The 72,089-nt window shown below is 37.5% G+C and overlaps 1 non-coding gene across 1 annotated transcript; it reads right to left on the reverse strand.

Annotated features, from left to right (window-relative positions):
• Positions 1-40,322: 40,322 nt before the first annotated feature.
• On the reverse strand, positions 40,323-40,429 carry LOC141645612 (small nucleolar RNA R71). The gene has a single exon (XR_012545090.1). It is a non-coding gene; the product is annotated as a small nucleolar RNA R71 (small nucleolar RNA).
• Between the last annotated feature and the right edge of the window lie 31,660 nt (positions 40,430-72,089).

Below are 72,089 nucleotides of genomic sequence, written 5' to 3' on the forward strand. Positions count from 1 at the left end.
TACTATCATCACAATCTTCTTTGTTGCTCGCTTGTAATAAGTTGATTCTAAAACACTTAGACAAACGATTGCACGCAACAAATATATAAAATATAAAACACCTTGACATCATCAAAACACAAACATATAAACTATATGGTTCAACAAATTCCCCCTTTTTGATGATGGAAAGCCTCTTAAAATTGTGACTAAGAATGTAAGTTCCCCCTCAATATAATACCGTCATCTTAATAATAAAGATCAACGCAAGATCGAAACGATTTATCAAAAACCGAAACTTTAAGGACTTTAAGAGACAATCGGTCTTGACAAGGAGCAAGCTTAGGTAGATGCTTACTATAGACGTTCTTTCCCCCTCTTGACATCATCGAAAAGCTAAGAAGAAATCAAAAATGACTAGAATAATATAAGACAAGACAAGAGATAAAACGTCATAGAAATTAATATTATCATACATAACTAAAAGCATCGGGAAGATTAATTAGCAAACAAACTTAAGAAAACATGTTTAAAGCCGATGGGCCGAATGGAACACATGTTTAAAGAACACTTGGGCCATAATCCACAAGTGCATGCCAAAAATTGGACCGAATGATAAGTTTGTGAAACACACCATAAGAAAAAGAAAGCTAAAAATAGACAGGGCTAAATATGGTAAGGCCGAAATTTCATGGGTGTACCATCATAAAAACATGAATAATATGGAAAAATTATACAGGTTGGATATTAGCGATGACGATACCTGCTGTATTTGCAAGATAAGCACAGAAACTGTGGACCATCTCTTTTTCCAATGCTCTTACAGTAGAGAGGTTCTCTCACGGGTGGGCGATTGGCTTGGAATCGTCTTACCTTACCAGGATCTGCTCACATGGTGCCTGGGGTTCAAGGGTTCCAAGCTTTAGAGGGGGGTAGTGTATGCTGTCATCAATGCTTGCCTCTATCACCTATGGAAACAAAGGAATCAGAGTAGAACGGAGTTATTCTTGCTGCATCCCTCAAAATTAGCCCAATTAATTACGGAGGAGATGAAGAAACGGGTCTCTAGTGTTGTTTCTCTGCCAGTAAAAGAAAAAGATCGCAACTTTGTGCGACGAATCACTGGATTTTGAAAGTAATAAACACAGAAAATTGGGAGGAATAAGAAGGATACCTGAAGATGAGGTTGATGATGGATCTCCATGGTTGGATCTCAGGGAAACCTGCGTTCTGTTGCCTATTTGATTTTTTTTTAGTTTTGATGATGGTAGGTGGAAGTAGGCCTAAATTGATCTTTGTTGTCGGTAGGTTGTATAATGGGTGGTGTCCTTTGTTGGGTCGTATGGGTTATCCAACATGACGACCCATAAATCCGTGTATGGTCTCGCTTTTTATTTTTATATTATATCTTACCTTTTACCAAAAAAAAAAAAAAAAATATGGTAAGGCAGAGGTAGATCAAATGTTGCGGGTTCGGTAAGGGTTCACGTAGTCGGGCCGAGTTCGATGCTCCAAGGCATCGAGACGATCGAAGGAACTCCACACAAGCTGAGAAAGAGTTTGAATACTACGGTCAAGTTTGAGCACCTTCAAAGACAAAGCTTTCGTGGCCTCCAATGTAAGCGATTGATCACTTGCCATAGCCTTTCCGTGCATGACCAACGCTCTACCTTGACTTGTGAGAAAAGTAAGACGGTCACCATGTGGGAACACTTCCCCACGAATTGCTTTCAATTCCCGTTCAAAACCCTCTAACCTCTTATCCACCGCATCCATCCAAGAATAAACCCGAGAAGCATCCAAACCCGACTCCAAAGACCGAGATGGTCCAACCCGTAACAATACCGTAGCCAAGTTGGTTGAATGCTCCTCAAACTTTTCAATTAAACCACTCATAAACCCTTCCAATTTCGCCTCCATAGTCCCCAAACCCGAATCACCCGGGGTTTTCTCAACATCCTTAACAAGAGGTAACTCGGGTCCATCAACAACAAGACCCATAAGCTTGATCAACCGATCACACATGCAATCTCGTGCACTTACACCGTAGCTATCCCGTCCCACCATTTGTTTTATCTCTAACAACCGAGACACCCACATCCCATATGGTAAGTCGATTGTTGTACTTAATTTTTCCTTGGTAACCGCGAGACTCGTTTGAATGATACGATGCAAAACAAGACTTGCCAAGTTCACTTTTTCTCCCTCTAAACATGAATAGATTACAATAGCCTCATAACTCGAAACTTTATCAAGACCTCCTCTCCTCGGCACAATCGTGTTCCAAAGAAAGTTCAAGAGGAACTTAATTTTCGGCGAGAGAGGACGAACCAAAATATTACCTCCATCCGTCCCAACCTCCTCAAACTACCTTTTAATTAACATCTCCTTTTCACTCACCACATTAGACCATTCAAGACACGGATTAATTTCAATTCCGTCATCGGGAACCGAAAAGCAGAGCAAAAATCCGAAACAGAGACCGTCACATCAACCCCATTAACCACCACATGCAAGACTCCCTTCTTAATTGACACACTACCAAAGAATTGAACAACTTCAACCGGATAAATAGGACCCAAAAACTGACTAATGTGACTCCACCCATGAAAATCAAGAAAATCAACAAAGAACTTAAGAGAGGGAACATTAATCAACCAAGATTTCGGATAATACCTTCCTCCATGAAGAGAATACCTCAAAACAGGATTAACAAGGATGCTTTCGTCATGAGTTAGCCGAACACGATTTAACCCTCCCTTTGTTGCGGCTTTCGAAACTTCCTGGAGAAAGGTACGAGAAACACCATTTCGAACAATAACCTCGGGTTCCTCAACATCTTCACCTTCATCAACAATTACCTTATTTTTTCTTTTAAAAAGGCGGCGCCTTTTACCCTCGGACATCGATTCGTCCCGACCACGAAACAAAAGCGTAGTTGGGTTTGGTTGAGGTGAAGGAAAATTAGCGGAATTAAGATCATGAGATGGTAGTGGTGATGGTGGTTTGTGAAAGTGGCGGCTTTGTTGATGGCGGGTTGATGATCGGGTTTTTGCATGGTTAGGATTCATTATGATGGTGATAGTTGAGTAAAGAAGGTGATGGTGATGGTTGTGTAAAGGAGGTGATGGTGATGATGGTAATTGTTTCTGAAAAGAGAAAACATTATGCAAGTGGGTTGTGAGTATGGTTTACACGCAAGGAGAGGGTAAATATAGGAGTATGTCTAGGTCTAGCTAATCAATTATGGTAAGTGGCAAATAGTAATAGGAGTTATGATAGATATAGGAGATTAGGTGAGAGAATAAAAATGGTAAAGGATAAAATTTAGGAAGTTGAATTGTATATGGAAAGGTTAGCCGTGTAACATGGAAGGTAATTTAAGAAAATTTGTATGTGATTTGGAAAGATAAAAGATATGGTGTGTCTTATTTATTTGATAAGGAATTAAGTTTGTATAGATAATTAAATTCTAAATAACAAATAGAAATTTATGATAAATATATATTCCTATAAACGAAATTATTCATGCAGCGCAATATACGATCACAGTCATACAATCTTAACTTAACTAGTCAGTCATAAGAAAATTGAACGTGCATAGAAACTTAGGTACCACTGATTAAACCAATTTCCAACCGTAAAGTCTCAAATCGTTCTCTAGCTAATGATTTTGTCAAAATGTGTGCCCATTGTTTTTCAGTACTACAAAATTCAAGTTTTATATTCCCCTTCTCAACATGGTCTCGAATAAAATGGTGTCTTATTTCAATGTGTTTGGTACGTGAATGTTGTGCGGGATTTTTAGAAATAATTATTGCACTAGTATTATCACATAAAATAGGAATACATCCTACATCAATACCATAATCACGTAATTGTTGCTTAAGCCATAAAAGTTGAGTACATACCAGTCCTGCAGCAATATACTCGGCTTCAGCAGTTGAGAGGGCAACCAAATTATGCTTCTTCGAACCCCACGTAATGATACACGGTCCGACAAAAGTGGCGAAACCCGACGTACTTTTTCTGTCTAGAGAACATCCTACGTAGTCGGCATCAAAATAACCGACTAGATCAAAATTACAATCCATCGGATACCATAAATATAGCTTGGCCGTTCCAATTAAATATCGTAAAATTCGTTTTACGACTGTCATATGTGATTCTTTGGGAGATGATTGATATCTCGCACTAACGCATACGCTAAACATAATATCGGGTCTACTTGCGGTCAAATATAACAGTGACCCAATCTTTCCACGGTAAGTAGTTTCATCAACTGATTTACCGTATTCATCTAATGTCAATTTCCTGTTCTCGACCATTGGAGTAGGCATAGCATGGGAATTTTCTATTCCGAATTTTCGAATTAATTCCTTAATATATTTCTTTTGATGGATTTTAATGCCTTCATCGGTTTGTTGTATTTGCAAACCTAGGAAGAATTTCAATTCTCCCATCATACTCATCTAGAACTCGGAGGTCATTAACTCAGAAAAATATTTGCATAGGCTTTGGTTGGTGGATCCAAAGATGATGTCATCGACGTAGATTTATACAACCAAAAGGTCAGAACCCTCGGATTTTAGAAATAGGGTTTTATCAACGGATCCCTACTGAATCCACTGTCAAGTAAAAACTTAGATAATCTGTCGTACCATGCCCTAGGTGCTTGTTTCAAACCGTATAGGGCTTTATCCAACTTGAAGACGTGATCTTCAAATTTGTTATTCTTAAAACCGGGGGGTTGTTCAACGAAAACTTCTTCTTGTAAATACCCATTCAGAAATGCTGTCTTGACGTCCATCTGGAAGAGCTTCATTCCTTTATGTGCAGCGAATGCTATTAGAAGTCTAATAGCTTCAAGACGAGCGACAGGTGCGAAAGTCTCGTCATAATCTATTCCTTCTTGTTGATTATAACCTTGGACCACCAATCTCCCTTTGTTTCTGACAATGACTCCGGCATCATCTAGTTTGTTCCTAAAGACCCACCTTGTTCCAATGACAGAACTATCCTTTAGTCTAGGAACTAAATGCCAAACCTTGTTTCTTTCGAACTGTTGCAGCTCTTCTTGCATAACGATAATCCAATCAGATTTAGCAAGAACTTCATTGATATTTGTTGGTTCGATCTTGGATAGAAAAGAGTAGAAGGAGCAGAAGTTATTCAAGGATCGTCTTGTTTGAACACCCTTCTTAATATTCCCTAGAATATTGCCCATGGGGTGTGAGCTCTTGTATTTCCACTTTGTAAAAGTACTTGGTTCATCATCGTTATTTGAGCTTGTCCCAACTTCATTTGGATCAGAATTGGAGGAAGTTCCCCCTGAAACCAATCCGGGTGTTGTATTAGAGCCGATTATAATCTCGGACTCCACACCTTGATTTTGATTCAGTGTTATAGTAACATCATCTATAACATTGGTTTGGGAGTCCTTATCTTGAGTCAATGTTAAAGTATCATCAACTATAACTTTGGTTTTCTCCTTTTTATCTTTTGAGGAACGATCAAGTTCATCACCTGTTCCTTCAATCTCATAATCCTCCAATTCCAATTCCGGGGGGTCATCTCTTAAAAGACGAAATTCAGGTTCATCCAAGTCTTCTTCCTCATCTTGTAAAGGCTTATCAAACACGTTATCTTCATCAAAAATAATGTGGACACTTTCTTCAATATAAAGAGTTCTCTTATTGAAGACTTTATAAGCCTTGCTATGATCTGAATATCCTACGAAAATCGCCTCATCACTCCTAGGGTCGAACTTACTTGAACGGTTCTTACCGTTATTATGAACAAAGCACTTACTCCCAAAGCAACGAATATGGGAGATGTTAGGTTTTCGGCCTCAAAGGAGTTCGTAGGGGGTTTTCTTAAGAATAGGTCGGATTATAGCACAATTATGGATGTAGCAAGAAGTACTAATGGCTTCAGCCCAAAAGTTACGAGGTAAACCACTACACAAAAGCATTGTACGAGCCATATCTTCCAAAATTCTATTCATACGTTCAACGACACCGTTTTGTTGAGGAGTTCTTGGTGCAGAAAAGTTATGCCCTACACCATTAACTCTACAATATTCTATGAAAGCTTGATTATCAAACTCGGTGCCATGATCCGTAAGAATAGATACAAGATTAGTCTTATATTTGTTTCGAACACGTTTCATAAGACAATCAAATACATCAAAAGTTTCGTCTTTGAATGAAGAAAGATAGGCCATACATACCTTGAGTAATCGTCTACAAAAACAAAGACGTACCGGGATCTTCCTCTACTCCTTACCTTCATGGGTCCACATAAATCCATGTGTACTAATTCCAAGGCTTGATTTGTGCTTACTACTCTTTTCGGTTTGAACGATGATCTTACTTGGTTGCACCTTGCACACGTGTCACACATCTTTTCTTGGTCGAACTTGATCTTAGGTAACCCTTCAACCAAGTCCCACTTCTTGAGTTTGTTCAAGGTTAGTGAGCTAATGTGACCAAACCGTTTATGCCATAAACAAGGATCATCAAGAGTAAGTTTTATACATGAAAAAACGTTAGTGGGCACAGCATTTAAATATACCATATAAACATTTCTTTTCTTGTGGCCTTCTAGAATAACATAGCAAGTTCCTTCAATAATAATGCGACAACTATCAGTATGAAAGACTACTTTGTTACCTTTGTCGCATAGTTGAGATATGCTAAGTAAGTTATATTTTAGACCATCCATGAGATAAACATCACTGATTGCGTGAGACTTAGAAATTCTGATTTTGCCAACGCCAATGACTTTTCCCTTTTTGTTCTCCCCGAACGTCACTATTCCTCCATTGAAGGGCTTCAGTGAAAGAAACAGATTCTTATCTCCGGTCATGTATCTTGAACATCCACTATCAAGATACCATTGATTGTTTTCTTTCACTACTTCCTGCAGAAAGGATTAAATACAGTTTTTAGGTACCCAAGCTAAGTTGAGTCCCTTATGATTAGTTAATCTATATACTTAATCCTTTCGAATCCAAACTCGTCTAATGACCGTTTTTCTAACCCTTGGTTTATTTGGCTTTGGAGGAGTTTTAGGGTTAGTGTTTTCTCTTTGTCTAGGAATTTCTATAGGTCTATCATAATTGTTTCCCTGGTGAATAGGTTTACTAGGTTGAGATCGACAAGGGTTTTATGAGTTGCTAGGTTTCTTGCTGTAGTCGAAGGCCATGTCATAGAACCAACGAAATTTGTTGTTCCTTTCTTCGTTAGGTTCCTTAATGGGGGTTTCATCATTCTCGTCAACTGTGTCAACAGTTTTAGCATGGTCGGCATTTTTTCGTATATCATGAGGTTTTTTGACACAATTGACTTGAATGTGACCCGTATGACCACAGTAATTGCAAATCAGGTATTCAGGAAGATCAGCATACTTCCTTTTTCTGAAATCAAAATCCGAAGGTGTTGATTTGCATTTAGAGTGATCTTTACGGCTGTAGCACTCATGTCCTAACCCCATCTTCATATTATTATCAGATTGTTCGGTTAGGAAGTTTAGGACTTTTGTGCTACCTTCCCACTTATCATGGACCTTTCTAGCATGTAGAAGTAGGTCTTTTAGGGTTTTAATTTTAGGTTCTGCACACCAAGATCAATGCTTACCTTGAGTCTAGCTATCAGGGCTTCATATTCAGCTTCGTTGTTTGTAGCTTCGAATTCACAACTTACAGCCTGGGCTATTATATCTTCCCTGTGGTGATTTAAGTACTAATATTAAACCAGTTCTCCTCATGTTCATGACTCCATCAGTATACAGGACTCATTCCTGGTTTGATTTCTGGGTGTCTAGTCTGTTTACATCTTTGAACAAGTCAGGTTCTAGGGTAGGACTGAAATCAGCCACAAAGTCTGGGAGGGCATTGAGGCGTGAGCCTCTCTACTATACAAGCAGCCCCTTTCTCCGGCCAAAATCCGGTTTCGGCTCATCTAACCCATATTTGAATCATCTAATGCATGTTTTAGCACGTGATAGTCATAAAACAGATGAAAAACATGAAAGAAGAGGATTTTTACACCGTCATACTTATATGCTAGGCTTGAGACGAGAAATCGACGAAAATGTATCAACTTGTTTGGTTGGAAAACTCGGTTTAAATACCGTTTTAGCAATGTAAAAGTGTGTTTTGTTTAGTTTAGTGATGGTGTAGTTGGTCGAGATGGTCGGTCAAGTGATTTAATGCACAATGACGGTACCAAACAATGTGTATGACTTGTATTTTCGATCGGTAGGTCGAAAATTAATGTCGGTTTGTGATTTAAGAAGTCGAGTCTAGAATTTTAAGGGAGAGATGAGGGGGCAGACACTCGCGTCAGGGTTATGGTGTGTGGAGGTGGGTATTTATAGAGAAATGGGTGGTTGTGTGCATTTTGAGCGACGTGGCCGCATGGGGTACTCGAAGAGGCGCGAGCTGTCTTGTCACTATCACGCAATTGAAATCATGATTTGTTCTATCCTGTGTTTTGGATGACATGATTTGTACTTGACCATGAAGCATTACGGGAATACTTAAGATGGAAGTTTTGAGGAGTTTTTTTTTGTGTTTGACTCGTTGTTGGAGTCGGGATTTGAATTTTTGAGTCGATTTTTGGTCCGGTGTCGGTTTTGACTCTAGTTAGTGTCATTGCGATACCGTCGTCGTGCATTAAACACTCCAGGTACTTTTGAAAGTTTTGAAATGTTTTGTTTTCGAAATTGTTTTAAGTTTTCCGACGTATAGTTATACAAAACTGTCGATCAAGCGCTGCGATTCCTAAGCTAGTTGTAGTCCGATAATCATCGGTTGTTTATTGGTGACTTGGCAGATACTGGGTATCCACATAATTAAAGTTTAATTATTTATGTTTTTATTACGTTTTTTGTTACCTCATCCTCTGGAATTCAGAGACAATATCACCACAAAAATATCTAACTTTTATTATTATGACTTAGGTTTTTAGGAGTACATTAAAATATCAAGCTGAAGATATTTATCGCGTAAAACAAGCGTTGACAAACGAAAAAAAGCAAATGTGTAGTGTGGAGTTGAATGGAGGGAGTATGTTTTTTGTTACCCCATCCTCTGAAATTCAAAGACAATATCACCATATTTGTCTCTTTCACCTTCAGCCCAATCCACATAGTCGTTTTCCCATTGCAACGGTATATTGTCCCCTACTCGGCAATGCGACCTTGGCGGTACATAATCGGAAGTAGTAGGAGACGGCCAGATTCATTCGCAACCATAAATATTGGCCTACCCGCTGATCATCATTATCAAATCAGAGTCTCGAAGAGTCATTGTTAGAGAATGCCCGCTCAAGTTTGCGAGCCTGACGAAAACATTCCCGCTCCTCACCCTCGCCAAACTCGATGAGGGCGCACCTCCCGAAGCCATCATGCACATCATTGTCCGGGTAGACAGTTTGAACCAAATTCAATCCGGCTAACCGAATCAAACATATTAACCAGTCAAGGTTATACGAGAGTATAGCCTTTCCATGCCCGTCCTCTGTATACGGGAGATTATGAATGATGCACGTAAAGTGTTTAACGTACATAATTCTACTTGAGAGTCCTGCAAGAGGTTCATATGATGCTTCATCATCATCATCATCAACGGATGAATAATATGAACCACTATAAGTTGATGAACTTGACGACATAATCGATGTGGAAAATTAATGGAGGACTTAACAAGTTAAGAACTGGAAAGTGGAAACGGTACAAGTTAAGATTGTGAAAATTATAATTCTACTTATAATGAGTTTGGGTTACATTGGAAACGTTATAATAAGATACAAAGAATTGGAACCGGTATAATAAGATAAGAATTGGAAACTTAACAAGTTAAGAATTGAAAGTGAAAACGGTACAAGTTAAATAAGAATCGGTTAACTCTACCGTGTTAAACATACAAACTTACAATGACTATCCAAAAAATCGTTGTCCCATGAGTAATAACACAACAGTTATCAAAAAACCGTTGTCCAATTAGTAAAAACAAAACAGTTATCAAAAAACCGTTGTCCAATGACTAAAAACACAACGGTTGCATGCCCTGTAATTTTTGTGATTTGACTAATTCATGCCTTGTATTTTTACTTTTTCTAATTCAAAGTTGCAGTATTCATTGTTTGCCAATATGTATAACACAAAATGATAACGGTTCTTTGTTAAGCCGTTATCATATTACATATATCAACAACAGTTGAACAGAACCCGTTTTAAAATAAATTGGTTAATTATTTGTGATTTTCTAGTGTTTTTTATTTGACTAATGCATGCCCTGTAATTTTTACTTTTTCTGATTCAAAGTTGCAGTATTGATTGTTTTACCGTATGTATAACACAAAATGATAACGGTTCTTTGTTAATCCGTTATCATATTACATATATCAACAACGGTTATTCTAAAGCCGTTGTCATATTAAACCAATAAACAACAGTTTTTCTTATAACCATTGTAAATACAGATCCACTGTGAAAACTGAAAAGTTTGTGGTTTTACCAATGCATGCCCTATTATTATTGGTTGTTTGACCATTATTCACCTCATGCATGCATCCACAATTAATAGAAGTTTGAATGTAACGTATGGTTGAAATTAATCTAATTAATTATAGCTTTATTATACTGTAAATAGCATCACATTTACAGTAACAATAAGAATCACCTTATTATTACTAACCTTTCTACTTCACTTTTTATATAATATACATATACATCTATATCATAATTAAAAGAATGTCGTCGTCTTCATCAACTGTAGTCGCACCTCCTCAGCAATCGGTAACCCACTATATCAACCTGATTACCTGCATAATTCACAATCTCCTAGTCATACACGATGCTGCTAGGAAGCCAGCTTCTAAGACCCTTACCTCATTGAGGAACATCCACATTGAGAATGGGTTTTCAAATGTTAGGTCATTCCACCCAGCTTGGATTTCTGGTCGTGGGTTTCTTGGATATGCTCTGATCGGGTTTCGAGGGGATGGTCTTGACGATTTTCGCCAAGCAAAACAACTCGCTGCAAGATATGCATCACGTTACCATGAAAGGAGCAAAAGTGACTTTTATGCCGACGATCCTAAGGATCGTTACATACACGTTGGGCCTTACTTATGGGTTGCCATTGCTGAGGACTCTTATCTGATGAGAAGATTCATTTCATACAGGTTTACTATTGTACCGACATCATGGGAAGACGAAGAAGTGCTTCATTTTGATCACCGTCTTAATGCTGATGTAGTAAGCTTGATTTATAATGAAGTTTATCCTCGGTACCCACCTCCTAGTCAAACTCCTGTTAGGGTGTTTAATTAATTTACTTAGTTAGCTATTTATTTTTATGGTTTTTTATTGTGTTTCCTTTTTTTTCCCTTATTGTACTGTTTTTTTCCATTGTATGATATACTCGTTTTAATATATAGTTCTACTCTTTATTACATGCAAATGCTTATTAACATAGATTTTAAATAACTTGCGAACAGGCAAATGAATGAAACAATAATAATGATTTAGGTTACATTAATTACAATAACATATAATATAATGACAACGGTACTTCATAAGAACCGTGTTAGAATATAAACACCTCTAAAAATAAATGGAAATTGGAAGATATTAATAATATAATTACAACGGTTCTTATAAGAACCGTGTTAGATTATGCAATTGCTGAATAACATAGATTTTAAATAACCTTCTTTCTTTCTTTCTTTCTTTCTCTCTCTCTTTTATTACTCAAATTATGTCAAGTGGTAACTCTTCTTCTTCCTCTATTTCAATAGGGACATGTAATTGCTCTGTTCCGGCAGCATTGCGGACTTCTTGGACTTTGCAAAATCTGGGAAGAAAATTTCTTACTTGCAAATTATATAATCCCGAGACTAAAATGTGTGGATGCAATTACTTCAAGTGGGTTGATGAACCAATGACTGAGTGGCAGAGGAAGGTTATAAACAGGTTAGTGAATGAGAAAAAGAGCATGGATATCGAGATTACTCAAGTGAGAAGTATACTACATCAACTTGAAGAATCGAAGCGGGAAAATGACAGTGAAATATTGAAGGCAAAAGAAGAATGCAAGAAGTTAACCATGGATATCAAAGAACTCAAAAATAATGAGGCATGGCTTAAGTTAATTGTTAAATTTCTTCTTCTAATTAATATTTACATATTTTATTATGTATGGTGGTAGTTTGTACTCTTTAGGGCTTGCTTGGAATCCATGGAATTATTAAGAGGATAAGTTTTATTGGGCGATAATTACTGGGGAAATTAATTAGCGGGATAATGAGTTCCTTGATGATATGTTTGGCATAAGAGTAATAATTACTGAGTAGATCTTTTACTCCCTTAATCATTACCCAGGGGGGAGGGTGGGTAATGTATTACCCCTTCACATGGGTAATAATTCCAGGAGATGAATAATTACCTGCATACCAAACATGGGAAATACACCTCACATATTACTCCCCTATTCATTCCCCTCCTATTACCCTCAATCCAAGCAAGCCCTTATGTGTAAACTTGTAATCTTTTAAATTAATGGAAATAAGCAAGATTTTCTGAGAAACATATTGCAATTAGCTGGCATATATACCAAATGATGCTTTATTTCTTGGCGTTAAAATCAAAAAAAATTGAAATATAAAATAAAACGGTTATACCTAAACCGTTGTGCAGGACGTATACAGTTATAACGGTTCAGGCCGTTGTTATGTATATAAAAATGATGCTTTATTTCTTGGCTGGAAAATCAAACAAAATGAAAATACTTAAGACAATGGTTATTTCTAAACCATTGTAGATAATACTAATCAATTATAGTTTCAATCAAAACCGTTGTCTATTTGGAAGCAAAATACAACGGTTTTTCTTATACCGTGTTTATTAGTTTCCATTAAACAAGGTCTTGCAAGTGTTGTATTGTTCACACATATATACTCTGAGCTCCCCTCCCCCACATAATATCCTCAAACACTGAGCTTCCCCTCAACCACCAGCCTATCCCATCGTCGCCGCAGTCATTGTCATCATCGCCATTGTCGCCACCAGATCAATCCGGATTCTCCTCTTTAAAGAATTAATAAACCCTCATCTCTAGAAATTTGTTTGTTATTATAAGTATGCATTGTTATTATTTGTTTATTAATTTCTGCTTTAGATATGGTCGAAAAGCGGAAAATAAACAATGGAAATGCGTCAGGCGGCGACTCAGGTGATGAGAATAATTTGCAACACACTGCGGGTCGAATGCGCCACAGGGTTTCCCTAGAAGCAATAAATTCAAAGATACCTAATCCTTTACAATGGATTAAAGATACGGGGCTGCCATATGGTGAGAATGCCGGGTATTTTGCGAGTTGGATTGGTTGTTGTGTAAGACAGTATGTCCGTCTCGGTATGCCGCGTATCAGTGAATTGAGTAAAATAAGGAACACCATGTTAATAAACAGAATAAAGGCATGTATATACAATAATAAATTTTTTAGCTGAAATTAAGTTACTACTTTATATGTGTATTAGCGGAAACACTTGTACCAAATATGTTCATCATATATGAAGTTAACTTACGTTGTCCTTGAAAAGTATGATAAGTACCTAAAAAAAGGACAGGGAAAGCCCTCAGTTCTTAGAAGTTAAAGATTGCTGAGAAGCACTTGTTCAACAAGGAAACCGGGGAGATGAACAAGAAACCACCAACAAAGAAGTATCTGTATGTTAGGCAAGACCATTGGGATAGCTATATCGCTTATAGGCAGTCTGACAAGTTTAAGGTAACATAATAATAATAAGTAAAGAAGTATACTTAGCTTAGTGTTTGGTCATGCTTACGTTTCTTGATACAATTTATTTGATGAAGGCTATGAGTGAGAGGAACAAGGTGAACATTTCAAAGAAAAAGATCGTCTTTTACGGCTTCCGAGGTGGTTATAGATTCATTAAGACGAAACTTGTAAGTACATAATTCTTATAGTATCAGACTATTAGGTGTTTTAGTAGGATGTTATATATATGTTCATAGTAATCATACATATTTTGAGAGGATATCAATGTGATGAATGAATTGTAGGCAAGGCTTGGAAAATTCAGTCGTCACGACGCTTGGGTGAAAGGTCACACTTTTAAGAACGGAAAGACGGAAACTGAATATCATAAGGACATCAAAGAGAAAATTGTAAGTTTGACTTAATATGTCACTCCTACGGCAAACTGGTGGTCGGAGTTATATAATTGTGAGTTTAAATAAAATTTAGTTGCTTAATGGTTTTTTGTGTATGTAGAGGATCTGTGAGAAGGAGGTACATGAAGGAAAATGGAAGCCTGAAGGATGTGATGACATTCTTGCTAGGGCAATCGGTAAAGCAGAGCATCCAGGTCGTGTGAGAGGGGTATCGACGCATGTTGGTATCACTAAGTATTTTGCGAAAACTACTCGAAGGAAGATGAGTGGTGATGATTCCAAGAAGGTAATTGTATAAATACTGTATATGAACCAACGTAATTTTTAACTATATATGCTAACATTAATTTCTACTACACGGCTACGGAAATAGTCAGGTTGATGCTGAGAATGTTGGAAACTGAGGAAAAGCCATCAGAAAAAGAGCTGGATATGGTTCAAGAAGTCATAAAGGAAGCAGAGGAGGAGGAGGAGGAGGAGGAGGAGGAGGAGGAGGAGGAGGAGGAGGAGGAGGAGGAGGAGGGGGAGTAGGAGAGGGAGTAGGAGGAGGAAAAAGAGGTGATAATATTTATATCTTATATACAATGTGTTATATGATTTGTAAAATCAGTACGTGTTATATGGACAAGTGTTAATGTACAGAAGGAAGCCGAGGAGGAGATGGCAAGGGAGAAAGAAATGGCAAAGGAGATTGCGGTGGGAGCCGAGGATCGATATCAGGCAGTTGAAGAGAAAGAGGAAGCCAGGAAGGCCATGAAACAGGATGAGATTGAGGTAGTTGATGATCAGACTTTCTTCTCAACACCAAAAAAGGTAATAGCTGCTAGTTTATAATTATTCATCTCAGTATACGTTTTTTACTTATGAAATTTACAAAAGGTAGTGAATGTATGTGTACTAATTGATTAAAGCTGTCGTGAAGGGCAATTGCAAGGTGGCTTGTCGTCTGTTCTATTTACAAGGGAAACAGAAAGCTGTTGTTGCCAGGGGATACGTGTTCGCTTACGACCGGCTTCAACAAGTTAAGGTTCATGGTATATCCCTTCGTGACAAATGCAGGAAAGTGGTAGTGTCCCAATTATATAAAGACGAGTATGGGGAAGTAAAAGTATCATTTCCTAATGAGGAGGTCACTTATTTGAAAGAAGCCCTAAGTTCTTATGTGAAATGGCCTAAAAACATCATCAATGTTGTCATCCCCGAGGTACCTATACGCATACGTTAATTAATACTTGTTCTTTAAATATATTAGGGTACGAATATTAATATATCATAAGTACTTTAATCTTTACCTTTGTAGTAGTTAAGCAAAGCCATGGCGGCATCTAAAGCAATTACTACTACATCAACGGATAAAGTCACCGAAAGGACTACGTGTTCCCCCAAAAACAAAACCACAGGACATACAATATAAGCCAGCTACGAATGTTGTTACAGTCAAGCCTGTTTATGTTTCTTATTATGAATCGTGTGAATATGAGAAAAAAATGAAAACTACTTCGCTGAAATCTTTGCACAACCTGGCTGTAAAGAGGTCACCTAGAGAGGATGTAGTCATGATTAACATTGAAGATGAAATTATGGGCGCAGCTGATGTAGCCGTACTGGACCCATAGCAACTAATGGAATTTGTCGACCTTGACAATTTAGATGCTGTTCACATTTTGATTTGGATGAAGTAAGTTTTATTAATAAAGCTATTTAGTCATTTCCATTTACGAATAATGATGTTTGTTTAAATTATCAATTACAATAACATTCTTCGTTCCATGTGGCGTAATAGGTATCTGAATAATCAGTTCGCTGAGTGGAAGGTCCCATTTCACGCCTACAGATTCTTGAGTCCTAAGGCGTTCTCTGTGCATAGAATTTCATACGAAGAACAAATCAATAGTATCGCTCGTCGGTTGATGTCAACCAAAAAACTATGGCTTGCCCCTACAATGAGAATATGTATGAATAGTACGTGATTATTCTAATGAATCATGGTTATATAAATTTATTATTAACATGCTTACATGCGTGTAAATGAACTAACAGTTCTATGTCCCAAATTGAATAAGAAGCATTGGGTGCTACTGGCAATCCAAGTGGAAACAAAAACAGTGTACTGGATTCACTCTGGCGAAGGCAAACCCTCTGACATTTGTGTAAGATGATAACTGAGTAAGTTTACAACCTTTAATAATGTCATTTGTTATTGTATAACTTGAGCCATATATATACAAATAATAATGGCATCTATGTATATTTATGAACTAGTGTTTTTAAAGAAAAAAAAAAGATTATGTCCACTTGAGAAATATGAAAGCAACACTGTTCCCAATTTTATCACGTCATTAGTACGTGTATTCTTAATAATTACTCGTATCATTTAATTTATGTTTATGCGAGAGGTTGATTATCTAATTCAGCTGATTTGTGTGTGATTTATATAATAGTCTCCTAAAGCACCAGACGACAAATAATGCACCTTTTACGTTTGTCAGTCCATGTGGGAGGTTATCAATGGAAACCTTTCTACCATTCCGATACGGGTTAATTTGATTTAAAAACTATTTCAGACGTAAATTGAGTTCAATTCTGCATACTTCCATGTATTATATCTATTGAAGAGTCATAGTTATATACATATTTATGCCTCCCCTTAATTGCTTTTGATACAATTTCATGCTAAATTATGTTAATTACATGCATTTTATGTTTGAATGTCGATACTTCTGCTTTTTGATGTTTAATGCAGGAATGATGCATTTGAGGAGCAAAGGAATAAAATGGGTATCGCGGAGTGGGCATGAAGGGATACACGAAGCATGGCACGAGAATCCATAAGAATGAAGGAAGAGAAGTTAAGAAAAAAACACGAAGAAAAGAGCTTCTTATTACAAGTGCCTAATTTGAAGAGCCATATCTCGAGTTATACAACTGATATTCAAGTGATTCAAACTGGAGGCAAAAGCTTATCTTCTTAGCTTTACAACGCCACAAAATCGCTTGTTTCTGACAAGTAACGAAGAAGTGGCGGCCGTTTGAAGTTCAGTGCGCGAAGTAGGAACTTGGTTACTCGATCGAGTATACCTTGTGCTTGATCGAGGAACCAACCTAATCATTTAAAATATCCAATTTTGAGAGTTGGGGTTCCTGAACTTTGGTGCCTCGATCAACTAGAGTTGGGCTCGATCGAGGAACTTGGTGACTCGATCGAGTACATTGGGGCTCGATCGAGGAACCACTTGGTTCTAGAATATTCCGCAATTTTCCTTAAGTCGGTTATGTTTTGCTATAAATACCAAAACTCGTACCCTAGTTTATTCACGTCTTAATTTCCATAGTTTCGTATAGCTACCTTAGAAAACTCTCTCAAATACTTAGTTTAGTTTAATTATTTTTCTTATTTCCGGATCTAGCTATTTACGGTATTGTTCTTAATTTTTCCTCGTTAATTATTAATTCAGTTCATGTTATTATTTCTTTATTCTTATTTATTGTCTTTGATTATGTCTTCATGAATTATTGTTGTTATTGTTATTATCATGAGTAGCTATGTTTTTCATCTAGGGTGAAAGAGGATCTAGGTTGTTAGAAAAGGGGTTATTATGAATTGATTGTTAAATTGATTTCTATTGTTGTTCAATTATTCTTCTACTTCTAATTACTTGATTACTGATTAGAATTGATTAATTGGTATCACATAAACTAGGATTATCACCGACAGGGTTAAGACTAGTATAGGCCATGATAATTGAATTAGACCGACTTAATGATAGCGATTGCATGTTAAGATAGATCTAAAAAGACATATTAGAATCAACCGATCGTATGACTTTCAACAATATAAATTGCTCAATCAATGAATTAAATCCTCCCCTTTGATGACTACCTAGTGAACCCGATCCCTAGACTCTTTAATATTATTGTTTACCATCTTTATTTAAATTGCCATTAGTTGTTAGAAAACAAAATCAACAAACCCCCAAAATTGGTTACCTTAAGACACTCTAAACATCAACAAACTAGATAATCACCGCCTCCCTGTGGATTCGACCCAAACTTACCACTAGCTATTTTATTAGTAGTAGTATAATATTTATTTTGATTAAGGCCAACGACTGAAAACAACCTTATCAATTTTGGCATCGTTGCCGGGGAGGCAACAATTTTTCTGCTTGTTTTTGTTTAGTTTGTCTTTTGTCTCAGGGAACATCAGTTCCTTCAGACCGTTCTAATGTTTTCCATCGAGTTTCTACTGGGTGAAAATGAGAACATCCATCATTACATGTGTTTTGTATGGATTTTGCGTAAGGGGAAATCAGGTCAAGATAGGTCTAGGCAGGGTTAACTAGCTCTGATTAATTTGTGGATCAGGATGACAGGGTATAGTGCAAGAAAATTAAAGTACGATAAAAGAATAAAAATAGGACAAGAACTTTTTTACGTGGAAAACCCTTAAATGGGAAAAAACCACGGGCACCAAGCCATGAGAGGATTTCATGTAATACCCGCCCTTTTAGAGACCCTTTGACCAGAGTTGTTTGACCTTGGGAGCGGTAATAGTTCTTAGAAGTGCATGCCAAAGCTATCTTGGGTTACGAGTTATGTGTGGTACTCGATAGAGTAGAGGATACTCGATCGAGGAGCGTGGTTACTCGATTGAGTAGGGGTCACTCGATCGAGTATGTGGGGTACTCGATCGAGTATCGGGTTTTCAGCGAGGGTTTTAATCGCGTTTTGTTAAATCCGCAAATCATTTCCGCCTCATTCCTTCTATCCTTTAGTCGCCTCTTTCCCTTCCCTTCACCATAAAACCTCCATGGAAGCCTTTTGAAGGTTCTTGTGCCTTAGCAGAGCGTCACTTGAGTTGGGTAGCGGTCTTTTGTTGGGTTTCTCCTTATAGGTATGTCGTCATCATCATCCGTATCCTTGTCTTTGCAGTTAGGGTTTGCTTGGTAGTAATAGATGATGTTGTTGTGGTTATAGGCTTTGCTTGATTGCTGGATATGTCATATGTTGGCATGGATTGGTTGCAGTTGCTTAAAGGTAGGTTCGCCTACTCAGTTTCTGTAGATGGTCTAGTGTATTGGTTGTTGTGTCGTTGTGGTTGTATTGTGATTGTTGAGTAATATCGTATTCGTATTGTGATGGTTGTTGATTGTGATTGTTTATCTCTGGTTCTCGAGATGCGTTCTCGGCTGAGTGGAGTTACTTGCGGGAGTGGCTTCACGCCCTAGTTTCGCCCTTCGTGGAACCCGCCACGGAAGGGGATGTGCACATTAATGGGACAGGGTTATCGCTCGGTATGATGAGCGGGGCTTAGGTGGGAACGGCTGCAGTCCCCCACTGGCAGGGCTGGTCCAGTGGACAGTCGATGATGGAGATTGATTGGTGAAGTGTGATTGTGTGTGAGACTGATTGTGTTGTGTTGTGTCGATAGATGTTGTTGATATTGTCGTATCTTATCTCAGTACTGACCTTGTGTGGTTTTCTTGTTTGTTTATGTGTCTGCCGTGATCCCTTATGGTGAGCAGTCAGTCTTAGCAGGTGTTGATGTCGTTGATAGCTGGAGTCCGGGCATGGATGAGTCTTCACGATATTTGATAGTTATAGCGAGTAGCCTTTGAGTTGTACCTTTTATAATGTTTGTTGGTTTTAAATCACTTGTAATATAACATAATAGTTCTTTTATCGACATTTGATTATTACTATTCTCGGGCAACCAAGATGGTAATGCCCTTATATGCTAAGGAAGGCCTAGTTAAGGCTCCTCTGAATATGGGGGTGTTACAAAGTGGTATCAGAGCGACGATTTTGGAACCTGTAACAAATGAAGTTAATGAACTTAGTGAGTCTAATAAAATGAACCTGGTGTATGTGTAATGGGAGCCCCAGCTGATGCTAGATTTTGGGTGAGTAGGTGCCCTCATTTCAAAATCTTGCCCCCATAGTACTTAAGCCAGTCACAGGGTATGGGAATATGGAGTCCGTGCGTATATATATGTGACGTGTATGTTAATTGTGTCGGAGTTATTTGTGGTCGAGTCTTTGTTAACGTAGAGATGGGTATAGTAGTTGCGTTTGGATGGAGTATAGTGCAGTTTTGGCGTGATTAGTGAGATGTACGATGGTTATGAGAACCGTGATAGGAGCTTATTTAATAGAAATGCGTGAAAATGTGAAAATGTATGCCATAATATGAAGGTGATCATGTTAGCATTTGCTTCAGGTTGTTAATAACGGTAATCATATACGAGTTTATAAGCCCTACCGTATTTACAGTGAGGATGGTTAAGGAAGTGTTAAGTTATAATATGAGACATAGCATATAGTAATGCGTATATGCCTTGTTTATTAGTAGAAACTTTCCGCTGCGTGACGATCGATTTGTGTAGCAAAACTTTGTTTATGTTGAGTTTGAACATGATAAGCTTTAAATTGCTATGTAGAGTATACATTATATTTTTATGACATATGAAAGAATGAATTATCGTTAATTATATGTTTCATGTTGATGTGAACACGAGTTTGGTAGTAATGTGGTAAGATAAGTTTAAGTAAGGTATGATGACGTGATTATGCTTATGAATGACTCGGTAGCAGGTAAACCGAGTTGGGTAATTTGTTGTAGCATAGTATGACATAAGCCTTAATTGTTGAGACGATATGGTATGCTTGAGCAATAATGGTAATACGTGAACGAGTATAATAACTAGTGGCGAATTCCGAACTTAGTTTGGAATCGACACGCGATATTTTTTTTGCAGGAACCATCTATTTACTTCGTATTTCTGACCGAGTACTTAACTATACTTGACCGAGTGCGAGTGCTTACTAGACCGAGTAGACCTCACCCGATCTAGTTAGAAAGCTATGACGTCGGGATGTGGAAATTTTCTGCAGATACTCGACGAAATAGCGCCTACTCGATCGAGTAGAGGTCACTCGATCGAGTACCCTAGACACTCGATCGAGTAGGTTACTGTACAGTGATTTTGCGGGTTTTTTAAAACCGTTATTCCTTCTTATTTCCTCATTCTTCTACTTTATTCCAACCCATAAGCTCTTATATCCCTCAAACAAACTCTCATAATCTTGTAGTGTGGTGATTGATTTGGGTTGTTTCTTCTTATTTGTTTGCATTCTTTTACTTTCCTACTTAATCAAGGTATGATTTCTCCTCTATTTACATGATTTATTACTTTGGATTTGTTAGAATGATGACATAATCTGAAATTTTTGATTCATAGGGGCGAATTATTGCTTTTAATTGTTGAAATATGATTCACATGCTTCCCTTTCCTTGAATGTTGGTGATTAATTGTTGTAAAAGTAGACTAGAAATCGCAATTTGGGGGCCGAAATTTCTAGGGTTACGAAATCAAAAATTTATTTTGGTTGTTTTACATTGATTAGATGATGTAATTGAGTACTATACATTATATATATATCATGTTGAAGGATGAATTTTGATGATTTTCACCTTAAAAAGTTGCCTAAAAACTCCGTCTTAAAAGTGCCCCAAATGGAAATTCGTTTTCTATATTTGAAATTTGGTGTTGAATATGAATGTTTAGGTAAGGGATAAACTTCAATATGATAGTAGTGATGTTAATTGATGGTGAATATGTCAAAATCGTTACAGCTGTAGAGACCGTCTGACAAGTTTACTTGAGTTGTTTGTTTCCAATATTGAAAGTTGATGATGATATGTTTAAATTTTCTTTCCTATGAGTATATATGAATGTCTCACATGATGTTAAGTAATTATATGAAATAGCGTATTGAGTCAGTACATAATATCCTAACTCGTTTGGTAAATGGTGTTATCATGCTAAATCATTCAAATGTGGAGACCGTCTGAATTACCATAAATTGTGATTATATATCAAATTGGGAACTTGTTGGTGAATGTGTGTACCTAGCTGAGTATTCAATGTTTAATTGTATGAATTACGTGCTTCACATGTCTATACGAGTTTGTTTAAGTTATATGCTGAAACAGATGCCGAGACCGAACGTAGGGACCCGTCAGAGTAAACGGGGAAGGGTTACACAGCCTGAGACTGGGGAAGGGTGTGGACCCATGGTACCCACGGTATCGGAGTACCCTTCGGTTGTGTTTGTAGATTATAAACAGAGAGAGCGTTTTGTAGCTTTCAAAAAACGCAAAATGAGGCCAACGAGGTGTGTGGATACCACACTTCTGACTGATTTGGGAATAGAGACGGATGTGCGTCACATATTTGAGACCTTGGGCTTTACGGGGTTGTACCGGCTGAGGAAACATTCCTACCCTTTTCTTACCTTGGAGTTTATGAGCTCCTTTAGTTATGACCCAGCTGCCCAAACCGTTGAGTTTCGGTTGATGAACACAAGTTTCTTGCTTACTATGGATATTTTCGCTTCTCACATTGGGTTGGCCAAGCCTCCCAAGGATTCCATCACTGATATTCTTGCTGAGTGCGGTGTCTGCCGCCTAATGCCTTGTCTTACCGGAAAGCCAGCTCCCACCTCAAGCAACATGCTGATTAATGATGTTCAGCATGTTACATTGAGGATCTTTCTTCGTTCTCTTCCGAACCTCCTTTATGATAGACCGGATATCAGTAAACTGAATAATCATGAGGTGTTGCTTCTGATGTCTTACCTCAACCAGAAGCAGACCGAGTGGGTGGTCTTTAATGCTCCTTCCATCGTCTGCGCTAGCCATACTTTGATGGCTACGGCCACTTCCCGGTACTTGCGTTGCGGCGATATCGCCACTCGGTTAGCTGAAAAGCTAACCGACTTTGAGGCTTCTTCCGAGTATGTTCCTCTGGTTACACCGGTGCCCATCATGGACCGTGACTACTATCTTGACCTGAAATGGTTGAGAGCTTTAGCTGATGGCAGCCTTGCTTGGAGGGTGTGGGGCATGAGCTGGATGAAGATTCCAGCTCCTGAGCACCTCCCACCGACGGAGCCGTTAGACCCAGTGGTTGTGGCTGCGGACTCCGACGAGGAGGAGGAGGAGGATGTTGATAGACCTCGACAGTTGAGGACGTACCTCATTGATGACACGATCCTCCAAGTGATGCCCGAGCCGAAGAAGGGGGAGAACGAGGCGGTAGTGGAGGAGAGGCCCAGGTTGGGGAGAGGACCCCGTCGAGAGAGAGAGAGGACCGCTGAGACTAGACCACGGCCGGTAGCACCACCGCAGCAGCACCCTTTTCCGTGCTACCCTTACCACGACACCCCGGAGACGCGATCGAGCTACTTAGCAGAGAGAGTGTCATCTACCTTGACACTCCGGAACATGCACGAGATGGCGTACACTCAGGGGATTGGGACAGAGGGACCGCATCCGGTATGGTGGAGTGGAGTTAGGGACTATAGTGGGGTTTTCCACTCCTACGGGGTGGATCAGTCAGCTTGGGGGACACCTCAGTCCTTTGCTTACGGTGGCTTGACCCCATAGTACGTGAGTCCTGGAGCCGGAGCAGGGGTTGATGGGGGATTGGTGTTAGAAATCTATATCTCATTACTTAACATATTCATATATGTTCTAATTAATTTAGTCATAAAATTAATAACAAATCTTATGCATGCAAACAATAATAAAATTAGAGAAGAAATCGTTTTCTCACCATATAAATTTCGGTCATCATATGGGCACCAACAAGATCTCCTTCTTGTTAGTTCTTGAGCTTTCCAATAATGGATGAACATTCAAAATCCCAAAGTAGAGATTCTCCTCTTGATTGCACCCAAGACTATCCCTTATCCCCACTAAATAATATTAACTAGATATTAGTTTAGTAGTTTACCTTAAAATTGATTACTAACACTCATATATTACATTAATATTTTTTGTAATCTTTTTGGAACAATTTGAATCAAAAACTCATCTTTTTGATGAAGAAGAGGATGAATATATGAGAGAGAGAGTATGCATGAGAAATGAATGGTGGTGTAAGAATGATAATAAAAGGAACCAACACTACTCAATTAAGAGTAGTGAGGCCGGCCAACCCCATGCCAAAAGAGCATCTTTGCTTTTCTTTTTCTCTTATCAAAAATATAGGTGTGTAAGAAAGTGGTGTAGGTTGTAAGGCTAGTCAAGAGTAGCCATGATTACATCTTATTTTATCTCTTAAAATAAAACAACCACAATCCATCACACATCCACCATTTTGGTCCACTTATATAAAATGGACTACCATTTTATTTTGTCAATTTGTCATTTGTCACACAATATGTCTCATGTAGTATGCTACATGTTATTAATTACTTTTAATGCATATTTATCACATAAATATCATTTTATGAATTAATTAAATTACATCCAATAATTTGACTAGTGATACTTGATCACATAAATAAAATGGGTCATGTAATTATAATTCACAATATCTTGTAATTATAATTAACCATTCATTCCTATTTCTATTGTTTCTCAAACAATAAATAATTTTAGTAACAAAGCATTTTATTACTAAAATAAATCTTATTTAATCCCATTACAATAAGATATTTATTCTCTCTCACAAATCGAATTGTTCAATTTTAAGGAATTGATCAACTTGCATCGTCATACAATTAATCAACTTTATAGATAAGGGCATCATACTTTAGGTGTGACCTTAAGGGATCAACTGACCAGCACCGTCCCACGACAGTAACGTCACACTCTACCAAGCCAATCGTTACCGATTAATGTTGATCAGTTGACTATATAATTAAATCATCCCTTACGTATTCTTTATATGAGATTTAATAATGATATTTAAATCATGTGATCGCACTATTGTTGAGGACACATTTCCCAACAATCTCCCACTTGACCTCGACAAGTGTGCGTCACCAACTCTCTTGTCCTATTACTATCTCCCACTCAATGCAAGGTGTCTTTCGGGTCGTACTTGCAAGTGATCATATCGAGATTGGTTTCCTCGATCTGGAGAATAACTGATTGACCGGATTTATCTGTCATAGATACCTTCCGAGCGTGGCCACGCATTTCCAGTTCATTACTCCTCGAGTGGCCCTGAGATATTGTTTTAACCCTGACAAAGGGGTGGACAATTCCTATCGCACTTATTCCCTTCGACTAGCCACAGTCATCATAACCCAAAATATGCCCATTTGACCCCATTTACGAAGGTCGTAGTAACACAAATCAAAGTTAATCTGAAACTGTGTCATCTTAGGCGAACAGTCTTTAGTCAAAAGAATCGACTCATTAGAATACTATAGTAGCTCTCGCCACGACCAGGCTATATAAATTTGCCAGAACTCTATAAGCGGTCACTGCCCGACAAAGTGTTCCTAAAAGTCTTCCTATGTGATCGACTAGTCATCTCACATGACTCTATGGCACTTGAACTTGCCATCAATCGCATCATACTCTAGTCACTTCGAGACGTCACCTCATACAAGTGACTATGGGCGAATACAATGCTAATCCGTGTTCACTTTAACGGGGTTCAATGTTGTCTCTACAACCCGTTTGGATGTAACAAAGTATAAAAAGGAGTTTTTAAAGTAAAAACTCGAACGACAAATGCAATCATCACACATAAATAGTCAATGCCTGATTACTATTTCATGTTCTATAATCTAATTTGATCTTGTATGTAGTTGTTCATTTTAATTCAATTGAAATGTCATGACTCATCGTGTTTAGCCTATGAGAAGGCTTTGGTTAGTAGGTTTTATCATCTTCTTGTACCTTACTCAACCTTACTACATACTCGTTTTCTTTTGTAATGTATACATTTGCATTACGAAACTTTCAGAGTACGTGTCGAGATCCAATCAAGACATAGGCCCTCTAGCCTTAGAATAGCTCCCACTGTTTTTACAGTGTGGGGGACCCATCTCTCTTGCACGTCCCATGATTGCAAGTGTACTCAATTTCCGTTGTAAACATTTCTCATTGTTCTTTATTGCCTAGAACGATTCTAGAAAATCTATTTCTTAAATAACATAGCCACAATGGTATCTTAACCATCCTAATGTGTTTTGATTATGGTTTTGTCGGAAACCATGCGCAATCTCAATTGTCAATTGTCACTTGTGTAACAGCCTTACACAAAATTGCATCAAAACACTTTGCATTATATCCTTAATGCTTTTGCAAGCACTTAAGGGTAATTTTTATGGCTACTTAAATTCGATTTTGAAACAATTCATCATACTCAAAGTATATGAAGTGTTATACATAATTACACATTTAATTGATCCTAAGAATGGAAGCAAATGGAATCAATCAAATATATTCAATTTAATTGAACTAGTCATGAATCTTATCAACATAAGACTTCTTATTGACGCTAATATCATGTGGATTTATCTACATAAATCTAGATATTAAAGATGTATTATATTACTGCAAAAGTCTTAAATCATTCGCAATGATCAATATGTCATCCACATATAAGACTAATTAAAATTTCCGTAACTCCCACTAAACTCCATGTATAAACACAACTTCTCGACTTATTGAGAAAAGTTTTATCGCATGATCAAAAATGTTGATTCCAACTCATTGATGTCCTACTTAAGACCCTCTCATAAGTTTCACATTATCTTAGCATTGCAAGAATCTACAAAACTCAAGACATGTATTGAATACATTCCTTCTATTGAAGAAGTGGGTTTTAGATTCACTTGTTGTATGTGTATCCTCATAATGAAACACAATACCTAAGAAGATCCAAATAGACTTAAGCATTTCAATTAGTGCAAAACCCTTTGCAACCAATCAAGCCTTGAAATATCTCTTTATTAGTGTCAAACCCTTTGTCACTAATCAAGCCTTTTTATTTCGGATTTTCGTGGCTCTAAGCCTTGTATTGAGTATATTCATTACTTTCCATAAGTAACTTGAATCAAACAATTTCTTTGTAAGTTGTAAGCTCTTTACTTTCTTAAAAGTAATACGAATTCATCATCTTTAACAAGTGATGACTTTAACCTCCTAGCTTTTGAAGAAACAATGTATTACACAAAATGTCTCATGTAGCCAAGAAAGACCAGTTTCTTGCGACATAACATTCTTTGTGGCATTCTTTGTGGCTCTTGAATAATTTCTCCCACTCTGTCTTCTAGAAATAAACTTGTATTTTAGAAAGACAACTTCACGAGCCGCAAACCCGTCGTACTCGTGATAATTGAAAGGAAAAATGAGCATTTGTTTCTTGTGAAAACTTACAAACATGGTACTTTACCATTTCATATCTCATATGTATCGTTTAGGTTTAGTGGAAAAAACAATTTAGACAAAATGATAAAATCCCCAAAAGGATCAAGTAACTCAAAGTAACTTGAATGAAGTCCAAGCCATATCGAATAGTGTTTGATTTCTTATTTAACCACATATTATCCCATAATGTGTGTTAAGAGAGATTAACTTGTGATACTATATCACATTTCATTTGGCTTATATCAAAGTCTTCACTTTGATAATCCCATCATGATTAAATCATGATTCTATGAATTCTTTGAACTTCTTCAAAGATTCCCTATTTACGTTATTAAGTGAACACATTAGCGTCAACTTAAATCGTTGGTAAAAGAAAATGATCAACCTATTTTGGATCAATGATTTACAACCTCGATCTCCTTTTCAACCAAAAGGCACGAGACATCTTGCTTTGAATACAAGATACGCATATACCATTAACAATCTAATGGTTTCAAGAGTACTCGATAACCTTTTGCGTTCATTATTCCAGAATTTAAGGTTTAATCTTGGGCTACCTATTTGAGTCCTACATCATCTACATGATGTGTCATTCTAGTTTGGTTTAGAATATAATCACCTTGATAATGGGCTAGCCATACATCAAATCGTGGTGTATAGGGTCACAAAAGTGAAACCTCTTTTGTATCTTAACAAGTTTATATTCTTATTTAGAGTTTATGCACTTAATAGTCACAATTAAGTATAACTTTAAATCCAAAAACTAGATTGAGTACACAATTACTCTATCTCTCGACATTATTGTTGCTAGTCGTCATATTCTAATCATCTTATGTGTCGAAAACTATGATGAAAACCTCCACTGGTTTCTAATATTGACGAAGTAGCACTAGCAAAATTTATGTTTAATCAAATAAACATTTAAAAAAGAAGGTCCCATTAGATGTCCCACAACTAACTTGTTGATTCTTCAATAATTTGGGGTAGTTTCCTTTCTAGTGTCCAGCATTTAAGACAGTGGAAACTTTATCGGTCGGGATTGATAGGTTTAGTATCGCTATTCTCAACAACTTTACTTTTAACATTACCTTGTATCAATTCCATTATAATCTTTACTTCTTGAACCTCATCCTTCTTTTAACGGTTCAAGAGAATGCTCCCACTCATTTCAAAGAGTCTTTACTTAGAGAAGCAAAGTTGAATGTTATGAAGATTACTCTTCAATTCAATCGTTTTAGTCTTTAAAAATTTCATTGAAGTGGTTGCGCTATTTTGGTTAATTACGAATTCTGACAAATCTAATTACCAAAACAATTTATCGCTTCAAGGTACTTAATTCAATTAAGTATATGAACAATCCATTGTATGTAGATGTGTTAGTCAAGAATCAAAAACCTATTTGATAATGAATAACTTTAATCTATACTCTTTACAAGAGATCCTTAGCAATGGTTCATATGAGGTTTTAGAAGCAAATTCATATTTGTCTTTAGTTACGATGTTTTAATGGAGATTTTGAAAACTCGAAATGATATCGTATATGAATTGTGGTAAAGAAATAGAACAATATGATAACGGAATAATGAAAACAAAACATTTATCGTTATAATAACACTTGTAAATAACAAGTAAAGCATTTACATAGTGACCTCTACCCAACTATGATAAATGATTCCAAGATCCAAATTCATATTAACTTGGGGCACGGTGTGCCGAAATACCCTTTATTAATATAACTCGGTGGATTAACTCTTTAATCGATTCTACTTTTTGAACTCTTGGTCGATAAAATTACATTAATATTTATCTCTAGCCCGAAACACATCCGGAAATACGTCGTGAATACTTTCGTTGAGTTCAACCCAAATTTCGAATAAATGTGTCCATGATCCAAACTCATATCAACTTAGGGCACGGTGTGCCGAAATACCATTCATTAACATTAATTCGGTGGATAGACATTTATCACCCACTTCCCCTACGTAACAAGGTTTGTACCCCGGGATGGCCGAGTGCACTCCCTCGCGAAATAGGTTTTCATGGTTTCTACTATTTGGTAAGGCTATGTCTCAATTGATTATTTTTGGCGAGAGGTCATGTCAATTTATTATGTATCACGTTTTAAGTGAACTAAAGCGGTGAACTACGATAATTATAATTGACACGGTCGATATACTCGATTAAATGATAATGCATGTTTTAGTTATGGCGATTTAGCGATGCATGCGACATATAAATAAAATGCAAAGCATAAATTAAATCCTAGTATGGCCTTCCTAAAATAGAAAAACTATTTAACTATTAAATATTCGGAAACCAACTCCATTGGTCCCTTGAACTTCGGTTATGGCACGCTTCTCGAGGTAACACCGTCTTCAAGTAACGCCTTCTTGAATGACACCGTCTTTAAGGAACTCCGAAATAATTAAATTACATAATTTCCTATTATACATTTGTAATTAAAATAAAAATAAATCTATTAAATTACAAAACGGTGATACGAGATCACAATAAATTACAACCGAATCAATATCCCCATACATTTCGGGTAATACCGATTAAAAACTAAGGCCATACTAAGTAAAAATACATAATTCAAAATTACATAAAATAAAATTATGACAATCATAAATAAAATGCAGCATTATAATATGTAAGAACATGCCCAATTTTATGCTAAATCACCTTTAAGGAGCCAATATCGTATATTAATCGGTTTTTACGGATTTGCGTGATTCAACCTTTTAAAATCACAATAAATTACATAAATTCATATTTATGCACAATTTAATTAACCTAACCATCTTAGGACTCAAAATTAGTCTCCACTAACCATTTGACTATAATTAACTTATATTTCATAAAATTGTTCATTAAAGGACTCCAAATTACAACAAAATGCCATAAACTTCAAATAAATCACAAAAATTTCAAATAAATTTGAAATTTGAAATTTAAACTCATGAACATTCTAGAAAAATACCATGTCACTCATAATGTTCAAAAACTTTGGTTTAAAAATTTCGAAAATTATCGGGAAAAACAATGTTGCGGTTTATCGGATTTAACATTTATAATCATAAAAACATGAGAAAAATTATATTCACCAACTTTTCAATTTTAGATCTGAAATAGATAATTAAATGCACCATGTGACGTTTTTCCTTAGTCATGAAGTATATTTTAGCAATTTTTCACTAATTAAGTCACTATTTATGCTATTTTTCATCAAAAATCCATAAATCATGCATGAAGGCTTCATTATATCCTATTATTTTACACACATCTTGTAAAATTGCATGTGACAATATACTAAATTTCTATGACCATATTCGAAATATTTCTCATATTAACCTATTTTTCATTTAAATCCGATTTTTATCATGAAAAATCCATATTTCGAGCATAAAAACTCAAAAAAATCTAAACATTTCCAGATCATCTAAAAATAATATATGTGAAAACATATCCAAAAACCACTGGAAAATTCGAAGTTTAGCTAATTTTCGTCCAAAAATGACATTTTTATCATAAAAATCACATTTTAATGCCAATATTAAATAACATGAACAATAAAAATCCGTAAATTAACCAAAATATCCTAAATACATTTTAGGATCAGAAACTTTAACATGCATAAATTATTTTCGTGATATATCATAATAACATAAATTTATAAGTTTTATATGTTAATCGTATAACTCGGAAAAACAATAACCGATTTGCATGCAAACAACCTTATGCTCTTGATACTGCTTGTTAGAAATCTATATCTCATTACTTAACATATTCATATATGTTCTAATGAATTTAGTCATAAAATTAATAACAAATCTTATGCATGCAAACAATAATAAAATTAGAGAAGAAATCGTTTTCTCACCATATAAATTTCGGTCATCATATGGGCACCAACAAGATCTCCTTCTTGTTAGTTCTTGAGCTTTCCAATAATGGACGAACATTCAAAATCCCAAAGTAGAGATTCTCCTCTTGATTGCACCCAAGACTATCCTTATCCCCACTAAATAATATTAACTAGATATTAGTTTAGTAGTTTACCTTAAAATTGATTACTAACACTCATATATTACATTATTAATTTTTGTAATATTTTTGGAACAATTTGAATCAAAAACTCATCTTTTTGATGAAGAAGAGGATGAATATATGAGAGAGAGAGAGAGAGAGAGAGAGAGAGAGAGAGAGAGAGAGAGAGAGAGAGAGAGAGAGAGAGAGAGAGAGAGAGAGAGAGAGAGAGTATGCATGAGAAATGAATGGTGGTGTAAGAATGATAATAAAAGGAACCAACACTACTCAATTAAGAGTAGTGAGGCCGGCCAACCCCATGCCAAAAGAGCATCTTTGCTTTTCTTTTTCTCTTATCAAAAATATAGGTGTGTAAGAAAGTGGTGTAGGTTGTAAGGCTAGTCAAGAGTAGCCATGATTACATCTTATTTTATCTCTTAAAATAAAACAACCACAATCCATCACACATCCACCATTTCGGTCCACTTATATAAAATGGACTACCATTTTATTTTGTCAATTTGTCATTTGCCACACAATATGTCTCATGTAGTATATATGCTACATGTTATTAATTAATTTTAATGCATATTTATCACATAAATATCATTTTATGAATTAATTAAATTACATCCAATAATTTGACTAGTGATACTTGATCACATAAATAAAATGGGTCATGTAATTATAATTCACAATATCTTGTAATTATAATTAACCATTCATTCCTATTTCTATTGTTTCTCAAACAATAAATAATTTTAGTAAGAAAGCATTTTATTACAAAAATAAATCTTATTTAATCTCATTACAATAAGTTATTTATTCTCTCTCACAAATCGAATTGTTCAATTTTAAGGAATTGATCAACCTGCATCGTCATACAATTAATCAACTTTATAGATAAGGGCATCATCCTTTAGGTGTGACCTTAAGGGATCAACTGCCCACCACCGTCCCACGACAGTAACGACAAACTCTATCAAGCCAATCGTTACCGATTAATGTTGATCAGTTGACTATATAATTGAATCATCCCTTACGTATTCTTTATATGAGATTTAATAATGATATTTAAATCATGTGATCGCACTATTGTTGAGGACACATTTCTCAACAATTGGTTCATCGGGAGCGGGTACATCGGGAGGCGGTGGTGGTGGAGATGAGGTGAATGAGGAAGAGGAGCAGCAGCAGCAGCAGCAGGAGTGATACTCCTATTCTTTATCCTTGTGTTTAGTTGATGATAGTCGTCGTTAGATTATGGTAGTTGTTGGTTGTTAGAACTTTTATTTTCGGATTTGTATGGTTGGCCATAAGGCCGGATTTACTGGTATGACTTTGCTGCAGGATTTTGGGAGTCGGGAATTTATTCCGACTCATGTTATGGGACGATTATGTATATACATGTGGTTTATGACAGGTTTCAAAGGTATTTGACCTGTAGGTACTCGACAGAGTACCCCATACTCGGTCGAGTAGCTGCAGGTATGACAGAATTGAGGCATTCTGATCTCAGGGCTACTCGATCGAGTAGCCAAGATACTCGATCAAGTAGCGGGGCACTCAATCGAGTACCACTACATACTCGATTGAGTAGCACTGTTACAGGAACTTTTCGAAAATTAAAATTGTTTAAAGGTTATATAATTGCATGTTTGATGTTTCGCATGGTTAATGATGCTTCGTAACACCTTTGAACCATTAATTCCATATGTTAGAAGTCGCGCTTGGGTTTTATATGCATATTTGTAACAAGTAGTGAAGTGGCGATTGTTTCTTGTTGCTTTAATATTACATCCGCCATATTTACTATCTATTCATTGGAGATACATATTCTCATGCACTTGTACACATGATATTAACATTCTTTCTCGACAGCGACTAGTTATTCGGGTGGGTTCTGTATGTTTTCTAATTTAATGAGTATATGATTAGTGAGTAATGTCCGCAATAAATAATATGGTTTTAATTTATGTTACGATGCAAGTAATAAGTAACATGTTTGGTAAATAGTTGGTGAACTTCGGGGACGAAGTTCCTTTTTAGAGGGGAAGAGTAATGTCGCATAATAAAAAAAGGCTGATTTTGAAATTATGTTGTTGTTCGTTTATAATGCTTTGTTGTTTATTTACAAAATTTTCTATTACTTCGGCCACATTGCGTGTATGAAGTTGTAATTGGTTACCTTAGTTTGTTGAGTTATTTATGCGTCGAAGTGAAAGTTGATAGTCGTGGTGCCATGTATCGTAATTGTTTCGCGTTGTTAAGTAACACGGTAGTATGGTCATACGGCATGTTGATATGAGATACGTTTCGCGTTGCTGGTTGTTGCTAGGTGAAAGTGTAAGTTCGTGGTGTGTTGAGTATTTCAAGTAGTATCTTGTAAGAGCCGACCTATATAGAGTGACAGTTGATGATGATGACATAAGGGAATAGTATTTCCGGGGAGTAGTGACCTGTGTCGAAACAGGAATGATGTTGTGGTGTTCCCATAGTTGGTGTATTGGACCTGACCCAGAAATCCTCGAATCTCCTTCTCGTTCCTAGGCCGAGGCGTTTGCTGAAGGGCTTTGATTTTGGTTGGATCAATCTCAATGCCTCTTTTGCTGACGACATGTCCCAAGCGTTTTTCGGAGGTGACCCCGAATGCACACTTCTGAGGATTTAGTCTCATGTTATATTTCCGCAGACGAGCGAAGAATTTCCGAAGGGCGCTGATGTGGTCCTCCCGTTCTTTTGATTTGACAATCATGTCATTGACATACACCTCTACCTCCTTATGCATCATATCGTGTAGGAGAGTGGTAGCGGTTTTTTGATAGGTTGCTACGGCGTTGATGAGGCCGAAAGGCATGACCGTGTAGCAATATGTACCCCACTGTGTAGTGAATGTTGTCTTGTGCATGTCTTCCTCAACCATTTTAATCGGGTTGTACCCAGCATACCCGTCCATGAATGATAGGAGGGCATGTTCGGCGGTATTGTCCACCAGAATGTCAACATGTGGCAAAGGGAAGTCCTCCTTTGGACTTGCCTTGTTCAGATCCCTGAAGTCGACGCAAACCCGAATTCTTCGGTCTTTCTTTGGTACGGGCACAATGTTGGCCACCCAATCAGAGTATTCAGACTTTTTGATGAACCCAGCCTTGAACTGTTTGTCTACTTCTTCCTTGATTTTCAAGGCCCATTCAGGACGCATCCGGCGTAGCTTCTGTTTCACGGGTTTAGCTCCGGGTTTAATGGGTATCTGGTGCTCTGCAATTTCCCTGTCAATCCCGGGCATATCTCTGTAGGACCAGGCGAACACGTCCTTGTATTCGTGTAGGAGGTCAATGAACTGTTGTCTTTCCGAGGGGTCCAGGGTTGTCCTTATCCTAAGTTCTTGAGGTGTGTTGTCGGTTCATACATTAATAGGTTCGGTCTCCTCAATGATGGGGGTTCTGGTTTCTCATTTGTCAAGTTCTTTGGCTAGGTGAGGTGGGTAGTCACTCAAGTCAAATTTCTCTTAGTCATTCAGAATTGCATTGCAGTTAAATTGAGACGAGTCATAAGAAAACTTAGCGTTCATTAAGTTGACACGAGCGAAAAGATCAGAAAGGACAGACATCTTGTGGTCAGTTAGAGGCGACACTGCAGAGGAGGTGGCCCCTGGAACAGGCTCCAGGTTGTCACCTTTCATGGGAGTGGGGGTGACCCTAGTAGACTCAGCCTCTGAATCAGCCACGACTTTGTGATAGAACAGCGGGAAGGGGACCTTGACTGGGACATCAGGAGTGTTAGGAGCTACGACGAACTCTGACTCCGACTCAGACTCAGATTCAGATTCTCCTTTGCATCCCTCCTTGAACATAGGGTCTTCTCCAGTTGTGATCTTGAGAATACGGCCTTGGCGATCGGTCCACTTGACGGTCTTCCTCCAGCCCTGTGTAGCTTTCTCCGGGTCAGTGTTGGAGATCAAGGCGGTTGGGTCAAATTGGTTGTCCTTCAACGCGATGTTGATAATGTCCTCATAGTCGAGGTGCTTGATGTTATCTTCTCCAAAGAGGAGAGTGACAGCTTGTCCGTCGAGGCATGGCGGCGGCTTAGACTCGGTTGAAGCAGTTTCGGTGTTGTCGGGGATAAAGTAGCAGTCCTAAAAGACTTCCACACCCGGGTACCTGGCCTTGGCCACAGGGTCATAGATTGGCTCCGGAAAGCCATGGTAGAGCTCTGATTCTCCCTCGGGAACAAAGTATCCATTGAGGGTCAGATAATAGGGACGGAGGATAACTCCGTGCTTCTTGCGTTTTCGGACTAGGAGGTACATCTCCTGGATATTTTCTTCGGTAGGTTCATATCCCAGCCCAAAGGGAATGTTGGGGACCTTAGCCTGTTTCAAGGGAGGTAAGGTGCTCTTCAGTGGATTGAGGGGTAAGCCCGGGAAGTAACCCTGGCGCATCATGATACGGTTGACTGTGAGGTTGGCAAACAGGTCACAATCAAAGGGTGTTGATTCATCAGTTATGGCATTCACAGCTTGGAATCCCCACATTTCATTATCATCCTCCTCAATGGCTTGGGAGGCTACTCCCTTTCTCATGACGGCTTTGATCGGAGAAGTAGGAATTGTGATTGTTTTCCCATTGAAGGGGACCCTGATCTTCTGGTGGAGAGTCGAGGTAACTGCCTTGACGACGTGAATTCAGGGACGTCCCAGTAGCATATTGAAGGAGGCGTCAATGTCGACCACCTGAAAACTGGTTTGTCTTTCCAGTGGTCCGGTTGCGAAGGTCAGAGTGATGAGCCCCGCGACGAGTGCCATCGTAGGCGCGTACTCCTTGGTTCGTTGGGACCAAATCAGCTTCCTTAATACCCAGCTTGTGAACAGTCTTGAGGGGAATGACATTCACCACGGATCCGTCATCTACAAGGACCATGGGCACATTCTTCTTGAGGCATTGTACGGTGATGTACAGGGCAAGGTTATGATTGGCTCCGAAGGGAGGGATATCTTCGTCAGAAAAGACGACTGGGTTGTTCAAGTCAGGGGCGTCCCTTGTCATGTGCGCCACTATTTCTTCAGGGGAAGAGGTGGAGGGCACGGTTAATTTTCCCAAGGCCTGTAGCAAAGCCTGTCGATGCTCAAATGATGTCGCGATCAGTTGCCAGATTGATATTTCGGCTTTCGCCTTCTGAAGCTGCTTGAGGATTGAATTCTCATGAGCTCTTGGTTGAGTGTCTACTTCCGGAATGACTTGGTCATTCGTTGTTGGAACGACCAATGGATTGTTCGGGTTCTGATAGGGGCGTCCGGACCGGGTAAGGTGGCTGATCTCTTTCACCCGTTTCTCTTTTTCTGGGACAAGGTAGACATCTTCAACGTCGTCTCTCCAGATGCCGTTGATTTCAGGATCTCGAAGGCACCTTGGAGGGGTATTTCTTGGTGAGTAGTTTTTGTGAGGGATATTTTTGTGAGGGTAATTTTTGTGGGGGTAGTTTTTATGGGGGTAGTTTCGTGGGGTTGATTATTGTGAGGATGATTATTGTGAGGGTGATTATTGTGAGGGTGATCATTGTGGGGTTGATTATTGTGAGGTGCATGCCAGAATGCTCGCGGGGGATATCCGTCCTGGTGTGGGTAGTTTTGGGCGCTCGGGGGACTCTCCCTCGGGCGTGGTGGTGGAGGACTGAAAATAAGCCGACAGTAGGCATCGTCAAGTCGGGTGATCCTCTCGGAGAGACTGGCTATGGCTTCCTCAACCTGTTGGAACATAGTGAGCATGGTAACAGCACTGAACACAAACAGCCCGTCCGAGGGATCTTTCTCCAAGGCATTCACCTCGTCATCAACTGGCAGGATGAGGTGTGAGCAGTCCAGAGTTGGCTCATCGTCGGAGATGGCGTTGATCCCCAGAGGATTTGTTTTGTTGTTTGGCTTAGTCGGCGGGGGTAAAGGCAAATCCCCTTTCTCAATCATGTCTTGGATGATGTGTTTGAGTTTGAAGCAGGTTTCGGTATCATGCCCCTTCCCTTGATGGTACTGACAGTAGGCATTGGGGTTGCAGAAGCCGGATTTCATAGCATCGATCGGATCCGGGGTGGGTCCGATTGGTTGTAACTTCCCCTGGTCCATGAGCCTCTTCAGAGCACTTGCGTAAGTTGACCCTATATTAGTGAACACTCTCTGGGGGCGCTCAGCTCTCTTAGTAGATGGTTCAACGAGGTTGACCTCACCGATTTTGTTTATTTGGCCGTAAGGGCGGGATCCGGGTGAGGTGGATCCTTGGTAGCCTCTGCCAGTAGTCTTGGCCAAGACACCCTTCCGGAGGTCATCTTTAATGCGTGTCCCCAGAATTTGCAGATCCTGGAAGATCTTGATATTTTGATACCTTAGTAAGTTGGCATACACTGGGTGGAGATTGTTGACGAACTTTTCCAACAAAGTTGATTCACTCGGTTTACTGACCAATTGAGTACTTGATGCGACCATAATTGGCGCATATTTAGCCCCCGAATTACCATTGTTTTCATGCTTTTTAGTGCCTATTTGGGTCATTTCTTATCTTTAGTTCTTTGTTTTGCATATTCTTTGAGATTTTGATCCCTTGGTAGGAAAGGAGTAAGAATCTTGCATTTTCATGGCAAAACAAGGCTAAATTGATCATATTCAATGACCAAGCATCAAGGAGAGACAAGACTAGAAGGCCTTTATACATAGCATAGTAGAAGAGCATTGTTGAGAAAAGGATCCTTGAGTCCCCAAGGAAATCCCCAAGGAATTCATGAAGAAAAGGGAAGAAAAAGAAGAAGGAAAGTCTTGAACTACAATCCGAACGGATTGTAGAGAATCCGTCCGTCCTCGCCCGTCCGAGCGTCCTCACCAGAATCCGCTCGGATTCCCCATGCCCAGTCCGAGCGTCTTGTTCCTTGATCCGCTCGGATCGTCCATCCCAGATCCGGCCGTCCCGACTCCCGGCCCGCACGGATTAAAGACAAAGACACGATTTCGTTCTTCAAGCTACGAAATGAAGAAGCCCTTCTCTCGGACAATCCCGGAGGCTCCTTGCTCAACTTAAAAAGTGTAATTACTAGTTTAGCCCTTAGTTAACCCTAATGCATCCTCCCTAATTTTCACTATAAATACCCCATTAGTCTAATTAGAGGAGCATGTTCTTCTTATCAATAATTAGTGTAGTTAATATCAATCAAATCTCTCTTCAATATTGTAATCAAATATTAATCAAGTTTTAATCCAAGTTTTAGTTCTTTAATCTCTCTCTTGTTCTTACTTTATTTTGGGTAATTGAAGATTATTTGGGTTATTATTGGGAGATTGACAACCTCTTAATCTAGGATTCAAGTACTTCTATTATTCTTGCTTTATTATTGGAATCATTAGTAGGTATAATCTCTTAATCCCTTTTTAATTATTGCTAATTACTTTCATTTATTCATCATGTTTCATTATGTTAGTATGATTGACAACCTTTCTAGCATGATCAATATGATAATGAGTGAGTAGTCTCTTAGCTAGGGTTTAATGGGTGATTAGGGGAAACCAACATGGGGAATGATTCATGCTTAAATTAATATGCTTTCATATCTTATTTGCTTGCTTGTTTTGATCTTAATACATGCACATGTTATATTTGATGAAATGCTAAGCCTATGAATCCTTGCATTTACTATCATCTTCTATCCTTTCAACTTGACTTGTAAGACATAACCCAACTCGAGTCTTGTTAGACCATGCATGTGTTAAGTAGGGAAGATTAAGTCGACTTGTAGGTGTTGTACAATCCAAGAGATTCGGCTCCGGGTCCCAAACTTTCCTAGGATTGTAAGATATAACCCAACTCAATCCATCACAACAATAATTGCTTGCTTATAATTTGAGAACATGTTTGTATGATCATATCCCATGATTCCCCTATGAACCCATGACACCCTAGTGCTTTTAATCAATTGTTTACACCCTTATTTCATTTATCTTGTTAGTTTATTTTCATTGCTATTTTAGTTTAGTAACCTTCTACATCAACCCAATTTGTGACACCCCTAGACACCACTAGTTACAATAGAATCTTCATTTCAATACCCGTCCCTTGGGATCCGACCTTTACTTGCCTCTTTACTAACTGTAGAGTTGTTTGTGAAGTATAAATTGTGTTTTGTATCGACCATTGACCAACGACCACATATGCTTAATTGTGAACACCAAATGGCTCCGATCAAAAATGGCGCCGTTCTTGGGGACGGTGTTTAATTGATTTAAGATTTCTTTTATTGTTTTTAGTTGTGTCTTTTTCACCTTGGGAAGTAAAACTCCTCAAGGTTTGTTCTAATTGTTTTTGAGTTGTTTGATATTTTGCATGTCTAGAAGGTTACAAAGAGATTTGTTACCTTTTGACCGTGAAATCGAAAGAACCTTGACGAATAATAGGAGACTTGTTAGGAGGAATTTGGGAGGTGTTGGTGAAGTTGTTCAACCCACTAGTGAGTTTGTCAATCCTTTCGCAATAGAAGGAGAAGAAAACCCATTAAACAATACCACACAAAATCCACCTACAATGCCTAAATTCTCGTCACACTCTATACCCACCAAGGAGGATCTACCAAATGGTACTCCTACCCCACAACATCTTACCGGAAACTTTATTGCCAAGTCCGCCTTCATTCAACTAGTTGAGAGGAGCCAATTCAGGGGAATGCCTAGTGAGGACCCTCATTCTCATATGGAAACATTTTGTGATTATTGTGAAGCTATCTCTCAAACGGGCGTGACTCAAGACCAAATAAGATGGGTCTTATTTCCTTTTTCGTTAATCGGCACATAAAAAGCAATGGTTGAAGGGCCTTGATAAGGCCACCCTTGGAATAGATTCTTGGAAGAAGCTAGCTCTAGCTTTCTACAAAAAATTCTACCCACCGGAGAAGACCAATATGCTAAGAGCTCAAATTACGGGTTTTAAGCAAAGGGATGAAGAATCTTTGTATGAAGCTTGGGAGCGGTTCAAAGGTATTTGTCGCTCATGTCCTCACCATGGACTTAGCGAATGGTTTTTAGTGCAACAATTTTGGAATGGTTTATATGAAGATTCAAGGAACATTCTCAATATGGGATCAAATGGAATGTTCACCGAAGTTGATGACAATCAAACATGGAACAAGATTGAGGAAATGGCGGTCCATAATTCGCAATATAGTAGGCCTCGCAAGGCTACTAGAGGAGGAAAGTATGAAGTGGACACCGTTACTCAATTGGGTGCTCAACTTAGTGCTCACATTGACACAATCAACTTGAAGTTTGAACAAGCTATGGCTAGACTCGAGGAAAGCTCAAAATCATCAAAGCATCATGTTAATGCCATGACGGCATCCTCATCAATCCCAAGCGGGATATGTGAGAATTGTGGAACCTTGGGTCATGACTCAAGCGAATGTAGGGGAACAACCGAACAAGTCAATGCTTTCCAAGCCTACAAAAGTGGTACCCCTTATTCAAATTTTTACAATGAAAACACCAAGTTCCATCCAAATCTCTCATACAAAAGCCAAAATGTCCAAAACCCTCAAACAACATACACTCCACCACCCATGAGAAATCAAAATCAAAGACCCTTTTTCAATCAAAACCAAGGTTACCAAAATCAAAATCCATACAATCACCACAATGACCAAAGTTTTGATGTCCAAAAAGCGGTCCTTCAAATGCAAAAGAATCAACAAGAATTTTTCACCCAAATGCAAAAAGATAGCCAAGCAAAAGACACCACCATCAACAACATTCTAGCTCACACCAAGATGTTGGAAACACAATTGACCCAACTAGCATCTTCGAGCTCACAAAGACAAAAGGGGCAATTACCACCTCAAGGTAATCCCCCTAGACATGAAACGGTTAGTGCCATTCACTTGAGAAGTGGTACAAGGTATGAAGCACCGAAGGAGCAAGTTGGGGATGAAGTTGTGAGAGCTAGTGAGAATGAAGTTGTGGTGCAAGGTCCCAAGGAAGGGGAATCATCAAAAGAAGAAAGCTCAAAGAAAAATGAAGACAAAGCCAAAGAAAAGGAGCCCATTGTGATTAGACTTCCTTTTCCAAGTCGACAAGCCAAGCCTAAATTTGATGATCAACTTGGAAAGTTCATGGAAATTGTGAAGAACTTAGAAGTCTCAATTCCTTTCACGGAATTAATCAATCACGTTCCGGCCTATGCAAAGTACATGAAAGATATCCTCACAAAGAAGAAGTCGATCCGGAAACTTGAGACTATCGCCTTCACCAAGGTGAGTAGTGCAATACTTCAAGGGAGTTCACCTCCAAAGTTAAAGGATCCGGGAAGCTTCTCAATACCGTGTACCATTGGCGACACAACAATCAACAAAGCCTTATGTGATCTCGGGGCTAGTGTGAGTGTCATGCCGTACTCGGTAAGTAAAAGGTTGGGAATGGGAGAGCTTAAATGTACCAATATCACTCTTCAAATGGCCGATAGATCGACGAAGACACCACTAGGGATATGGGAAGATGTCCCCGTGCGAATTGGGAAGTTTTTCATCCCGGTGGACTTTGTCATTGTTGATATGGAGGAAGATTCCAACATTCCAATCATCTTAGGAAGACCTTTCCTACACACCGCGGGTGCGGTGATTGATGTGAAACATGGAGAGCTCACTCTAGAAGTGGGAGATGAAAGCATAACTTTTAATCTTGACAAGACCATGAGAGCTCCTCGTTTGCATGAGCCATGTTTCATGATTGATCATTATAGCCGAAAAGATGAAAAGAAGAAATCGGAACTCCAATGGAGGAAGAAAGTTGAAGATGCTCCATTCAAAGAGCAAGTGAATTGTGACAAGGAGAGCTTGCAAAGCTCATCAAAATCAACCAAGGAAGAAGATGATGGCCTCATTGGCCAAGAGAAGAAATTGGGAGAGTTGTCTCCATCCAAGCAAGAGATTTTCAATGATCAACTCAATGAAGTTTGTGGTCTTTGGGACGACGAATTTGAAGGGATCTTTAATCCCTACATTGGGCATGCCATCGATCATGATCAACAACAAGGGCCACGGTCTATTGAGGACCTCTACCATAACAATGAACAAGCTTTTGATTACTTCTTCGAGGTGTTGAGCAACATCAACAACACCTTGAACATGCCTCCTTGACATCTCATCAAGAATGAGAGTTTGGTGGAGTCCTCCCTAAACCACCACTTGTAAATATTTCTAACTCCCTAACTTACTTTTCAATTTTTGTATTGCATTTTTGTCATTTTTGGATTTATTTTTACTTTGATCAAAATAATTGTCATGAAAAGAGAGAAGTGAGGGAGGGACTAATGATTTTAATTGATGTGTAGTGCTTTACCTTAGTGTGGGGATGGCAATTGCCTAGGCTATTCATGCCTTAGTAGTGCCCCCGCAATGAAGAACACAAGATTTGAAAGAAAGAAAGAAAGAATGATAAGGGAATGCGTTGGTGCACGGATGGAACTGAATCCGTGTACACAAGGACCAATCCGAGCGGATTCCTGAGAATCCGCCCGTCTGTAGAGGATCCGAGCGTCCTGCTGAGAAGACGCCCGTCTTGGGCTGAGCTGAAAACTGCAAATTCTTGACTGTTGAAGAATCCGAGCGGATTTCTGGAAAGACGCCCGTCTCACAGAATCCGTCCGTCTTGAGGACAATCCGTCCGTCTTGCAGCTGAAGAAAAACAAAGAAAAATCTCTGGACAAGAATCCGTCCGTCCTGCGCGAAATCCGCCCGTCTCATCCAAAAAGAATCCGAACGGATTCCCCAGAATCCGCCCGTCTCTAGGCGGGATTTTTGAAAATTTGAAGCTGAAAAATCCGAGCGGATTGCGCCTAATCCGCACGGATTGTCCCTGCGTCCTAAAATTGTCGAGTTCTTTAAATACCCACCCCACCTTCATTCATTCATTCACTCATAAACACTACCCATAACATCAAAACCCTCATCCTCTCCATCTCAAAAACAAAAACCCTCAACAAAACTCACCAAAATCAAATCAAACCATCTTTCAAATAACAAATCAATCACTCCATCTTCATTAACAATCAAAACCAAGAACAAAATCTTCACCTTTGAATTGATTTTTGTTCTCATAAAGGCAAAGCCTTTCACTTTCAAAATCGATTTGGGCATTCTACAAATTGAAGATTTTTGATCTTTTTCCTGGTTAGCTCATCAAATGGCAAGAACAAAGGGAGCGACAAAAGCAAAGGCAAAGGCAACAAAGGCACCAAAGACTACAACTCTCTCTCAAAGGCAAAAAGCTCTACAAATGAAGAAAGCTTTGGCAATGGTGGTATCAACACCAAGCTTGGAAGTGCAACAACCTCAACAAACTTCTATGGAAGCATCACCCTCTACTCCGGTAATTAATCAACTCTTGCATTATCCGGAGGTAACATTCATTTCCGATTCCCATAGAAATACATTTGTCAAGTTTGCTATGAAACAAATTCAATCCACCAAATTCATATGCCAAGATGCTTTAGAGAAGTTGGGTGTTCTTGAACAAACAAGAGTCTTTTTCAATGCCATGGGTTTAAAGAAATTGTTTGAAATGAAGGAAGTAACATACCCCTCCCTTGTCTTGGAATTCTTAAGTTCTTTAAAAGTGACAAAAGTTGAGAATAGGGAAAATATTGAGTTTCGTCTAGCTAACACTAGTAGACGCATTACCTTTCCGGAATTGGGTGAAATTTTGGGTCTTAGCGATGAACATAAATTTTATAAGCAATATGGGAAGTATGATCCCGAGCCTCTTTGGGAGGCAATCTTCGGGAAGAAATTTGAAGATTTTAAAGCTTGTCGTGCTCTTTTGGTCCATCATCCGGGCATAAGATTATGGCACAAAGTTGTGGGAAATACCATAATTGCTAGGAAAGACACCAATCATTTCACGGGACTCGATTTTATTCTCCTTGAATCAACTTTGAATATTGGAAGAATTCACACCAAGCCTTACAATTCTTTGAGGCTATTGGTTGATAGATGGCTCCATATAGATAGTGGGAAGAAGGGTCAAACCGTAATTGTTAATGGCGGCCTTGTCACGGTCCTAGCCAAGCACTTTGATCCTAATTTCAATAAGGATAGCAAGTACAAGGCTAAGGATGGTGGCCATCTTATTGATATGTCCACCTTGATTAACAAGTTTAAGTGGGTTGTTCACAATTCCCTTGATACCAAGTATGGGTGGCTTACAAGTGAGGCTCGATCATTCACTTTACCCGCAAAGATTTGCCGTCTTAGTGTCCACCGGACCAACTATTTGCTTCCCCTATCCGAAGAAGCCGAGTACATCATTCAACAACAAAAGGGTGATCATGAAACTCCCTCCTCTTCCATTGTTATACCACCTTACCCCTATGATTATGAAGAGTTCAAACCGCAAGGAGTTGAAATTGGAAAAGATTATGTCACTCTTCTAATGCAAGCTATGCACAAGCAAGCTTATAAAGATCGGAAGAATGCTTATTTGGCTCAATATCCTCCCCTCCTACATCTAGCTAGGCAAGGACTCCTCGATCCATCTTGTCCTTTGCCTAGTTGGGCGGATAGAGAAGCCTTGTTTCCGGGTGCATCTAGGGACGTGGTGGAAGACAATGAGGTTGTTGGAAATGATGAGGAGATTGATGATAATATTGAGGAAGAAGCAAGTGGAGATGAAGAAAAAGATGGTGAAGATGGTGAAGATAATGATGAGGAAGATGATGGTGAAGAAAGCAAGGAAGAAAGTGCCAAGGAAAGTGGCAATGTGACCACTTCTCATGAGGGAAGTGGTGATGATAGTAGCATGATGGAAGACTAGCCTTGGAGACTCCTACACTCCCATGGTTTGTCTATATCTCTTTGTATTTTATTTCATTTTGATCATTGTTGGTTTAGTCCTAGCAACATCAAAGGACTCACACCTCGGTTCCTTTGAGGTGTTCTTTATTGTTCCCACTTTTGTAAAATCCAAAATGACAATCTAGTTTCATGCATAGCATAGCATGTGCATGAACTCCCCCATGCTTTGACATTAGCAATAGTGTCTTACTTGGTTTGGGGAAGTTAATGCATACGCAACGGGAGGTAATTTAAATTATCCTCTCCGTCATAACAAAAACCATGCATCATGTAGCATAGCTTAGTGTAGAATTGCATTTAGTATAGAAATCATGCATCATTCTTGCATAATTTCCATCATTTTGGCCATTGAGGACAATGCCCATATTAGTGTGGGGATGGGAATTCTAACACTTAACTTTTATTCAAAAACCATAAAAAAATTGAAAAATTCCAAAAATCATAAAAATTTGAAAAATTGAAAAACCAAAAACAAGTTCATTTCCTTTGTATATATTGTCTTGTATATATTGTGTTTGTTTCATCCTTGTTCACTTTGATTGACTAAGCCACATCCGAGACATGAGGATATTGAAGACCGCATGGTATGATCTTTCCAATCTCCTTTTTCCTCTTTATGTTAATGACTATGTGGCTTTATTTTGATTGATGCGGTAAAACAATGTGAACTTAGGATTGCATCTAGAATTATTTGGCATTTTAGTTGGTAGAATCATATGCATTAGGATGTGTATATGCTAGTTGCATCATGGCATGTAGTTGCATGTTAGAAAAATTTTGCGAAACCGTCTAGTTGGGAAGCTTGACAAGTGTATATAGGCCCTAGTAGATGCTTTTTATTCTTAAGACTTTGCTTGTTAGAATGCTTGTAAAACACCCTAGGATGTGTCATGCTAGTATCCTTTGACCCATGGTTTAAGGCCTAGTCAAGAGTACCTTGTGATGTGATAACTCCTTGGCTACCGTTTATTCCAAGGTGACCCTTGAAACCATGCATACTTCTATCATTCATCCATGTTCTACCATATTTTTGTCATCAAAGGGAATGGGCACAAAACAAAAAGAAAATCAATTTGAGTTCAATGAAATGAAAAATGAAAGAAAGTTTGCAAAAATGCATCAAAAGAAAAGAGGAGCAAAATAGACTCCTAAAGCTTCAAATACAAGGCACCCTCGTTACTAATTGGGGTGACTTTGAAAATGTTCAAAAAGAAATGCAAAAAGTTGTCAAGTGTTGAAATGCCAAAAATAAAAAAGAAATGGCAAAGAAAGTGTTCTCAAATGTCAAATGCCACAAGAAATTGGGGGGAAAAACAAAAACAAAAGCAAACTCCCAAAGTGAAACTCAAATATCTATTGATCCCTTTATCCATCGTATCCATTTTTGTGCATGGTAGAGAGGGGACGACCCTTCTTCTTGTCTAGGCAAGAGGGGGAATTCCGCGATCCTCCAGTGTTTCTAACGCCATAGGGAGTCTACTCTTGACAAAAGCATTTAACGATTGAGGACAAAGGTACCTTAGCTTGACACAACTTGGAGGTGATTTATTAGGTATCCTTCTAGGCTTAGTAGTTTGAACAAATTGCATCTATGAAGGATTGTGTACCCTTGAATTGCTTCCTTTGTAGATAATTTCCGCCACTTAGATGAGGAAAGTGGCTATTCTTTTTGTAGATGCATCCATTATGTGTTTTTGTGTGCTTTAAAGTTTGGATGTGTCGCCATTTTGGCAAGACCCACCTTGCCTTGCAAGAAGGCATCCTACCTCATGGTTGTCTTGTTGTGAGTTGAAGGGGCGGAGTGAGACCCGCTAATTGTCTCATATCGGCTATTATTATTAGGTTAGGTTAGTATTGGTCCTAGTCTTTGTCACCTCTTTACTCGGGACGAGCAAAGGTTCGGTTTGGGGATATTTGATGCGACCATAATTGGCGCATATTTAGCCCCCGAATTACCATTTTTTTCATGCTTTTTAGTGCCTATTTGGGTCATTTCTTATCTTTAGTTCTTTGTTTTGCATATTATTTGAGATTTTGATCCCTTGGTAGGAAAGGAGTAAGAATCTTGCATTTTCATGGCAAAACAAGGCTAAATTGATCATATTCAATGACCAAGCATCAAGGAGAGACAAGACTAGAAGGCCTTTGTACATAGCATAGTAGAAGAGCATTGTTGAGAAAAGGATCCTTGAGTCCCCAAGGAAATCCCCAAGGAATTCATGAAGAAAAGGGAAGAAAAAGAAGAAGGAAAGCTGCTGAACTACAATCCGAACGGATTGTAGAGAATCCGTCCGTCCTCGCCAGTCCGAGCGTCCTCACCAGGAATCCGCTCGGATTCCCCATGCCCAGTCCGAGCGTCTTGTTCCTTGATCCGCTCGGATCGTCCATCCCAGATCCGGCCGTCCCGACTCCCAGCCGCACGGATTACAGCACAGCACAGTTTCGTTCTTCAAGCTACGAAATGAAGAAGCCCTTCTCTCGGACAATCCCGGAGGCTCCTTGCTCAACTTAAAAAGTGTAATTACTAGTTTAGCCCTTAGTTAACCCTAATGCATCCTCCCTAATTTTCACTATAAATACCCCATTAGTCTAATTAGAGGAGCATGTTCTTCTTATCAATAATTAGTGTAGTTAATATCAATCAAATCTCTCTTCAATATTGTAATCAAATATTAATCAAGTTTTAATCCAAGTTTTAGTTCTTTAATCTCTCTCTTGTTCTTACTTTATTTTGGGTAATTGAAGATTATTTGGGTTATTATTGGGAGATTGACAACCTCTCAATCTAGGATTCAAGTACTTCTATTATTCTTGCTTTATTATTGGAATCATTAGTAGGTATAATCTCTTAATCCCTTTTTAATTATTGCTAATTACTTTCATTTATTCATCATGTTTCATTATGTTAGTATGATTGACAACCTTTCTAGCATGATCAATATGATAATGAGTGAGTAGTCTCTTAGCTAGGGTTTAATGGGTGATTAGGGGAAACCAACATGGGGAATGATTCATGCTTAAATTAATATGCTTTCATATCTTATTTGCTTGCTTGTTTTGATCTTAATACATGCACATGTTATATTTGATGAAATGCTAAGCCTATGAATCCTTGCATTTACTATCATCTTCTATCCTTTCAACTTGACTTGTAAGACATAACCCAACTCGAGTCTTGTTAGACCATGCATGTGTTAAGTAGGGAAGATTAAGTCGACTTGTAGGTGTTGTACAATCCAAGAGATTCGGCTCCGGGACCCAAACTTTCCTAGGATTGTAAGATATAACCCAACTCAATCCATCACAACAATAATTGCTTGCTTATAATTTGAGAACATGTTTGTATGATCATATCCCATGATTCCCCTATGAACCCATGACACCCTAGTGCTTTTAATCAATTGTTTACACCCTTATTTCATTTATCTTGTTAATTTATTTTCATTGCTATTTTAGTTTAGTAACCTTCTACATCAACCCAATTTGTGACACCCCTAGACACCACTAGTTACAATAGAATCTTCATTTCAATACCCGTCCCTTGGGATCCGACCTTTACTTGCCTCTTTACTAATTGTAGAGTTGTTTGTGAAGTATAAATTGTGTTTTGTATCGACCATTGACCAACGACCACATATGCTTAATTGTGAACACCAAATGGCTCCGATCAGTACTCACCCTCCTCTAACGGGTTATGAACTCAGTGAACCCTTCCTTATCGTTCTGGGTTAGAACCTCAAGAGTACGGGTATTGGCTTGGATTTCAACATTGTCGGCGTATTTTTTGGCGAATTCAACTGCGACCTCATCCCAAGTAGTAAGGTTTTTCGGATCAAGGGAGTAGTACCACTGGCGAGGGATCGGTTCTAAAGAGGACGGAAAGATCCGGATGAAAAGTTCCTGTTTGACCCCTTTAATGGCCATGTAGTCTTTGAAGGCACGGATATGATTGAGCGGGTCCTCCACTCCTTTGAACTTAGGCACATCAGTTAGGGTAAAGTTGTCGGGTAATTGGTTCCCAACAGGTTCGAACCTTCGGTTGTTCTCAAGATGGATATTGTTACCCCGGGCTAGGAGCTGTTATTCCAAGAGCTTTAGCCTCTTCTCAGTTTCAGTCAGAGGTGGAGTATTATGTTCTCCAGTTTCCTTGTTCTCCAGGGCGTCGATACGGGTCTCGACGCGATCCAGGGTGACCTTAAGAGCGGTAAGCAGGCTGGCTAGCTGATCAGTCGTGACATCTCTGTTGTTATCATTGTTGTTGTGGTTGACAGGCGAAGTTGAAGACGGGGCCATGGCTCTGAGGTAGAAAAACAGCTCCAATTACAACTCAATCCGACACGGTTCAAAGACTGAATGCAGACAACGCAAATGACGAGACAAAGATCAGACTCAACAAGACGAGGGTGACCGTGTATGGTTCCTCGGTGCTGACTCGATTTATGACGTGACGGTGTTGACCGAACTTTTAACACGAGTCCAGCATAGCGGCGCGACGCCATTGGACGGGTCTCATGGTGAGACGATTCATAAGTAAAGCCCCATAAGTACGTTTGCTTCGACTCGATAGACACGAGGCCGAATCGGAATAGTGGGCTGAAATTTTCGAAAATAGAAATTTTCAAAAAGATTCATTCGTCGCTTTATGGACGGCTTCCGAAGATAGAGATCTCTGCAAGTCGGCCAGTTGAAAGGGTTGTCTTAAGTTTATTTGCAAAAGACAGTTTTGAGTTTGAGTCGGCTCGGAAAACAGTGTATTATCTCCCAAGATGGTTTTGGAAATTCAAAATTGTATGTTTTGAAAATCGGGTTTGAAATGTTTGAAGAGGTCTCGGGGACGGTGCATGGTCCTCGGGATCTCGAAAGTGTCTCGAGAAAAGGGTGTGTGCTTTTTTCAGGTTTTGAAAGAGCCATTGTCGGCGCGAAATGGGTTAAAATCCGTGTCTAGACGCGGCGATTATAACGGCGTAAAAAGGTGATTTCAAATGGTTGTGAAAAAAGGGTTTGAAAATCGTCATTACGACGGCCTAAAAAGGCATGTTGAAATGGTTGTAAAAACCGGGTTTGAAAATCGTCATTACGCCGGCCTAGGAAGGCATGTTGAAATGGTTATAAAAACTGGGTTTGAAAATTGTCATTACGACGGCCTAGAAAGGCGTGTTGAAATGGTTATAAAAACCGGGTTTGAAAATCGTCATTACGATGGCCAAGAAAGGCGTGCAACGGTCGGCGAAAGACCGAGGTTTGAAACGGCCATTATAACGGCACAAAAGGGAGTTTTTGAAAGTTTTGAAAATGACACGGAAGGACTTATGATCAAGTAGCACATAAGCACTCGTAATTCATTATATTATGCATTATGCTGACACGGGTTTTGGCTTAAGAGGGTGGGCTACACACCAAGCAATCAAACCCCGATTTGCGAGAGGGATACCAATCCAAACAAAATGTGTAAGGAGGTTGCCCTAGCCTCGTGCTCGAAAGTAATTAAAGCTCTTTGACGAAACAGAAATGTGTAACGTCAATGGCATGCTTGACTCAATCGGGATTCGAAATGCGGGGATGAGAAAACTCATGCCGACGAGACGAGCCAATTGGTCGAAAAGGGTTAGGTTGTGGGCCCGGACAAGGAACCCGACCGTGACCGTAATATCAATTAATGCATTCCAACAAAGACCTCATTCGAGTCTCACCATCTAGGGATCACAAAGACGTAAGTGTCCTAGTTTTCCCCAGCGGAGTCGCCAATCGGTGGACGCAGCCACCTACACGCCAAGCCGATCTGTTGGACGTATAGAGGTCTTTTGAAAGCCATGCTCGACGGCGTAAAAATGCTTTCGACCGGATCATTTTAGATCGGTCGGTTTCGTCTCAGTAAGGGTCTCGAAACGATTAGAGATGGTCGGAGTCGCCACCAAGCATTTGTGGGATGCTTGGAACCCGTTCGAATTCCACTTTATACCTCGGTCAAATCGAAGCACAAAGCAGCGTTTGACATAGGTACTAAAGATAAGGAAATCGTCCCTCTTTAGCATCCTATCTCTAGAATGGCTCTCGTACGCCCTGGATAAGTCGTCCACTATCCAAAGTTTCTGAGTAAGAGGTGAAGGTACGTATTGGGAAGCCCTTTAATCAGACACCCAATCTCGCCCGCGGTAGCGGCCTCTACTGATCGATCTTGGTTGGTTGAATGCAAAAGTTGATAAAACGGTTTAAATGCATGAATGCGCATCCAATAATTTAAACCTAATATGTGAGAGCTTTCTAAGTCGGTTGATTTAATCCAAGTATCAAGTATAAGATGTCAAGTTGGATTAATGATTGATTTGCATGCAAGATGGAAATTAAACATCCATTTACCATATTAGGTTTAGGGTGCATAACGTGATCCATTTGTCTTAGTAAGGCATTTTGCAAATGTGATTTTGAATAAACAAATAGTCATCTGATCCGTCTTATATCCGGGCTAACCGGAGTAGGGATCGTCCTAGACTAATGCTGGAAAGGGAACAGGTCCTGTACCAGACGGCTACATGAGGCGCGAGCCAGCCGACGGTACAAGGGATCTCCCCCTGGTTTTGAAAATGAGAATTGAAAGGCTTGTTTTAGGCGCGGGTCACCCTACGGTTATATGCCGTATTCTGACCATTTAGAAAACGTTGTAAAATATGTTGAGAAATGGGTGTTTGAACACGATTTGGTTTGAAAGGGTCGTTTAGACCGCATTTGTTGATTTGAAGAACTAGACTCAAATAATCATCATTATTTTGATAATATTCGGTGTCGGGTTCGACTTTGACAAACATGACATGAATAGTTTTGAAAATAATTATGAACTAATTGTTTTAAGTTCATTTGAATATCATTAGTCGATACTCATCATCGTACCCGGGTTAAAATCCGGCATGGTATATAGAACAAAGGATGACTTTGTGTTGGTGACAAAATATGTTTATTTTGGAAATGTAAGGAAATGATGAAAGGCTTTAAAATACCTCCCAAAAATGTAATAAAAGGCTTTAAAATACCTTTTTAATGTCATTAACCAAATATTATCACCGAAACACGGATTTAACCGTCATGGTATATGGAACCAAGGGTGAAAAATGTTTTATGGTTAAAACAAATGAAATAAAATAAAAAGGGTTTGAAAATATTTGAAATGGTAAAAACCAATTACAAATATGAAAATGAATTAAAGGGGAAAGACGAGAACAAACACGGTTGATCTCTGACCTGAACACCCCATTTAGGCGCGGGCAAGCCGGCGAACCAAGGGGCTTCTGTCTCAGGCCCAAAATCAGTTTTGGCTCGTTTATCCCATGTTTTGGTTCTTGTTATGCACGTTTTAGCATGTTATAGTCATGAAACAAATGAAAATATGATAAAAAGAGGATTTTTACACCCTCATACTTACATGTTTGGTTATGGCGAGTGACCGACGTAAGTGTAACAACTCGTTTGGTCGGAAAATACTCGGTTTAAAACCGTTTTGGTAAGTAAAAAGAGTGTCTGAATATTAGTGACGGTGTAGTGGTCGAAGTGGTCGGTCAAGTGATTTAATGCACGATAACGGTACCAAACAATGTGTAAGGCTTGTATTTACGATCGGTTAGGTCGTAAATACGCGTCGGATTGTGACTTAAGAAGTCGAGTCGAGAATTTTAAGGGAGAAAAGAGGGGGCGGACACTCGCGTAAGTCTCAAATGAGGGTCATTTGAGGGGTATTTATAGGGAAATGAGTGGTTGTGTGAATTTTGAGCGATGTGGCCACCTAGGCTGCTCAAAGAGGCGCGAGCCACGTCGCGGTTCTTCGAGGTGTCTTGTCGCTTTCACAGAAATGCAATCATGATTTGTTCTATCCTAGGTTTTGTAGTCACATGTTTGGTACTTGACCATTCATGAATCCGGGAAAACATAAGGTAGAAGGTTTGAAATGTTTTGTTTTTGGTGATTGACTCGGTTTGACTCGTTGTTGGAGTCGGGATTTGAATTTTTGAGTCGGTTTTTGGTCCGGTGTCGGTTTTGACTCTAGTTAATGTCATTGCGACACCGTCGTCGTGCATTAAACACTCCAGGTATCTTTGAAATGTTTTGAAATATTTTATTTTCGAAATCGTTTTATGTTTTTCGACGTGAAGTTGTACACAAACTGTCGATCAAACGCCGCGATTCCAAAACATGTTATAGTCCGATAATCATCGGATGTTTGTTGGAGTCTCAGCAGATACTGGGTATCTACAAGAGGTAATATATTCTTTTGCCACCGATTCTGACATTAGAAGTGGTAGACCTCCTGACCAAGAGGTAATTGTTGACGATAATTTCATGAGGATTACTGGTGTGGTGAGTGATAAATTACCTCGTATGACTTCTACTTTGTGTTTTGATACTCCATATTCTCTTGGTTAGATTAACAATTTGATGCGGTTTTGCTATAATTGTCATCAAAAATTTGATATGCTGAGACGGTCTTTAACATTAATTTTATATGCTCCTGTTATATCTTGGTGCTACTTATACTTTTGTGTAGCACATGCGCAGATTTATGATCGACTATTAAGAGCCTTGAGCTATTTTGATTGTGCCCAATTGCGAGTAATCGATATATAAAGAAAGGAAGAGGACGGCAACAGGTGCCTCGATTGAGGGCAAGGAGGTTCGATAGAGGAACTTGCATACTCGATCGAGTGGCATGGGGCTCGATTGAGTCACCAGGTTTTCGGGTCAGTGACGTAACCAGACGATGATAGGAATTGCGTGGTTGTTCTTCTTCCCCTATTTTTGCAGCTGGTTTGGTGGAATTTCTACGCTCTTACCCGGTATTCTCTTCCCTTGTACCTTCTTTTATTGTATTATCTATTTCTTTTCCATTCCTCTTGTTAGTTATGTCCTCTAGGTTGATGGATTTGTGTAATTGTTATGCTGTAGGCGTCACAATAAGGACACTGTGACATTTAGGTTTGGGGAAGGAGTCTTTATTTATGTTGTGTGCTATTAAGTCAAAAATCCATAAAAATTTAAAAAGTCCAAAATACAAAAACATGTTTTTCCTTTGTTTTTGGTCGAGTCTTGGTGAATTTAATGACAATGACGTTAAATTGCATTATTTTTGCATTTGAACCCCATCTACTTGTTCACGTACATTGTTTTGACTCATTAGCCATGAAAACAAAACTCATAATTCAAGTCTTAACCATATTGACATGCCTTATATTGATTATATTTGACCTAATTATGTTGGTAAACTAGTTAAATTCTGAAGTCTATAGAGCTTCCTAGTCCAGGAATATCAATAAACTGGTCTCAATTGTCAATTAGGCTTGAGTGTGGTTTCTCCTTGTGGAATGTGTAATATCAAACTGCATAAGTGTAACATTGATTTCTTGATGCTTTTATTGCATTCATTTGACTAAGTACATATGGATAGGCGATTCTTACTGTTCAAATAAGCCTTACATTACCTTTTGTTAGCTCGTTTGAACCCTTGTAGCCAATCTTAAATTACATCCTATGAGCTACAATCCAAGAATTTGCCTACCTTTTCGGGACAGTCGCAGTTTCTTGTTTATCATGTTTATTTTGCTATTATGATTGGGTTGGGACTTATTGTTGTATCCTTGTGTTGGAAAAGAAAAATATGAAGCGAAAGAAAAAAAAAAGAAAAAAAAAGAGACAACAAAAATCGAAAAAGAGAAAAGAAAAGAAAAGGGATTACTTCATTTGGTTTTGTCAAGGATCAAAAGGATGGTTGTAAAGTTGAGATCATTTCTCTAAGTTGGGTTCATTTGTTATTTTAAGATTTGGTTTTGGTTAGCGCTGGGACTACCGTCTTAGCTCGACATATCCATAACGTGCTTTGACACAAACCATTTCTATCGCTTTAACCCATTTGCCACCCTTATTGTCTTTGATACATGTACTTTTGTCTACCTTGTGATTGCATATTAGTTGGGGAAATCTCTATCACATTAGATTTCATGCATGTTTCATAAGTCGAGTGAGTGTTTTTAAGTCTTTATATTCTTCACATATAACTCACCCTTACATACTTATGAGTGCATGAGTGAATCCGCGAGAATCCGACTAATTTCTCTTATAAGATCGAAAGGTATTTGGCATTTGTCTATAGTATGGTGACTTGAGACTTGAGCTACGTTTTCTATTTCCCGTACCTTTGAATTTGTTTTATTGGTACACTTTGGTCATTGCTTTGTTACGGATACGGATAGCTTGGGATTTGTATGTGCATTAACATTAGCTCTGAGTTGTTCATTCGTTATTTGTATGATTGCCTTTTGTATTGTGTGTTGCTTTGCTTGCGGAAAATCAAAGAGATGTTTTGGGGGAGTTTGATGAGTCATAATTATATACATATTTATGCCTCCCCTTAATTGCTTTTGATACGATTTCGTGCTAAATTATGTTAATTATATGCCTTTTATCTTAGAATGCCGATACTTCCGCTTTTTGATGTTTAATGACGGAATGATGCATTTGAGGAGCAAAGGAATGAAATGGGCATCGCGGAGTGGGCATAAAGGGATACACGAAGCATGGCACGAGAATCCATAAGAATGAAGGAAGAGAAGTTAAGAAGAAAACACGAAGAAAATAGCTTCTTATTACAAGTGCCTACTTTGAAGAGTCATATCTCGAGTTATACAATGGATATTCAAGTGATTCTAACTGGAGATGAAAGCGTATCTTCTTAGCTTTCCAACGCCGTGAAAATCGCTTGTTTCCGACAAGTAATGAAGAAATGGCGGTCGTTTGAAGTTCCGTGCGCGAAGTAGGAACTTGGTTACTCGATCGAGTACACCTTGGGCTCGATCGAGGAACCAACCTAATCAATTAAAATATGCAATGTTGAGAGTTGGGGTTCCTGAACTTTGGTGCCTCGATCAACTAGAGCTGGGCTCGATCGAGGAACTTGGCGACTCGATCGAGTACATTGGGGCTCGATCGAGGAACCACTTGGTTCTAGAATATTCCGCAATTTTCGTTAAGTCGGTTATGTTTTGCTATAAATACCAAAATTCGTACCCTAGTTTATTCACGTCTTAATTTCCGTAGATTCGTATAGCTACCTTAGAAAACTCTCTCAAATACTTAGTTTAGTTTAATTATTGTTCTTATTTCCGGATCTAGCTTTTTACGGTATTGTTCTTAATCTTTCCTCGTTAATTATTAATTCAGTTCATGTTATTATTTCTTTCTTCTTATTTATTGTCTGTGATTATGTCTTCATCAATTATTGTTGTTATTGTTATCATCATGAGTAGCTAAGTTTATCATCTATGGTAAAAGGGGATCTAGGTTGTTAAAAAAGGAGTTATTATGAATTGATTGTTAAATTGCTTTCTATTATTGTTCAATTATTGTTCTACTTCTAATTACTTGATTACTGATCAGAATTGATTAATTAGTATCGCATAAACTAGGATTATCACCGACAGGGTTAAGACTATTATAGGCCACGATAATTGAATTAGACCGACTTAATGATAGCGATTGCATGTTAAGTTAGATCTAAAAAGACATATTAGAATCAACCGATCGTATGACTTTCAACAATATAAATTGCTCAATCAATGAATTAAATCCTCCCCTTAGATGACTACTTAGTGAACCCGATCCCTAGACTCTTTAATATTATTGTTTACCAACTTTATTTAAATTGCCATTAGTTGTTAAAAAACAAAATCAACAAACCCCCAAAACTGGTTACCTTAAGACACTCTAAACATCAACAAACTAGATAATCACCGCCTCCCTGTGGATTCGACCCTAACTTATCACTAGCTATTTTATTAGTAGTAGTATAGGATTTATTTTTATTAAGGCCAACGACTGAAAACAAACTTATCATCTATTTTGATTATGTATATTTTGAATTGTAGTTTCCACTAATACTCAACAAAGCCCCAGAATATTCGCCAGAGGACATCACCCAGTTAAGAAATATGTGGGCCAGTTATATTGTTTCATTAGCGGAGTCTCAATAGTTTGCTCATGCTTTATATACGTGTGTGTATATATAGAGCCATTGTGTATTGGCTTCTTTTGTTTTTTCTGAGGAAGTTGTGTTTTGGCTTTTGATCATCCTGTAAACTGGGTTTAATTTATCACGGGGTGTAATATTTTGATGCAGGATTGAATTTTTGCAGTGCACAGCTGCTAGAAGGCTATTTTTCAGCAGCAGCTGAAAAAAATAGCATTTCAGCTGCTGTTAGAACAAACTAAAATCATTTTAAAAAAAATAATTAAAAACGATAACGGTTAAAAACAACCCGTTGCAAATAATTATTTGATAATGGTTTTATTTAGATAAATAACCGTTGACATCTTTTCCCTCCCATTCACACCGCCAAAAAAATAAGATAATGAACGATAACCGTTGTCGAGTTCAAAACTTTTACACCGGTTTATTTAAGCTGAACTGTTGTCCAAGTTTCATCAATAAAAATAGATAACGGTTACATACCGTTGCCAACAGATAAATATAGTAACGGTTTTACATGCAATAAAGCAGTTGTTAAATTTTGACATTCAATTAAATAAGATAACGAAATGAACCATTATCATATATAATATTTAACAACGGTTTTGGAACGATAAGACGTTGTCAATAGTAAACTACGACAACGGATTTGAAACTGTTATTAAGATTTAATAACGGCTTCTTAAAAGATTTTATTACGATTCTTGATGTTATATAACGATCGCGTGTTATTTGTACAACTGTAGTATATATTTAACAACCATCATTGCAATAACGATACCGTGTTTCTATTTAAAAACGGTAATTGCATTATTTGACCATTATTGAAGGCCTTATTTAGCGTAGTGTGATGACACTGCCAAGGATAATTAAAGTGATTAATGATAATGATGTTGTCCTTGACAATGATGACACTGCCAAGGATAAAGTGATCAACGATGATGATGTTGTCCTTGACAAAGATCAGCTGAAGTTGATCACGAATACATGTACTATTACTCCTCTTACTGAAATTCATAATTGGGTTGCTGATTATGTGTCCTACACTAGAGGAAAAGGTACCGATCTAGCCAGGTAAATGTATATTCATACTAATGTAAATTGCTGAAATTTAAAATGTTCTCTATCCTGTTATGTTTTAACATTTTTCCTGAATCAGGGAACTTCTTATCAGTGTGGGTGACATTTCGCTTAACCGTGTTGAAATGGCAACACTAAGGGAGTCTAAGTATCTAACAAATGATGTTATAGATTGTTGTTCAAAACTTTTGAATGCCAGTTAACGTAGAAGAAGAGAACCATCAGAGCCATTTCAATTTTTTTTCACAACACTTGTGTATGTAAGTGAAATATTTATATAACTTTTTTTTATATGTACTTTTTTAAATGGTGTTCCCCTTTATTAACATCAGAAACTTTCTTTGTCCTTCTTACAGATGATGCTTGAAGGAGAAGTTGGTATTGTTGACAATTTCTTAGTAGTTAAAGAAATAATTAAGGAAAAGATTACCGAATTCGGAGTAAAAGCAGATGAAGTTGATTTGGTTAGCATCAACAATATTCACTCTTTCTCCATGTTATGTTTTATTTGGTTGTTACCTAATGAAATCTTTTTTAAACTGCAGTTCTTCTTCCCAGTCATATATAGAAGGCATTTCAATTTATTCGTCATTGATAGCAAGAAGTATAAGTTCATCATCATTGACAATGTGCTTCGCGAAGGAAAACCAGAAGATTTTTTTGGCGATAGACCACTGTAGTTTGTAAGATATTATGTTCTCTTTTCCTTTATAGCATTCCATAATGCTTCTTTTCATTAATATTAAATGTACCATGACTTAAGATAGTATGTACATTTCCCAATCATTTCTCATATTGCACCTTATAGTTTTCTTATTTTTATAATATTTTACCTCATAATTATTATGTTTTTTTTCTTCCACCAGCGTAACGTTCTAGCAGCATACTTCTAAGACATTGGTTTTTCAAACGTAAAAGTTGATCGTGTAAAACAAAGGGAGCCAATTATTGCAAAGATGAAGTGGAGGAACAACACTAATAAGACTGATTGTGGTGTTTACGTTATGAGGCATATGGAGACGTTTAAGGGTAATCTAAATTGGAGCTGTGGGTTCAAAAACACTTATGTGAGTTCCAGAAATAACACCATTATTATTAATATAGAATTCACCATCATTATGCATTTTTACATGTTCTAAACCCTTGTTTTGTTTATTTTTGTTGGACACTCCCCTATTGATTCTGCGAAAAAAAATACATTTTGAATATGATTGCGACAGAAGGCAGTGTATGTTTTGACGCTGTAATGAAAAATGCAAACAAAATCCATTTAAACCCTCTGCCATGGGAGAATATGATGATGAAGATGAGGAAGATGCTGAGTTGAAGCCGTAATAAGTTTTTTAGTTTCATTGTAGACTAGTGAAGAAAAAGTGTAATATTTAGCAAGCTACTATTGGTATAATCATACATTTGAAAATATTTTAACTGCATAGGTTGTTGTGTCTAGAGGACAAATTTTATTAATGAAGTTTTTTTATGTCCTTCCTGAACAACACTAATGTGCATAGTGAGAAAGCACTATGTGCCTTCAGAATAATGCACATTCAATGCATACGTAATGTGCTTTGGCAAGAAACAACAATGAAGTTCAGTAATGAAGTGTCTCCATATAAAACTAAATACTCCCAAAAAATAACACTAGTTATCTTAAACAGAAAATATCTAATGTTCCTTAAACTTCTAGTTTCTGGCTCGTTTGTTCGCAGAAGCATTGCCGCTACTTTCACCCTCTAGCAACTTCTTAAGGCCTTGTCTGTAACCTTCCATCTCTTCAATAGCTTTCACAACTAGAGGCCAATTTTCGTCAGTTGAAGGGTGGACATTGGCATATGACTCCCTTAAATCTGTTACACCTAAGAGAAATTGTCGGTCCAGATCAGCTTCGGTGTATTTCTTCTCTTTATTTGCCTCTAGTTGCCTCCAAATACAGTTTTTTTCAACCATCAAAAAGTTGACATGTACTTCAGCATTCTGCAAATCTTCTTCAAGCAATTGTACATGTGTTTTCAGTCCTTCTACCTTAGTATAAAACACCAGAGTCTCCTCAAACAATGAATCTCTGTGCCTTGTCATATCTTCAAGTTCATACTGGGTGTCTGCAAGTTTTTTCTGAATCTGTTCCATTTTTTTCAAGTGTTCTTTCTGCATCATGAAAACAAAAAAATATACTCTGTATTAATAAACAAACATAAACTACAACAACATTAAAGTAATGTAAGTATGAAGAAAATATAAGGCCAACGTAGTAGCATATTAAAAAAGATAAAATCGAACAAGTAGAAAATCAAAGCAACAGTTACAAATTAAAAAAGGAGAAACCTTTGCAAGTAAAGGAAACTTCTTCTGTTTTGTATTGGAATAATTTTTTTTTGTTGTAATAGAAGTGACAATGATAATATTTATATAGAAGTAAGAATAAAAATCAGTTAGTTTTGGGATTCAAAAATTTTAAAACTGTTTTTAAAACAATTAATTGGCATTAAAAGATTAAAAAACTACTTTGAAAACTGAAAAACAAATTAATACAAACTGTTGTTCCCCATATTACATGTTCACCATGAGTAAAAGCAGTTATAATTGAATTTTTTAAGTATATGTGCATTAATTAACTATCGTTTCAGAATTCAGATTAATGCTTACATACATTACAATTTATAGACTAATGTTATATTGGAAACAGTAATGCATAAGGTCATGATTACATGCACATTATGACTAGACATAATGAATATTAAACTTAAACGGATAGGACATTTCACTTCAATGAACAGTAGTATGTCTCAACTTGTTAATTTATTTAATGTAACATGTTCTTTTACATATAATACAATGTGCATTTTGAATCTAATTTACGTCTTTACTTGAATTTTTATTTTTTACACATGTAACAAGTTGCAATGTATATTTTAGTTATTCTGAACAGTTGAGTCTTTTCACCTCAAAAACAGGAAAAATTAACTGTTAAAAATCTATAATGACATCATATTTAAGATTACATGCATGACCTAATAATTACATGCACATTATGACTAGACATAATACACATTACATTTAAACTGATAGAAAATTTCACTTCAATGAACAGTTGTATGAATCCATTTGTTAATTAATTAATTGAACATGTTCTTTTATATATAATACAATGTACATTTTGAAATAATATAATGTGCATTTTTAATCTAATTTACGTCTTTACTTGAATTTTTTATTTTTGACCCATGTAACTTGTACCTAATTTCGCACTTTCACTCTACCCCTCTAAGGTGTCTTTTGGTCTAGCGGTCGTTCGAATGACAAATAAGGGAAAGGGTTTAGGGTTGGATTAGGCGGCTCCGCGGTAGCGGGCTGCCTAATCCAACCCTAAACCCTTTCCCGTCCAAATTTTAGGATACCCGGCCCCCTAGTTTTAATCTCGTCCCCAAAAAAGGTTCACTCTGCCCCTCTAGGTTGTATTTTGGTTTTGCGGCCGTTCGAATGACAAATAAGGGATAGGTTTTAGGGTTGGATTTGAAAGATCATAGATCCTAATTAGACTCTCTAATTAATAACAAATTATCTCATAATATATTTATTTAGTGATCTATGTAATATGCATGCAAATATAAAAGCATAAAAATAAAGATTAAGGAAAAACAATTTCCTTACATTGATATTTATGGTAAAAATGGGCACAAACTAGATCATCTATCTAGCTTGTTCTTGAGCTAAATAAAGATGGATGATCCTCCTAGAAAAACCTTCAAAAAGAAAGTCTCCTTCAAGTTGCACCCAAGAACAACACCAAAAATAATCTTACAAGTATTAACTAGATATTTGTAAAATTTAACCCTTGATAATACGTAAATAATACTAACAATCTTAGTAATTATTTTTGGTTACTAACAACTTAGTAGATGATGGTTTTTATTATTTTAGAGAGAGGAACCAACTTAATACTTCACATGCAAAAGTTAATTTAAGTGTATAGGAAAAATGAGCAAACATTGGCATAAAAGGAGGGAGTAGGCCGAATGGAAGAGGGTGGAGTGAGGGAGTGAACTTGCTTAATTGTTGTCCAATCTTTATGACATGCATAATGAGGTTATGACAACTTATGGAAGAAAAACAAGTAAAGTGAAATGATTATGATTATATTCATCCACTACACTTCATTTACATGGTCCAATCTCCCATTTACGGGTCCATTTTGGTTCTTATATTTGTCGCACAAATACGTGTAAATTTTATTTAAACATCGTTTTATGTTTAACTGTTACCCGATTAATATCATCTAAAACACTCCGTAAATATACGTGTACCACTACACATATCATTTACGTACTAATATTAATCACACTAATCAATTAGTACAGTTTTAGTGAATTAACAATTAATTAACTAAAACCCGTCTCCCAAAATTTATTATTCAATTATCGCATAATTAAATAATAACTGCCGTGCCTCGAGTTCGCAACTCGAAATCTCTCTAAAAATAATTGACTAACCTTTTAGTCTATAATTCAAGGGACTAAATAAATTGTATCTCATACAATTAATTAGTTGTCAATTGGGGTTCGTTCCTATAGGTGTGACCGAAAGGGGTCAGTTGATCACCGCCGTCTCACAACAATAACGTCGAACTCTAGTTAGCCAACCATTATTGATTTATGTTAATAAACTGACGAGGATCAAATAATTAAATATCTGATGATATTCCTTTAATGAGATTTATTATGTAAACGCACTATTTTGGAGGACACTAACTCCAACAATCTCCCACTTGTCTGACACAAGGTGTGCGCTACCAATTCTCTTGTCCGTTTTAATCTCCCACTCAATGCAAGGTGTCTTTCAGGTCGCACTTGCACATGAACCTATCGTGAGTGGTTTTCTCGATCGGGAGTGTGACTACCTGACCGGAAAAATCTCCCACAGATTACTTCCGAGCGTGGTACGCATTTGTAGTCATTAACTCCTCGAGTGGCCTTGAGATATTGTTACGCAACGTGGGTGGACAATTCTTGTATGCCCTATCTATCTTTGCCCAATACAGCTCATCATGACTCAGAATATGTCCTTTTGGCCTCCTTTCACGGCACGACCTAGGACAAAAACCAAAGTCACTCAGAAACTGCATTGACTTGGATAATAGTCTCCAGTCAAAAGAATCGACTCATAGGAATATCTTAGAGATCCCTGCCACGACCAGGCGTTTATAATAGACTTAGGGACTCTCTAAATGGTCACTGTCCGGAAAAGTGTCACACACTTTGCCTATGTAATCGACTAGTCGTCATGTATGACCTCATGGTGTTGAACAACCATCAATCGACTTACAATCTAGTCACTCCGAGACGTCACCTCATTAAGTGACTAGGGACAAAATACAATGTTCCTCTTGTTCACTTGAATAGTGTTCAACATTGTCTCCACAACTTATTCAGATAAACAAGGTATTAAAAATTTAGTCACACTAAATAAAAATTCAAACATGAATGCAAAAACAATGAATGCGATTATCATATATATAATAAGAGATACACTATCCAATTATTACATATCCATAATTTAAAGAAAATCTGGTACTCGTCTCAATCCCATTGCGACGACATGACCATCATGCTTAGACTTTGATAAAGGCTTGCTTAAAGGATCAGCAATATTATCATATGTCCTAACCTTACAAATGTCAATTTCCTTCCTTTCCACATAATCTCTAATTACATGGTATTTCCTTTCAATGTGTCTAGATTTTTTACTAGACTTCAGCTCTTTGACTTAAAAAATAGCTCCACTGTTATCACAATATAGAGTGATCAGAGCTTTGGTGGAATGGACTACTCCTAGTTCCTCCATGAATTGCCTAAGCCAAATAGCTTCCTTTGCAGCCTCAGACGCTGCAAGGTACTCAGCCTCTGTTGTAGAATCCACAGTAACGCTTTGCTTGAAGCTCTTCCAGCAAACAACTCCTCCATTTAGCATAAACACATAGCCGGATTGGGATTTCATATCATCCCAATCGGTTTGGAAACTTGCATCCGTGTAACCTCTTACACGCAACTCAGTTTCTCCTCCAAACACTTAGAACGAATCCTTAGTCCTTCTCAAGTACTTAAGGATTTTCTTTACGGCTATCCAGTGACTCTCACCAGGCTTGGCTTGATAACGACTTGTCATGCTCAAGGCATACGGAACGTCGGGACGAGTGCAAATCATAGCATACATGATAGACCCAACAGCGGAAGCATAAGGGACGGTCTTCATGTGTTCAATCTCCTTAGGGGTAGAGGGGGACTGTGACTTGCTCAAAGTAATCCCTTGCCCCATAGGTAGAAGTCCTCTCTTGGAGTCTTTCATATTGAAACGATCAAGAACTTTGTCAATATAAGCTTCTTGACTTAATGCTAGTATCCTTTTGGACCTACCCCTATAGATCCGGATACCCAAGATTCGTTGTCCCTCTCCCAAGTCCTTCATCTGGAAGTGTTTCTCTAGCCACTCCTTAATGGAAGTGAGCGATGGAATATCATTCCCGATGAGTAATATGTCATCCACATATAGGACAAGGAATTAAACCTTACTCCCACTAAACATCATGTATAAACACGGTTCTTCAACACTTCTAGTGAAACCGTATTGTTTAATAACATGATCAAAGCGATGGTTCCAACTCCGAGATGCTTGCTTAAGGCCATAGATGGACTTCTTGAGCTTACACACCTTCTTAGGGTTAGATGTATCCAAAAAACCTTCAGGTTGTATCATGTACACCTCTTCTTCTAGAATCCCATTCAAGAAGGCGGTTTTGACATTCATTTGCCAAATCTCATAATCCTGAAATGCGGCAACCGCTAAGATTATCCTAATGGACCGAAGCATAGTGACTGGAGCGAAGGTTTCGTCATAGTGTAAACCATGGACTTGAGTGAAACCTTTTGCCACCAATCTTGCTTTGTAAACATCTATATGTTTATCCACGCCGAGTTTAATTTTATATATCCATTTACACTGAAGAGGTCGCACTCCCTCAGGTAAATCCACAAGTCCCATACTTGGTTCTCGTACATGGAATCCATTTCGGACTACATGGCTTCTAGCCAATGCAAGGAGTCGTGACTAGACATGGCCGATTTGTAGGTAGTGGGTTCATCACTTTCCAAAAGTAACAAAACACCTTCCTCTTCGATGTTACCAAGGTAGCGGTTAGGTGGATAATAAATCCTACTTGACTTTCTAGGAACAATTGCCGTTTCAGAGGAAGAGGGAATGCTATCCTCCACGTTCTCCTCTACCTCATTCTCGATTTGTGGCTCTCAAACTTCGTCAAGTTCAAATTTTCTCCCACTCTGTCTCCTAGAAATAAACTCTTTTTCTAGGAAGACAGTAGCACGAGCCACAAACACTTTGTTCTCGTGTTTATTGTAGAAGTAATAGCCACGTGTTTCCCTTGGATATCCTACGAAAAGTCATTTGTCAGACCGGGGTGCAAGCTTATTGTCAGACTTGATCTTGACATACGCTTCACAACTCTAAATGCGCATGAATGACAAATGAGGGACTTTCCCTGTCCATATCTCATATGGAGTCTTATCGGCCACTTTAGTCGGGATTCGATTTAGTGAAAATATTGCAGACAAGAGGGCAAAACCCCAAAATGAATTAGGAAGCTCGGTTAGACTCATCATAGACCGAACCATGTCTAATAAAGTTCGGTTTCTCCTTTCGGCCACACCATTTAATTGTGGTGTGCCAGGAGGAGTCCATTGTGATACTATACCACAATCTTTTAGGTTTGAATCAAATTCAGTATTTAGATATTCACCACCACGATCGGATCGTAGGGTCTTAATCTTTTTATCCAATTGGTTCTCTACTTCATTTTGAAATTCTTTGAACTTGTCAAAGGCTTCACTCATGTTCTTCATTAAGTAGACATACCCATATCTACTTAAGTTTTCAGTAAAAGTAATGAAGTAGTGAAAACCTCCCCTAGTATGAGAGCCAAAACCTCACTAGCTTGTGTCCCTTTTCCTTCAAAAGGTGCACGAGTCATCTTGTCTAAAAGGCAAGACTCGCTTATACCATAAGAATCGAAACCAAATGGTTTGAGCACTTTTGATGAAGCAAGTCTCTTAATGTGTCTCTCGTTTATATGGCCTAACCGACAATGCCAAAGGTAGGATTTGTTTGGATCACCCGTTTTGAGCTTTTTAGTTTCCACATGATAAATGTCATTAACATCATTTAAGACATAAATGCCTCCAATTGCAACGGCCTTGCCATAAACCACATCATTTAATGAAAAAGTACAACTATGTTGGAGTATGTGTCCTCAACAATAGTGTGATCACATGTTTAAATCTCATGTTAAGAATACGTAAGGGATGATTCATTTATATAGTCAACTGATCAACATTTATCAGTAATGATCAGCTAACTAGAGTTAGACATTACTGTCGTTTGACGGTGGTGATCAGTTGATCCCTTAAGGTCACACCTAAAGGACAATTCCCTTAATAGACAAATTGATTAATTGTATGACGATACAAATTAATCAATCCCTTAAAATTGAACAATTCACTTATGAGAGAGAATACAAATATCTTATTGTAATGGGATTAAATAAGATTTATTTTAGTAATTGAAATACTTTATTACTAAAATTGATTATTGTTTGTGAAACAATAGAGATAAGAATGAATGGTTAATTATAATTACAAGATGTTGTGAATTATAATTGTATGACCCATTTTATTTATGTGATCAAGTATCACTAGTCAACTTGTTGTATGTAATTTAATTAATTTATAAAATGATATTTATTTGATAAATATGCATTAAATTAATTAATAACATGTAATATACTACATGTGACATATTGTGTGACAAATGATAAATTGACAAAATAAAATGGTAGTCCATTTTAAGTGAAGTGGACCAAAATGGAGGAAGTAGTAGTGGGTTGTGGTTATTTTATTTTATATGATAAAATATAAATAATAGAACCTACTCTATCTAGCTTACACAACCTACACTTTTATAAGAGTAAAAGAAAAAGACAAGATACTCTCTTTGGCCTTATGCTAGCCAGCCTCTTCCCCCATATAATGAGAATTTGTTCTTATTTTACATTACTCTACTTCACACATTCATTTGCATGCATCTTGTTCTTCTATTCTCTTATCTTCCTTCTGAACTTGTTTTAGAAAATACAATAAATTGCTCATTATAAATTCTAATTACAATATAAGATTACTAGTGTAGTAATAAGTATATTATTAGAATTATTTTACGGGTACTATTATATTAATCTAGTTAATTGATATACTAGTTTAAAGGATTAGTCTTGGGTGCAATCAAAAGGAGGATCTCTACATTTGAATTTTGGAAGATCGTCCATTATATTTTAGCTCAAGAACAAATAAGGAAGGTGACCTTGTTTGTGCCCATTATTTCGAACCATATAACAATGTAAGGGACATTATTTTTCCTTATTAATCTCTTATTTTGTTATGCATGCACTAGATCTAAAAACACATACTAAGAAGTTAATTAGTTCATTATTAGAAGAGTCTAATAAGAGGTATATGAACCTAACAATTGGTATCATAGCATAGGATGTTGCATGCATAATCGGTTATTATTTTTCCGAGTTAAAATGTTAACATATAAAACTAAAAATTTGTGATTTATAAGAGTAAATCACGAAATCATGATGCATATTATATATTCTGGTCCTAAAATGTTTTTAGGTCATTTTTATGATTTATGGTATTTTATTGCTCATTTTAATGATTTTTAGTGAAATAATTACATTTTTATGAGTAAAATGAACTTTTGATCACTAAAATAAGTTAACCTTCACTATTGGCCGTGATTTTTTAGTATGATCTCACATGAATATTTTATGTATTGTATGTAAAATTTCATCTTAATGTGATTAATATTTCATGATTTATGATTTTTATGTGATATAAATGGTATAAATGGAGGTTAAATGACTAAAAATGGTTAACCTTAGTTTCTGTCCTTGAAATTTTATATAACCTCACATGCATATTTTATTTATTGTATGTAAAATCTCGTATTAATTTGATTAATATTGCATGATTTATGATTTTTATGAGATAAAAATGGATTAAAAGGAGGTAAAATGGTTAAATATAGTTAAACTTCGAATTGAGCCATGAGATTTTAATATGTTGTCACATGCATGATTTACACACTGTACGTAAATTTTGAGATAAAATGGTTTCATTTAGCATGATTTATGAATTTTTATTGTAAAAATGGCATAAATAGTGACTATTTTAGCATAAATAGCTAAAACGAATTATATGGCATGAGAAAATTATTTTAGGTTGCATAAATATCCCACTTATCAGATCTAAAGTTGTAAAATTGATTGGATTGATTTTTGTATACTTTAGATGTTTTATTTGATAAAACCGATAAATCGCAACTATATTTTTCTCAAAATAAATTCGAAAATTTTAACCATGATTTTTGACATTATGGGTATCATGGGATTATTCCAGAATGTTCAAAAATTTAAAATTTTAATTTTTAAATTATTGTAATTTAATTTGGATTTATTTCATAAATGTTATGATTTTAAGGTCAAAAATGACCATAAATTATATCAAGTTGAATTATTGTCAAAAATTGAGTGATGACTAATTTTTGAGTCCTAAGAGTGTTAGGATAATTAACTTGAGCTTAAATATGATTTAAGTATTGATTTGTGATATTAAGAAGTTATTATCACACATTTCCATAAAACGAGGTTATATAATCGATATAAATTAAATAGGGCGATTTGGCACATAATTTGGCATGATAGACACATGTTATAATGCTGCATATTTCAATTGTTGAATATCTTTTTATTTATATAATTTTGAATTATGTAATTTTATCTTAGTATGGCCTTAGTTTTAATCGATATTACCCGTAATGAAAGGGAATATTTATTCGGTTGTAATTTAATGTGATCTCGTATCACTTTTATTTTTACTAGTTTTACATATTAAAAATGTATAATAGGAATAGCTTTGTATTTTTATTATTATTTGTAATTATGGAATTTCATCAAGACGGTGCCTTTTGGAAAGGTGTTCCGACAAAGACGGTGTTCTTGGGAGGCGTGCCACTTGAAGATTCAAGGGGCCAAAGGAGTTGGTTTCCGAATATATAATAGATTATTTGATTTTCTATTTTAGGAAGGCCATACTAAGAATTTATTATTATTGCTTTGCATTTATTTTAATATGTTGCATGCATTGCCAAATCGCCATAACAATACATGCATATCATATCGAGTCATCGACCGTGTCAATTATAATTATCGTAGTTCACCACTTTAGTTCAGTTAAAATGTGATAGATAATAAATTGACAAGACCTCTTACTAAATAATAATTGAGAATTAGCCTTACCAAATAGTAGAAATCATGAGTCCCAATTTCATAAGGAAGTAAGCTCGACTCTCCGGGGTGCTAAACTTGTTACGTTGGGTAAGTGGGTAATAAAATGTTATTACATCGAAATTTGGATTAAGCTCAACGGAAGTATTCGTGACCGTAGTCGCATGTGTTCCGGGCTAAAGATAAATATTTGTAATTTTTATCGACCGAGAGTTCTAGAAGTAGACTCGATTAAAGAGTTAATCCGCCGAATTATATTGATAATGGGACGAATCGGCTCACCGTGCCCGAGTTAATATGAATTTGGATCTCGGGATCATTTATAATAGTTGGGTAGAGGTCACTATATAAATGCTTAAAACTTATTTAAAATATTTACAAGTATTATTAAAACGATAGATGTTAATTATTTCCTTCATTTCCATTTTTTTAGTTATTTATATGCAATGGATTCATCTAATACTCTTACACCAATCACCATTAATTCATGGCTCCAATCATTCGATGAAAAGTGCTCCGAGTATGACAATGATACGATTAGTGGATTACGCTTTGGCATTGGTCAGGATGGAAATATTTGCTACTTTACCACTTTCACACCTCTCACTCCAATATTAATGCCCGCCTCATTGGTAAGAAAATCTTGTGAAGAAAATCTCACTAATACTAAGGCATCCTTGTTTGTAGAAACAAGGAGAAATATTAAATTAAGTGGGAGTTCTAGCAAGAATGTTCTTACAACTGAAAGGAGTAATGGTATTATTAAAGGAAAGGCAAAGAAGGGTAAGAAACCCAGACTTGATAATGAATTGGAAATGGATAGTGAGACTACCACAACCAAAACCAAGAAGGGTGCCCGATCCTATGAAGAATGTCATCATTGTAATGTCATGGGCCATTGGAAACGAAAGTGCCCAAAGTATTTGGGAGATATCAAAGCTGGACTTGTCCCTTCACTTGGTACTATTTCTTCCGAAATCGTTGTTATTGATATAAATTATACCTCCACGTCAACGTGGGTATTGGATGACGGTCGTGGTTTTCACCTTTTTAATCGTATACAGGGGCTTAGAAATGTAGAAAAGCTAAACAAGAGTGATATAGATCTCCGACTAGGAAATGGAGTAGGGTAGCCGCCACTTCGAGAGGGACTTATGTTCCTGTTTTAGCTAATAGCTTTGAGTTGTAATCTACATAGTTATTATTATGTACCCACTTTGTCCAAAAACATTATTACCATTTCTATGTTAGACATAGAAGGATTTTTCCTTTCTTTCGCCATCAAAAACAATTGTTGTATTTTGTTGAATACGACTTGGCTGTGAGCCAAGCCACTTCTATCAATGGTATTCATGTTTTAGACACTTCCAACTCAACTATAGATATCTATAACATATAAACCAAAAGACTCATAACTAGTGATCCAAATGATTTTTACATTTGGCTTTATCGATTAGGTCTCATAAATGAGAAACGTATTAAAAGCTAGTGTCGACTAGATTTAATGAACCATTTGATTTTCAATTATATGGAATATGCGAATCTTGTCTCCTTCGCAAGATGATTTGTACTCCCTTTAGTGGTAAAGGGAGACGAGCAAGTGATTTGTTGGGACTAACACATGCCGATGTATGTGTTCCAATGAGTATCACCGCCAGGGGAATTTATGACTACTTCATCACTTTTACCGATGATTTAAGTAGATATGGGTATGTTTACTTAATCAAATATAAAGTGAAGCATTTGAGAAATTTAATGAATTTCTAAATGACGTAGAGAACCAATTGAACAAAGTACTAAAGCATTACGATCCGATCGTAGTGGCAAAGATCTGTTGTAATGAATTTGATTTATTAAATATGGACTATGACCTTGTGTCACTACCCATAAAATCAAACTAATATGAGTCGGTTTGAGTTATCGAACTCAATTTTGGGAATTTGCAATCCAAAACGGAGACGTTATTTAAAACGAATGGTCAACCAGGAGATACCTAAAATAGAGAGTCTATTTAACAAATGACATGGATCAGACTCGCATATGACATTAATCATGCTGCCATGATAGAGCTGGTCTTTTATGTGCTAACACGTCAGTCTAGACAAACTTCCAATTACTTCACCATATATGTTTCTAACTCACAAAGCTATCTCTTAAGAAGATAGATGTATTAGTAGATTAGATCGTCACAAACATGACTTATAGTTATTGTGTTACTTTTTGAAAGTAATGGAACTATAATCTATAATGATAGAGTGGGAGTATAGCACACATGTCTTATTGTTAATATGTTGCTTTTCGAAAGTAATGGTATTATTACCTTGCCCCTAATCGACCT

The sequence above is a fragment of the Silene latifolia genome, chromosome 2 (genome assembly GCF_048544455.1).
Source record: "Silene latifolia isolate original U9 population chromosome 2, ASM4854445v1, whole genome shotgun sequence".
NCBI lineage: Eukaryota > Viridiplantae > Streptophyta > Magnoliopsida > Caryophyllales > Caryophyllaceae > Silene > Silene latifolia.